The following is a 69,864-nucleotide window of genomic DNA, read 5'->3' on the forward strand; positions in this document are numbered from 1 at the left end:
TCAAAATTCCCGCTCTAATCATTGTGCGATGTCTTTCTCCTATTCTATTTTGTATCATGCAGGATGGAGATTCAAGCTTGCCGGAGGGAAGGATTTTATGACGTCGGCTTCATGGACCCGGATGTTATAAATGAGGCAACTGTAAGAGATAAACCAAATCGGACCTTGAAGAATATATACAATTTCTTGGACAAGCAACATTACAAGAAGTACATACTTCTGTCGTACAACTTCAAGTGAGCGTGTTTCCCGTATCTTTTATTTTTCGAACTAGCAATTAAAAATAAGACTAAATAGCTTTTCACTATGCATATATGTACAACTTCCATTGGATACTCCTTGTTATCGTGGTTGATCGAAGCATGGTCTATATCCTGGACTCTCTGAGGAGACCAAAAAAATCAATACACCGACCCATAGACATGCTTAACAGAGCATAAGCTCGCTTCCGTCAACATCACTAAGGTGAATTCAAGGAGCAACTTTATATCCACTCTGAATTTCTGGTATGTATTGAATTTTCACATCTCGTGTCACTTCCTTAAACACAACAAATATTTTATAAATTTTTTTGCCATATATATATATAGTGTTTGAGATAGAATCCGGGGAATAACTTATGCAGATACTACGTATGTGAGTTCATCCATGACTTTGTAGGTCCCAAGAGTATAACCGACCATGAATTCAGAGTACGTATACAAATTTCTTAACAATAAATTAGTTCTAATTGTACAGATCCATTGATCTAATATAATAACCTTTGCTAATGACATAGATTATGCACATGAAGGAAGAACTCCTCGAGACAAAAAAAAATCAGGGCAATTCAAGAACAACTCAATGGATTTCTTCTGGACGAGGTAGTAAATCCAGCGGGGGAGTTCCATAATGATGGATCAAATCTGCATCACCGTCAGAACTCGGGTTCAGAATAGTTGATCCAAAATGTTGAACTTGGAAAGTTGATGCAATGTAATATTATTCATATATGTGCATGCACAATATGTCTATGTATAATATTATCTCAAATGTAATATTATAGAATATAGATCAAATGCAACTTTATATATATTGTGTATTAGAACTAGTATACATAAAGGAAACAAATACGAAATGCTAATATAGAATAAAGAAACAGAAAAGAAAATGAGAAAAGAAACAGAAAAGAAAAAAGAATTTAGTACCGGTTGGGGAGATGTGGCAGCCAATTTAGTACCGGTTGATCTCCCCAACTTAGCAATATCGGTTGCACAACCAGTACTAAGGGGGATTTGGATCCGGTACTAAAGGCGCTTCCCTCAGCAGTATTGCATGGATGGTCTCCTTTAGTATCGCATGGCCGGTAGGATGGACCGGCATGGATGAGGTTCTGTGCAGCAGTGTCCTAATCCTGCATAGAGATGGATATGTTGCAAAGCTGTTAACAACCTAACCAACCAATTTGCATAGAGATCCTCTAATTTTTTTTCATCTACATCTACTTTTTGCAGCATTATGAAGTGCTTCCATATTTGAAAATATTTTACTCTCTCCATCTTGATTATATGGTCAACTTTAGACTTTTCAGACAGATTAAGGAGGGTGATTATATATGTTCTCTAGAGCAATGATAGGGTACTTATTGAGTCTTGTTCTCTTTAATCTAAGAAACTGACGAGAGGAAACAATTCTGTTTTCAGTCAACAACCTAGAAGCTAGAGCTGCCATCCATGTGTTCAGAGGTCCTGTACAGCATCCAAGAAACGGTTGTGGGATTCTGCTTCAGAGAAAGAGGTCGAGAGATATGCATGAGTTATCAGCTATATATGTATTGGCTCACATGCACACCAGACATTGAGAACATGGGTTTAGATTCTGCCTTGTTATGCTTATGCCTTCAGATCTAGATTATATTGCTGTAATCCATAAAGCGCAATAAGATATGTAATGATGTAGCCATTTATAGATTCAAGTCTGTCCAAGTCTGTAGAGGCAAGATGCCACTAGAAATATTGCACTCTTTTGTGGGATTTCTTTTAAATATCAGGATTGCGTTGTTATAGCACGAAGAGAGTAGTTACGGTAAGGGAGATGTGGCAACTAATTAACAAATTGACATTTCTGATCGTTTAACTCAAATCATGCAGCACGGATTGAAATGGAAAGATAAAATATCATTCTTGGCTGGTACCGAATCTAGAGGACGGAGATTACCTCCATTATTAGAAAAAGTAAGTACATGTTTGAAGAACAAAAGGATAATTCGACCGGCATTCAAAATATTTTTTACTAGGTGCAAACTATTGGGATTTGAAACTTGTGTGCCAAAATTAGATATTTAGTCTGTCCAGATCCTTCTCGATGAACATAACTGGGTAGAGTAATTGTGAACATTGCACTTGTGTGTCAAAAACAGTACATTTTCTCTCTCCAGATCCTTCTCCATGAACATAAGTGGTAATTCTGAACATCCTAATCATGATATCTAGTGGCAAAGAAATCAAAATGGATAGTGTGGCATACCAATCAGCCAAGCAAAGAATATTACTAATCAGCTCACTCATTCGAAATGCACCACTGTCACTGATTAACTTGGCAACCTAACTTGAACTAAGAACGACATTTTATCGAAGAAAAAAATCTACATAACCCCCTAATAGACTACTTCACCCTCCAACCTATGAAACCAGTAATTTAACCCCCTCACCTTTGACAAAGGCGGTTTTAGAATCCAAACGTGGCATTTGACTCAAGACTTCTCATAGCCTCCATGCATGGCTCAAATTCTGTCATTCATCATGACGTACATATGATTTCAGGAGAGAGCCCGGATGTAAGATACAGTTTGTTCTGATGTTCTCCGATGCCAAAGTGGCCCAAGCCTCCTGGCACCAATGTTATTCAATCAATCTCAACGATTTCAAGATTTGCACATGCAATGCAAACCTCTTTAAGGTCGTGTTCACTGTCGCATCAAGGGATGATGACCTATTCAGAGATACTTGAGGCGAGCAGTGGCCTGGGGGTTGCAGGAGGGGCCGCAGTTTGCTTTGCATTCCTCATCCGCTCTGTAATACTTGTCGGTCATCACGCAGTAGTAACAGGTGCTAGGCGGCATACAGAGATGTGGCCGCACAACGCAAAATATCAGCTTCAACTTGCTCCCATCTAAAGAGGGTAATTTGGCCACAGTAGCATTAGAACTTGCGTTGGCGAGACTATCTGAGTAGCTCCTCGCACCTCCGGCCTTCAGTTGCTGATGAGGACGGCCTGTAAAATTGTAATCGAATCACATTCATCAGGGAGATAATATATGTACATGTGTGACACAAATTTTAATGGCGAGCTAGTTCGGTAAGAGAAGGGGGTTGAGTATACTCACATTGTGCTGGCCATGCAAAGAGCGCAGGGAACAAGATGGTCATCACCAGAGCGTCACCGCCTCTACCCCTCATACTCCTACAAGATCTTGATTTAGCAGCCAGGAGAACAATAATAGTATCACACGAGATGGGTGAGAGGAGGTTTTGTTGAGAGAGAGAAACAAAACCAAGAGTGTAATGCAAGCAGGAAATGCGAGCCGAATGAGGCCACCTCTCGTGCGTCAGAAGGCAGTGGCGACCATGCATGGTTCCTTCAACCTTCATGGATATTGTTCATATTGATCCCGTGGTGGTGCTGAAGAACAAGGAAGAGGAAAGCGAAGTAGAAAAAAAAAGGGATCAGCAAGGATCGGGCATTCCGTTTTGAGAGGAGAGGACAAGATGGAGGTGTATGGTTTGGCTGGCGTCGATGGAGCAATGGAGGTGGAGCTTTGCGTTAATGCCACTATGGTGACTGTTCACATCTGTGATGGTGGAAACTGATGGAGGAGCAAGTGGGCGACCAGTTTTGATGGTTGGTGGGCGCCAGTGGAGTTATATTGTGCACTGATGCGAGCTCTCAAGGGCCGGCCATGGCGTGCGGCAGAGGAACGGCACGCGTGGAAGACAAGTGGTGCGGCACGGAGATGAAAAGGTACGTGCACATGTTATTGGGCTGATTGGAAATGGGCTTTGCTCGGCCTTGAATGCAACCCACGACAATGGTTCAGGAATTGATTTAGAATTTTTAAAAAACTGGATTTAGACCCGATGAAAACCTAATCGTATTTTAAAAACAGTTTTAATTCATTTAAAATAGATGATATGCAGCTATGAATGCCACATCTAACATGAACTTGATTTAAATTTTAAAAAATGTTTTTCTTAAATTTAGTATTGTCTATTCAGGATTCAAAATAAAAGTTTTATGATATGACAATTCTAGAACTGAAAAATTTTGCGATTGAAAATCCAACTTGAACCGTTGTTCTGCTAACGTGGATGTTGCTGTACTCAACAGCAGGAAGATATAGTGATGTCATGCTTTGTTGACAGATTGACTATTGAGTAACATATTGTGATCTTAGTGGGAAAGAAATCGTATACAAAACGAATGGCGCATCAATAGGCCAATCAAACAACACTATCCAGCTCAATCGTTTCGCAATGCTCCCCTGATTAACTTAGGTAACCTAACTTGAACCACCCACAACAACATTATATCAAAGACGCTTTTAGAATATTTTGCATTTGACTCGACCTTTTCGAGTAGCTTCCACGGCTAGAATTCCTAGAGCCATTTCATTCGTGAAAGATTTAAGGGAATTACGGTGCAAAATACAATTTGTTCTCCTTTATGGTCAGTCAACTACAATTTGCTCTCCTTTATGGTCAGTCAACTACAACTTGTTCTCCTTTATGGTCTATAATTTGTTCTCCTTGATGAACAGTCAACTTCTACAGAAAACATGATAGGATGTCACAACCTCTCATCGGTCACGCCAAGCTGTATGCGAGTCAAAAAAACTATATGCGAGCCAAAAAAAAAAAGCTGCAAAATTCCTCCAAGAATTGGTCGGCTTTGGACCCAGATACCAAGTTTCAACATGCTTTATCAGCCAGGAGAAGAATATCAAATTAAATATCAATAAATACAATATACGAGCTTAATTCTCTGCACAAATATGGCTGCTCCCCGTCATACAGAAGTAGCTACAAATCAATACTTACAAGACCCATTTGTGCAACCCAAGATTTTGTCATAGGAAGAAGAAATCAAAGGAAAAATAGAAACAACAAACCATGCACGGGAGGCTTCTTTCCTCTTCGATCTCCACTTCTCGCCGCCACCATTGTTGGCCCCCTTATATCTCCTCTATCTTCAGACACTTTATGTTTAAATTAGCTTAGGTCTCACGTTGCTATGAGATTATAACAAAGCATCACGTATGCCTTGTGTGCTTTGCTTCCAATAGAGGATGCTGATAGCCACAATGATTTTTACCATTTTTTCCTGCCAAAATCACCATTTGGAACATCACACAGTTCACAATGAAGATGGAATCACAGTTTCTTGGGCCTTGGTTCCCTTCGGCCTCCACATGGTCCGGGCTTTCACCATGGTCGGACCTGATTCAAGGCTCAGCAGATGCTCACAGTGCAAGGTTGTTTCTCCAGACTCGCTGTTGCAATCAGTGTGCACGGTAGTGTGTGACTGCAGCACACTATCCCGGCCACACTCCCTTTTGTAATCCAGCACAATGCTCGCCAGTTCATGGTTCTCAAGAATGGAGATCGGTGCACTCTGATAAAGGTGAATGTAAGGTTAACTGGTGTATGTGAAAACATTTGTGTGCTAGGGACTTGTATACTAAACTGTCTTCTATTTTTGGTTTCTTTACAATCCTATCAGTTCCATATCAACTTTATTTTCCCCCTTAATACATACAAGAAGGCTGCGAACTAAGCAGGAAGGAAATCCGAATGATAAGTGTCATAAAAATTTGTGCCCACCAATAAGTGCATGAGACCAGCCAAGAATATATAGCATATCACCAATCAAGCAAATAAGAATTATCTCTACTCATATTTTTTATAGTTTAGATACACTGACTTGTACACAGGCTGCTCTTGCAAGTAAGCAACACAGGTCAGGGACATTGTTAGGTACCTAGGTGACCAACCAAATATAGTTAAATGTTTCAGGAGAAGCATTCGGTGTCCAACTTGTGCATTCCTTGTCATAAATAAGTTAACCAAAATAATATATCACCTAAATAATATATTGTGAGAGATTGGATTGTTCGATGAATAGTCAAGTGGACACCTAATCATATCCAGTCTGAGGCCCCTCAAGCACCTAACATTCCAATGTTCATTAACTTCTGCAAACAGCTGGCTACTGAAGTTCTGGCAACAGAACATACAGGATTGGGCATAAGTAAATGATTTGTTTGCCACACGATTGCCAAATGCCCCAAAACAAAACGCCAGGAAACACATCAGGCGACCTCAATGCAATGTTCAGAGGTACAGAAGATAAATTGAAAGATTATTCTTGTTAAGGATCCTCAAGTACGAAACAAAATAGTTCAAATACAGAACAAGTACTAAAATAATGTGCTAGGGTATCTATTCAAGTCTCTAAACAAGAAATATCAACAAGTTGAGTAAGGGCGTATCATCGGAAATAAAATTACCTCAAGAATCCATGCAATGTATTTAACATTATTGACATGCTGATTTATATCAAGATCAGCCCACCGAGGCTGCATTAAACAGAAGCAAAATATATAAAACAGCAAACGAAAAAACAAATGTTATGAATAGACTTGCAATCTAAATATTAATTCAATTAACTTACAGTCAGGCCTGTACGGACATATTTGGCTGCAGTAGCGCTTTTATCCTCTGGCAGTTTTGGAAGTTTGCGGTTGTCTTCATCGGCAATAGCGGATCGCTCAAAAAAGTAGGGTTCTATTTCAGTCCGCACTTCATCTGGAATTCTTGCAAGCTTCCTAGTGAGCTTGTTCATCATAACCCATTTACTGCAGATACAGACATAAGAACAAGTTGCAACAGAATGTCAGTCTGATGCAAGTTGCACAATAATTTTGAGCAGAAAAATTTGTTAGTGCAGCAATTGTAGGCCAATTGTAACATGTCGATTGGGTGACATAAACTGGTAATGTAGTTTTGTGATTAATGGTATAAATATATCAGAGTGGCTGAGATTTGAACCTTGTTGCCTTCAGTATCGTGTTGCCTGTTATAGAATCACGTATATGCCAATCCCGACGCATTCCATTTTTACCATTAGCACTAACCCATGTATCTACTTCAACAGTATCACCCCTGCAGCAGAATAGACGAGCAAACTCAGAACACGTATCAGTAGAATCCAGATGGAAGGGGCCGCCTTAAGCTCACAAAACACAAACTTATAATATCTTTTAGGAAACATGAGAAAATATATTAAGAGGTTCAATGAGGGTATCCGTATCAATTATTAAAGTCTGCAAACTGCCTGAAGTGACATATAACCACGCTCCTCCAAAAAGTTATTGTCAAACAGCACAAAAGACCAGGGACCTTTCCTTTCACATTTATTGTCAAACAACTTGAAAACTCCATTCAACTGATTACTCAATACCCAGCACCAAGGAAACAAGCTGTAATCAAAATCATTCTGTGCCCCCACACTGTTGGCATGTCTCGAGAGTAGCCACATGATGTCAAAAGCTAGGGGGTACATCTTAATTCAAGCTCAAATGACAATTAGAAAACTGAAATAACAACATGCAATTCTACGAATCATACCAGCATGGATAACGCTCAACAATGGCCTGCATTTGGCTAACCACCCAGAACAAGTTTCGTTTACTCATCTCTGGTGTGGAGCCGAATCCATCACCTAGCAGCCCAGCAGTCTTCACATGATTAAGTGCAGTTTCCTGCATCAAATCCAGACTGTTTCATTGCCCGATACTAATTCACAACAATCACGCCTGAAAAGTAACAAATTCTCACCTGCAAATGGTTCATCAGCGTCTCTATAGATGCCGTCCTATCCGCCCCAATCTCATAGGACCTAATGGAGAAGTTCTGCCTGAACATGAGCCCATCATGTATGATCCGGCCAAAGCCAAACGTATCAATGAGCATGTCAGGTCGCTTGGGCTTCCAGTCAAGCAGCGTCCACTGCTTCTCGGCAGCCAAGAAGATGGTCGTGATGGCCGCAAGGAGCATGCTCCAGTCCGGGAGCTGGTTGTAGAATGTCCTCGGCACAGAGGAGGGCACGGTCTCGTGCTCCCCATCCGCCACTGCAGACTTGCCCCCGCCGTTCACCTTGGGGACGGCTGCATGTGTGCGCGTCTTGCCTGCCCTCACGGCATTCGACGAGGATCCCGGCTTCGCGGCGACTCCGCGGACGTCCAGGCTCTCCGGGCGCTCCCCGAGGCCGTTCTTGGGCGCGGCCGGCGCCGGTGCCGGCGACCCCGGGAAGAAGGCTGAGGCCGCGATGGAGGCGGCCATGGGGAGGTATGGACTAGAAACTTCCCCTCCAAATCAAATCGAATGGTGCCTGCCTGAATACGGGATCCCAACCTGAATCAGCACGAGAACAGCGTTAGCATCAACAACCACCAGGAAATCAAACGAAAGAAATAAAAACAACTCCTTTACCCAATTTAAGCAACCAAAACAAAGAAAGATTTGCTGCACAGTACAGGCGCATCACGGGAACAACAACAAATGCCCGGAGCTTGCGAGGAAGAAACTCGGGAGCAAAACGACGGTCAAACCAACCCGCCCAAATACGGCAAACGGGAGACGGAAGAAACAGGAAAAAAACTCACCAGGACTACAAGGACGAGATAGATAGAGAGCAAGGCCAAGAAAAGAAGCGGCAGGAGCCCAAATCTCGCGGCGAAAACGAGGAGAAAACAGGGCGCGAGGTCTCCTGAACTCGAGATCCAACAAGCGCAAGGATCCTGAATTCCCGCGATTCCCCCCAACTGTCACGCACGCCCCGCACGCCTAGCCCGCCGAACAGCGAAGCGCCCAGAAATAGCTGTAGCTTATCCGGCGGAATCGCCACATGCGCCCGCGCCCCGGCAATCCGACCAGGAATCGACTCACCCACCACAACAAACAACAGGCACGGAATGCGGACGAGGGGTGGCGGCGCTAGGCAACGAACCTTCCGCAGTCGTCGTCGGTGGCGGCGGCGAGGGGAAAGAAAGGGGAGAGGGCTCGGCTGACTCCGCTCGCTTCGGTGCGCCTCACCACGCGGCCATTGGCGCCGGTACGGGCGAGGGATTGAGAGGCTTCTGGCGGATGCGATGGTGTGCTTTGGCGGCTTCGGTGGCGCGGGGGCGTGGTGGGGGCGGGGCCGGTCGACCTCCCTTTCTCCGCTGGCACCCCGGCGTTGGCCACCGCGACTTTTTAAAACCTGGGCGTCCGGCGAATGACGCTTCTGCCCCCTGCTCGCTGCCCGCTAGATGAGGAAGAAACGGACGGATCGGTTAGTGATTGGCACGGAACGGGAAACGTGGGCCATAGCGGCGCCAGGCCATGCTCCCACGGCCCATGCATGCGATGCTTCCTGTCGCTGAGCTGAGCAGATCTGCGCGAGAAAAAATAAATAATGTTGCAAGAAACATTATTTTATATTATGTTATTCTTAAAATATACTAGAAATGGACCCATCCGATAAAAGAAGCTCCAGCGGTTCACATGGGAGTGTGGTGCCTGGTGACCGGTAAGCTAATATGAACTCAGGGCATGCCTGGAGCATAGAAGACACTTTAAAAGGAAGGGAGATTAAACACATTTTTTTCTTTCGTCTTTTTCTCTACTATAGAAGAAGTACGGGCTTGTTTTCTCTTCTTTGTTGTAGAGCTCTGCATTTCAATCACTCAATTGTATCACTCGTCAGAATTGTATGATTACGAACGTGAATGCACTGTTTTCTTTGCATAGAAGCAAATCACGTCGTCAACCAATGCCCTCGTTCTGCCTTTGCCGTCGCACGTCAGCACGTGCCGGCGAGCCAGCCGTCCTTTGCACGTCCATGAAGCTTGGAGGAGGTGCCGGCCATGGAGGCCAAAAGCAGAGCAGGACTTCAAGCTGCACCAGTGGCTGTCTGTCCGGACTCCGGTGCCCTGTCGTATCAGTAAATGTAACCCTCATCCACGCAGAGAAGCTGACGGCGATCTAGATGAGGGAATTGAAGTGGTTCAGTTGCACATCTCTGTCCCGATTCAATCACTCATTCGTGTCTCCCGGCGGCGGCAGAGCTCTGAAGAACTTTCTTCTCCAACGTTTTACTGTAACCCTGTGAATGGTTTTCTTTACAAAAAGAAAAGAAGAGAAGTTTTCAGAATGTTTGGATAGGAATAGCTAGGGAGTAAAGATGGGGGTGGTGCGGGTCGAACCAGCGGTTCGTCGAACCGACCCGCATAAAAGATCCAACCGGGGTCCTCCTCCGACCCGCAAAAACGCTTAGGTTCCAAGGATCAGAAACTAGCGAACCAATGGGTTCGACCCACCCCTTCGACACGGCGGCGTTCCGGCGCAGTGAGGGCTGAGCAGATCGGGAAGGTCCGGCGGCGGCGGTTCCCTCCTCCCTTCCTCCAGCTCTCAGGATGCGGCGGTGAAGGCTCCTTTCCATCGTCTGCGAGATATCCTCGGCAAGCCTCTCTCCTCCGTGCTCCTTCCTGAATCGCGTGGTATGTTTCCCCTTTTCTGATGAACAAGTTCCTGTCTTCCTTACTACGGGTCTAAATCAAAGTTGCTTTCTCAATATGTGTATGCTTTGGTTTATCAAAAGACGACTAGTGCATCGCATACGCTTCCCTGATGAATCAAATGTGGGTGAAATCTTCAGTATCTTTGTTTGCTTGCCTGTAGCTACCTTTGTCCTCATAATGAGGGCCTGCTAAATTTAGTCTACGATTGCCAAGATGAGTGTTATTTATCTAACTAAACAGATCGAATTTTGAAATGTCTGCAGTACAGCTGAGTCATCAGTTTTGTTTGAAATATATTTGGGTGGTAATCCAATCATATATTGGAGTGCAGCCAAGCAGCGCTAGAATGCAGAAGAGAACTTCTATTTGGGTGGTCATCCAATCATATATTTGGAATAGCAGACCAGAGGCTGGGGGGAAGGAAAAGTGCATTTCCGATCCATCTTGTTGAAGGTGCAGATCCCAAATTTGTATGATTAGCACTAGCAAAACATTTTCAGATTCGATTTTAATATTTAAACTAGAAACTGTTGCTTTGGTAGGCATATCTCAATTTCGCATGCTAGGCTAAAGGTCAGTTGTCCATTGAGGGTTAAGAATTGGTACACATACACCTCTTTCTTTTTTGCAGAGATAAAGAGCTCATGATATATCATGCGTAAAGGTTTATCAGTTAGCCGCACATCTTTCCAAAAGGAAGTGCATTTTTCATTTTTTTTTTACAGCCATGCTCCTTCCTTTCAGATAGATCAGTAAGTCCGCCCATACAGGGGAGTCACTTAGTTTATATCTCACATTACAAACCAAATTCTGAAAAAAGGCTATATTTTTTAATTGTGCACTCTTATATTAATTATTTGTTCTAGATTGTTTCGGTTTGAAGTTCTGAAGTTATAGTTTCACAGTATTATTGATTATAATCCACTTCCTTATGTACTAAACCTCCAGTATTAGTTATTTTTTACTCGCTTATGGATTTTCGAGTTCACATTTCTGTTAATTTTCGATTATGACAGCACTTTACTAACTACACTGCCAGTATTTCTGCTTTGTTGATGGTGCTTGACTTTACATTTCTGTAGCTAGGTCACACTCCTGTTTTATTTTGTGACTAATCATCATACACCAATTAGTTGTTGATCAGTTTGCTTGTTGCAGTGCAGTGCTTTGCACACAACCTCTCCATGTTGGATTATCAAAGCACACTACTTTTGTTTGTACAACTGCAAGTGCCATGGCTGCAGGAACATTGAAGGCTGCAGAGTCTGTGGAGGAGCACTTACGAGCTGGTCCTATTCATTACTTATCATAGATGTATTTTGCTTCTTAGGATAATCATTATATTAGTTCGATCCTGTGAAAATACAACAGGCGCAGGCTGCAAACAGCCTGAGCAGCGCTGCGGCCCTCTGCCGCATGCAGGCTGCTGCATCAAATGGTTCGACCCACACTAACCATTGGTGCACCGACGGGTAGCTTAGGAACAAATTGGGTAGACCGGTGCTCCGTTACTAGTTGAATGGGTCGGTGGGTCGGTTGCGGTTCGCTCCATGGAGCAACCACGCCCATCTTTACTAGGGAGTTTCTGCGGCTGTGACCTGCTAATCAAGTAGGTCTCCAAGCGTGCGCAGAAGTTTCCAGTTGGGAAGATTACAGCTAGTGCAGAAATGCATTCCAGATTTTCTTCGGGTCGCTTAAACTCGCAGCCTCTGGTCAAAAGGTTTGAAGGTACTGATGGCCGGCCATGGCGTTGTCCTATGAATATGAATATCAGTAACCCAGGCATCTAAAAGCGGTTGGATAGAAAAAGGTAGTAATAATCAGTGAGACAGTTACGCAGGCCTCTTTAAGGCCCCGTTTGGATACCCTACTAAAGTTTAGCACCTATCACATTGGATGGTTAGATGTAATTAGAGTATTAAATATAGGTTAATTACAAAACTAATTGCACAGATGGAGTCTAATTCAAGCCTAATTAGTTCATGATTTGACAATGTGGTGCTTATTAAACATTTACTAATGATGGATTAATTAGACTTAATAGATTCGTGTTGTGAATTAGCACAGAGCTTCTGCAATTAGTTCTATAATTAGCTCATGTTTAGTCCTCCTAATTAAGCATCCGAACATCCGATGTGACACTACTAAAATTCAGCACCTAGTATCAAACACCAGTAGGCTTCGCAGCTAGCACTGACAGGTCAGTATTCCAACTTGTGCGACAGCAACAGTCTCCTACTACTCCACAACCTGACAATGCGATCGACGGAAGACGCCGCTACGTCGGCTTCAGGAGAGGGTGCAATTAGTTGCCGGCCCGGCAGTCTCTCTGACCTTTGTGTGGATTGTGGCTGCGAAAGTTCCCAGCAGGTTTGGCTGGCCGCACTGCGCAGAGGTTATTATCAAATTCCGCATCAGTTCTGAAACAACCAGTCTCAAGCGCGCAGTGCAGAACAGAAGAGATGTGGCAGCGTGAGAGAAGCCAAGGCCAAGTCAGGCCCCTTTGGCACAGCTCATTCCAAAATGGCTTCACCGGTGAAGCCAAAACCGGTGAAGCCAAAAAAATTAACTTCACCTGGCTTCTAGTTCATTTTAGTCCCGACTTACAAAATGACTTCACGCTACAGTGTCTCGATTTGCGTGAAATAGATGAAGCTAAAGTCGAAATAAGCCGTGCTAAAGAGGACCTCAGTACTGGCAACCAGCCGATCACCGCCCCAACCTCCATCCAATTCAGGGGCGCGCGCAGAGCATCGCATCGCGCATCACGCAACAGTCTTGTGCCAACGACCGGGCACTGTGCAGCACGCGGCACGGCCACTTAGTTGGAGCCTTGGACGCTTGGCCGATCCGCTTCCGCGATCGGGCGGCCGTCGTCGACGAGCGCGCAGTTACGCTGAAAAGCACGGGTACCGGCGCGGCGTTCAGGGCCGCCCAATTATTAAGCGGCGCGGGGTCAGCAGCCCAACCCCTTGCTAACTCCTGCCGGCTCTCGCAGACCTCTCGCACATCACGATCCTGTTCCGGGTGGATGATACGTCGGCCCCCTCGACGAGGGTCCGCGCGCGGCCGGCCCTTCCCCGAGAACCTGACGACGAACCATCGTTTTCCGGCCGCGTCGTCGCGTCCCTGCCGACCGGACATCCATGCAGTGCGGTAGGACCGTAGGAGCGGGAAATGGATGCTCGTTTTCCTGTATGTTTTGGCAGCCCATGGATAGATCATCAGCGTCAGAGTGCCGCGCCGTACGGGGAGGAGGAGGCTGTCTTGCTAGTCTGTGCGTGGGCTGGTGACGGGAACACGGAGCCCGGTGCGTGAAGAGATCGGAGCGGGTAGCGTGCTCGCTGAGCGGCGATGACGACGGCTCTCCGATCGGCCGGCGATCGGGTTGGTGCCATCTCCTTCTCCTCGCCCGCGGCGGTTTAAGACGCGGAACCCCGGTGCGCGCGTCGTTGTCGCGGAAACAGAGGCGCGCACTGCTTGCCCGCTCGCTCCTCGTCTCCCGCCGACGTGGATGCGTGGACGCAAGCAGCAGCCGGAGCCGGAGCCTGGGGGAGACGTGACGTGTGGCGCCAGGCCATGCATGGGAAGCTGCGAGATGGATCGGGCGCGTCGTGTTCGGGCGGGCGATCGCGGTGCACGTTTGCCGTATTTGTGCGCGAGTGGTTGCGAGCTGCAGCTAGCTGAGCTGATGTGATCCGATATGATCCAGTGGACAGTGGCAGGGACGAGAGCGAGGGGACGAGGCGAATGATTCGAGGCTTCGAGCGTCCATTCGGGAGCGCGCCGCGCGTGTGTGATCGCGATAGCCGGGGGATCGGATGCACCGCCAGTTGGTGTGCTATCTGAAAGCAACAAAAGAAGAGTACATTTCTATTGTTTTTCTGGTTCCAGCAGAAGAAGAAGAAATCAGCACTGGTTAACCTCTGCTGTGTGCTAGCTGTCTCCAGCCTGAAGGGTTAATAACGTGAAGCTGCATCTGCACTGCTGCAGAGATCGAAGGTAGTACTGCAGCTGCAGAGAATACTCCCGCGAGGCAGATTTCAATGCTTGTGCGCATGTGCGAGAAATGGTCAAAATCTTTACCAAAAAACTTCGGCAACATGGTTTGTGTTTGTACACTCTTAAGACCTGTTTGGTTACCGTTGCTTATTTTTAGCACATGTCATATCGAATGTTTAGATACTAATTAGGAGTATTAAATATAAGACTATTTACAAAATCCATTACACATATGGAGGCTAAATGGCGAGACGAATTTATTAAGCTTAATTAGTTCATGATTTGACAATGTGCTGCTACAGTAAACATTTGCTAGTGATGGATTAATTAGGTTTAATAGATTTGTCTCGCCATTTGACCTCCATTGTGCAATTAGTTTTATAATTAATTCATATTTAGTCTCCTAATTAGCCTCGGAATATTCGATGTGACACAGATTAAACTTTAGCTCGAGGAACCGAGCGTCCGCTTGCATGCACGCGGCAAGCTGCGGCATTAACTGCCACAGCTTCCTGATCTAATCCGCCCATTTGGCCAACACCAGCTGAAAGCACTGTGGGCGCTGGGTCGAGTGGACCGGCACACAGTAGCAGCAGAGAAAAATGGGCGGCCAGGCTCGCGACCTCCTCTCCGTTGCAGATCACACGCGTGCGGCGGCGTGCACGGCATGCGTGGCTGCACTCGCGCCACTACAGCGATTGGCCATGCCCAGATCAGGCCAATACACAGGAAGGAGAGGAATCTGATCTGGCCACGTGACACATTGAGCACATGTTTTTATTTTCCTTCCAGAATCCAGGTGACACGCGCCTTATTGCATTGCCCATCCTCCCCGCGACGATCCGTACGCTATAAAAGCCGATCGACTGGTCAGCGGGCGCAGGCATTTCTTCGTCGACGTCAGCCAGTCTCCCAAGTCGCCGCTGCCCGTGTAGATCGCAGCTCTCACGAAACTTCTAGGCCTTCACTTTACCGTGATGGCCAATATGCGCCGAGGCAGACGGGTATCAGCCAACCAACCCCACCTAATCGAACCCCCCGAGACTATAGTTGTCCACTCGGGCTGCCCGATCTGATCTGGCGCGGGTGTTATTTTTCATGCCGGGCCTAGCCCGTCACGACGGCCACGTTGTGCCGTGCCGTGCGGCACGGTCCGCATCGGCGGCCCAAGCACGAGCCCGCAAGGCCTTTTTCGTGCTGGGCCGGCCTGTAAAGCACGGCCAACTTCAGGCCACCGTGAGGCACGGCGGGTGCGTCACTGCAAGCTGCAGTTGAGCTGCCGTCTCCTCTTGCGCGCCGTCGCCGCCCCTTCCCGCAGCAGCCCCCTCGCCGTCGCCGCCGCCGCTCCCCGGAGCCGGCCACCCGCGCTGCCTCCGCGGCTGCTCTCCACTCTGCCGCCGCTGCTCCCCGCGGCCAACCCCACGCCGTCATGGAGGAGAAGGGCATGGCGACAAGCGGTGGGGGTAGGGGGGTGACGAGGCTAGGGAGGCGGCCGGCGGAGGCCGGAGAGGAAGGGGAGCGGACGGGGTGTTTGAGCGGAAGGGGAGGATGGCAGGGAGCGGACCGTGGGTGAGATGGTGTATTGGTGTGGATAAGGTTGAGTAGTTAATGGGTCATTTCGGACCAGCACCCTACAATCGTACCGGACCGGGCCGCCCGTCGTGCCGGGGTGGCATCCCACGCCCGGCACGAGCCACCAGGCTAGGCCAGCATGGGCCCAAAGAAGTTGTCTTGGCCTCCTCATCCTGCCCGTCTGCCAGGTGGGCGTTGGGGCGTGGCTGCTGGTTGACCGCCGGCCCGTCAAATCCGTGCCGTGCCAGCGAGGCCCCGCGCGCGGCAGTGCTATGTGGCGGCGGGCGGCGCGCGTCTGCCTTCCGACGGTATGCAAAAGTTGGGGCTTTTGGTTCACACTTCACTACTACTGCCAAGTCCTGGGGGCTGGGAGGGAGATGGTTTTGTGGTTCGTGGATTCGAGCAAAATCAATTCAGCGAGTTGTTCTAGAACGTGGACTCGGTAAAATGTTGTTTCGCTAGCATAGGCCATAGAAAGAGAGTTACACTACTTTTTTAAAATATAAATTATATACATGGTTATATCACTTTAGTCCAACAAGTAGCAAAACGTGTAAATAGGTACACAAAATGTGTGCATATACACGGTCACATGTACACTTCGTAGATGTATTTTGCCACCGTGGCACACTTCGTAGATGTATTTTGCCACTGTGGCATGTGACGTCGACGGCTTATGCACGTAATTCTTTTATCTATGATCTTCCTTCTCATCAAGTTTTAATTATGTGCACAACCTATTATTTCATTGATATATGTGAAAAGATTAAAGAAACTTTGAGAGACCAAGTGTACGTTTTTTCTAATAAGTCACGTGTTAATCCAACTTTGATATAGTAAATTATGGGTGCATACGAAGCCTCATGTAATTTTTATAATTCCTCTCACTTTGAATGATTAACTATATATTGCAACAAGATCAAAGCTAGTATAGTATATTAATAGTACTTACTATTTTTTTATCTTTTTCTAATGCTGATGGTATTGTCTTTTAATCATCAAAGTTAAAAAAAGAACTGCGTGCAAAGTTTTTTCTAATCTTTTCGCTTCCTATATAAGAGCTGACGAAGTATATATTAGACATGGAGTAATCTTGTCATCAAATTTTGATTAAAAACCCGTACACTTGGTCACCTATCATCAAAGCTATTCAATCTTCTTATTTATCATTGAAATAAGAGTTGCACACATGGTTAGGACTTAGATGCAAAATGGGACAAAGATAGGAGTCATATGCATAAAACTATCGTGCCATGTTGGCAAAATACATTTACGCGGTGTCCATATTACCGTATATGCATAAAATTGACAACTTTGTGTAACTATTCGCATGTTTTGCTTTTTATTGGACCATCCAGTGTTGTATGGAACTGGTTGTATGGTGGTTATGAAAAGAGAGTCACACTACTACTCTATCATAACAAGAAGCAAAAGCAATACGAGGGATATGATTTGGATAACGGGGAATTGTTAGTCCCGTTTAGATACATGCAGCTATTTCATTAGCTAGCTAGTTGGAATTAGTTAAGTTGAACCAGTCAATTGAATCTTTTAGCGTGTCGAAGAAGCAAAGAGCTTTCCTTCGCTGGTTCTTTTCAGCTGGTTGCTGTCGAAGCACAAATTCTCGATAGGATTTTTTTTTATTTGGGTTACCTAGTTGGACCTTTTCTTTTGGGTGTCTCAATAGGATTTTGTGGAGATGACGGCCCTTCAAGAAGAAAGAAGAGAGCTGCCTATTTCCTCCGGTCCAAGAAGAGCGCATCGAGCTGGACCGGCCTTCTTCTTGGATCGAAAATTCCAGGCCCCACGCAAACTCGTTTTTTTTATAAAAAGAAACCACGCAAACCAGCCCAATAGATAGATACTACTAGTCTCGGACTCGAAACCATGGGCGGCCCATAGCACTTGTAGCCCATCTAGGCCCAACCGCACTCCTCACTCGGCACTCACTTGGCCTCGGCAGTCACGCACTCTTCTCACGCGTTCGGCGTCGCGGTCGCCGCCGTTTCCTCCTCCCTTCTCTTCCGCGCCCGATAGAAGCGGGGAAGGAGCTTCTCGAAACCCCTACTCCCCAAACCCTACCTCCCCGTCCGCCGCCGTCGTCCTGCACCGGGCGCACCCGCCACCGTCGCAGCGCCCCCCGCCCTTCGCCACTCCGTGATCGCCTCGAGGTAAGCCCCGCGTCCCCCGCCCCCGCCGCCGCCGGAACCCGCATTTCCCTCTGGTTGCGCCCCCATCTTCTACGCAGTAAATTGTTTCGTGGGAAATGCTGATAAAAACCCTGGCTAACAAAACAATCTCTTGCCGTAAAATATACAGTACGGGGAAGGCGTTGCTGCGGCGCGATGGAGCTCTCGAAGCAGGCGCGGGCGCAGCCGGCGGCGGCGGCGGCGCCGGGCAGCGGGGCGGCGTGGCGATCGTTTCCCTCAGCGGCCCCCCATTCCCCGCAGCCCGCGAGCCACGGCATGATTGGGCCTGGCTACTGGGGGCCGAAGGCGCCAACCAGCTCGTACCTGATCGTGCCCATGGGTGGGCAGCCAGCGCAGGTTGGTGCGTCCAGTCCCAACGCGCCGAACCTTCCTGGGGCGAGGCCCGTGACTGTGAGTAGGGTGTCCTTGAGGCCGCCGCAGCAGGTGCTGAGTGTCTACCCTGCTTCGCCCGGAATTCTTCCACCACAGCCATCACCATCTGCTGTGGGAAAGAAGACGGCTTTATCGCCGAAGGTTCAGATGCCGAAGCCTGTGCCATCGCAGGTATCTGCCAGTAGCAAGCGTTCTGTGCAGAAGGAACCTATACTGATGGCATATCCAGAGTTGTCTGAGACCGTGAGATCAAAGTTCAGGGAGACTCTAGCTGCTGCCTTGTGCGTGGATTCTGATCAGCAGAGTCTGCAGCAATCTGCTTCAAATATTTCGCCTATTGGATCTTCTGGTGAGCACAAACATGAAGAGGATGGTACATTGCAAAGACCAAATACATGCATATCCCACGGTGAAAGTAAAGCTCATTTGGAAAATGATGGATTGGGTGAGAGCACTGTTGTTTCAGATGTTTTGCAAGGCCATGGGCCCTTCTCTGCTGCTGGCATTGTTGTTGGAGCTTCTGAATCCTTTTCGCAGCTTAATTCAAAGAGAGCCACAACTTCTGATAGTGATGCTGGAGTGACTGTATCTCTCAATGAGCCTGAGTTTAAAAGAACAAAGACTTCAGATGGGGCAACAGGGGAAGAGAAGGATATAATTCAAAAGGGGCAATCTTTAGCACTTGGAATCGAAGAGGAGCTGTTCAAACTGTTTGGGGGAGTCAATAAGAAATATAAAGAGAAAGGTAGATCGCTCTTGTTTAATTTGAAAGATAAAAGTAATCCTGTGCTGAGGGAATGGGTCTTATCCGGAGAGATCACACCCAAATATCTATGTTCAATGACTACAGATGAACTCACTTCGAAGGAGCTTTCAGCTTGGCGGCTGGCTAAAGCTGAAGAGCTTGCAAAGATGGTTGTTCTTCCTAATAGAGAAGTGAATGTTAGACGATTGATCAGGAAAACACATAAAGGTGAATTTCATGTTGAAGTGGAAGAGACTGATAGCATTTCAGTTGGGGTTGAGCTCGGGAGTGATGTGCTTTCTCATGTCCCATCAAAATCTAATGAAGGTCAAATCAAATCTGACGATAGTGTAAGTGTACACAGGGGAGACAGTGAATCAGACAACGCTGTGCAAGATGGATTCTCTGGGATTGGCAACAGTAATCTCTTGAGTAATTTAGAGTGTCTAGCAAATGGGAAGACTGATGTCATTCAGGAAAGAGTGGTGCATGATTTGAAGTATACAGAAAATCTTCCAGAAATTATGTCGTGGGGCGAGTTCGTGGATGCCCCTGATTCTGATATACCTTTGGAATGCAACTCCACTGAGACTGCACAAGATGATCCTAGTTTTACTGACAAAGCTTACCTTATGTTAAAGCCAGAGAAAAGTCTTATAGGGGAGGATAATGCTGATCCATCAGTGCTTGAATTCACATGTGACGCACCATCACAAGAAGATAATTGTCAGGCCACTATAAAGTCAACCGAAAATGGATCAATTCATGACTTGAGTCCAGCTAAACAACCTAATGTCTGTTTGTTAATCAAATCTTCCCCTGAAAAGATGGATGCTGAAAAACTAGATACTGGTAGTGCCTCAATTCCTGGATCTACTGTGCAGTTAAACGCAATTTCTGATGCCGCATTGACAAATGACAGTTTATGGGAGGGAACAATTCAGTTAACTTTATCTTCACTTATAAAAGTTGCTGCTATCTTCAAAAGGTTTGTTTCACCTACGTCACTTCTAGACTCTACTTAATGCATGCGATTAACTATTAAAAGCGGTATCTTTGATAACTTTCATAGTTTTATTCAAACAAAAGAACTAGTGTGTATGTGGTGTTAACCTCAACCTGGTTATATCCAGGCTCGTTGTATTGTTCTCTTCTATCTTAATGAAATGACACGCAGCTCTCCTGCGTTCTAGAAAACAAAAGAACATTAGGATTTATACACAGGTACTCGCCCCTTTTTATATATAAACCTGTATGCTGTATTCCATTTTAAAGAAATGCTTGTTGTAAGTCCTAACACACATCTTAGCATTCTGTTATCGTATCCTAACTCCTATTAATATTTCTATTTTCCAGTGGTGAAAAGCCATCAACAAATGGGTGGCGCCACTTTGTTGAGATCAAGGGAAGAGTGAGGCTTCCTGATTTTCAAGACTTTCTTGAACAGCTGCCTAAATCCAGGAGCCGTACTATAACGGTAATTTGTTTCTGTACGTAGTTTCATACTCCCTCCGTTTTTATTTGTAAGGCGGACACGCATATCAAGATTCAAACTTTACATTCTTTGATCAATAACTTAGCCACCATTTTTTTATTTTTGTAATATAAATTTGAAATGGTTAGATTTGTAATCAAATGTACTCTCCAATGAACATAAGTTTATAACCATAAACAATATAATATAAGATAAATGAATGGTCAAAGTGTAATTTGGGAGACTGTGTCAAGTCATATTACGCCTTATAAAGATAAAACGGAGGGAGTATATGTCAAATGGATTTTAAAAGTGTTTATCGATTGGCCCACATCCTTGTTGATTTTGAAATATATTCTTTCTTGTAGTGGTTGCATTGAAGTGTTGTTCTGACACCTCTAATGAATGATTGTAAGATGCCATTGAATGCATGCATATTCATCTGCCTGTCAATTAGTGGTTAGGCTCAAGTGTATTTTTATTAAAACAAGTGAGTCCGTTCTCAGCCTGTGAATCTATAAACTAGATTATTGGATATTACCATACTTTATCCATGTGAAATTGACATGTATTGCATGTGGGAATACCTTTTCTTTGAGTCTTCACACTGAGTACATGTCAATGCAGGTGTTGTTTTCTAGCTGTCCTGTATTTGTTACATTATTTTGCCTTTTCCTTTCCTAGAACGTGCTTAACATGTCTTCCATTAAGATGGAAATAGTTTACTCAACCTTACAACACACAGCAATTACTGGCCAGAACAGTGCATATATAAGCTATAAAAAAAAGGGCATTTGTGTTCTTGCCCATACTTTGAAGTGTAATTGTGATTTTACCCTTTACTATTCGCAAGTCAATGCGATTTTACCCCTAATCAACGGTCAAAACAGCGGTAAATACACAAAGACCAAGGGCAAAATTGCATTGACTTGTGAATAGTTAAGGGCAAAATCACAAAGTTAAAAAAATGAGGGTAAAACACAATTGCACTTCAAACCAGGGGCAAGAACACTAAAAAACCAACAGTAAACTGTAACCAAAAGCCGTAACAACTAAACAATAAACTGGATCATCTACTACTACATTCTGCAATTAGAATAAGCATTGTTTTGTGTTGCAGATATAATTTACTAGCCAATTACTAATTCAGGATCATCTTCTTCTACTAGTGGACTCTATGTTTAATTGGTAATTATGGTTGTAAATTGTAATCAATTCCCAAAATTTGAATCTAGAAAGAAAGAACCACCAAACAACCATGCTCCAATTGCACAGATAAATGTGCACTTTCAAATTTGCTTGTTGGACTCAGGAGCAACAAAAGAAAATCATAGGAAGACCAAAGCTTCAACAGGCATGCTTCCAAAAAAGAGTAAATATATGTCTGCTAGACCTGGTTGGCCTTAGTTAGAGTTAGTTTAATACAGATTATAGTAACATTTGGTAAATATAGTGTCGTGATAGTTTAATACCGATTGTAGTAACATTTAGTAACTTTAATGTCGTGAGAGTATTAAGCTGTGGCCCTGGCATTTCTCAAACTACAATTCTTTTTTTTTTGTAAAACTGATTCTTTTGAAAATGAAGCTGAGAATAAAGGTTATTAGATACTGAACTTGCAGTGTATACTTTTATGATTTTTTTGCCCTTAAATTTGCTAATGCAAAGCTAATTTTAAAATTAATATATGAAATAGAAAAGGAAAGGGAAAGCACTGGTAAGAAAATGAACTTTAGTCTCAGTGTTGAACTGTCATGGTACTATGTGATATTACGTGTTGCATCTGTATTGACTTGAATTTGATTCTTTTTTTTTGTTCGTACATGGGGATTTTTCACATTTACTGTTAACAAAATATCAGAATTTTCTAGTGAGACTTGAACCTCCTACCTTTTACACTTCAATGTTGATTTGTGTAATTATTTTTCATGTTTAATGGCAGCGACTACAATTTAAATCTTTCAGCTACATCTTGAATAAAATTCTGGAGGTTATGTTTCACTTGCTGCTTATATAAATAGATATGCTAATGTGGTGACCAAAATTGTCTTGTAGCCTTTCCGTTAGTCTAGCTCCTCAGAATATGTTCTTTCCTTTTACTGTAACTTGTTTCTGCAGGTAACTGAGTTGCGTTGGAAGGAGGTTTGTCTTGAGAGTGGCAGGAAGCAATTCTTGCAGGTCCCGCTCCCCAATTATTATCATCTGTTACCACTTTATACGGGTTTAGTTTAACACTATTACAGAACTCCTGAATTGCTAAGAATATCTTCTCCTGCAGACAATCAACTCATATATTGCAGATGAGAGAGTAGGACTAGTAAAGCTCGCTGAAGGGGCGGAGCTCTACCTCTGCCCTTCTCAAGGGAAGGCAGCTCAGATACTCACTGAATACCTGCCAAAGGAGCACTCGGGCATTCAAACCATGACCGGAGTATCTGTTATTGGTGTCTTTGTGTGGCATAGGCCCCGCATTCCTACTGAAACACCCACAAGGTGTGACGGTTCCAGGAGGCAGCCTATGTCAATCTCAAGGAAGCAGCAGGCTGTGCTTCCAAGTTCAGTGCCGATGCCTTCCCAGCTTACCAGACCTCCTGCCTCTCATTTTGGCTACTCCAACGAGCACCCTTGCCTTGAGGATGATGCAACTGGGAACGTTCCTCTGGGCTTTGGCTACGGTGTCATCGAGGATGAAAATGACCTTCCTGAATATGATTTTGCTAGCGTCTTAGACGGATCCCCCAATGTTGCAACACCACATCGCTACCGGAGGCAGCAGCACGGGCACCCTTTTCCTCCCCCGGCGGACCTGGTCAGGCGACTAGTTCGCAAGTATGGCAGCATGTATGCTTCAGCGCAGCCCTGGGAAAGTTATGGCGACTTACCAGAGTGGCATCCAAGCCAAAATGGTCACTGGTACAACGCAATGCAGCAGCGGCAGCATGTAATGGTATCTCCGCAGCTGTCAAGCCCCGTACCCCATGTTTACGATGTGCATGAGCACCACGCCATGGCCATGCATCAGCCCAGGGATCACCAGCACATGTTCCACCCCGCTGAAGCTCAATCTTGGCGGCCTGGCTGGCAGTGGCAGGACCCTGATCTCCATGAACAACATGCCATGGCCATGCAGCAGCCCTGGAATCACCAGCACATGTTCCACCCTGCTGAAGCTCAATCTCGACGGCCTGGCTGGCAGTGGCAGGACCCTGAGCAGGAGACCTGGTTTGGTGGGGAGCCGACTTGGCTGGGAGGAGCGAGGGAGCCATGGCATGGACGCTGGAGTCCATACTAGCAGGTAGCCGAGCGTCTCTGGTCCGATCTTGCACCGAAGTCTGAATGGAAGGATGTCTGTATGGGTCATGTTACTAGTATGTAGTATATGCCAGAAGTAGGCTATCAGCTGTGCCTGTTACTTACAGTCTTAGTTTATGCTTGGGCTTAGGATTGCTGGACGCAAATGGTGCTGTAACTAACTTTTTCAGCGGCAAGGATGTCGACGCAGGATCCAGTGTCCTGTGATCTGACGTGACTTGAAACGAAGCCGGCTTCCGTACCGTTCGAACTTCGCGCGCTGAAACGGCTGTAAGTTTGCGTGTCTGGAAATGATGTTTTATGTCTGGTCTCAATGGCGGAAGAAAACTGCCCTGGCTACTGCTCCGGTTCAGTCATTTTGAGCAGCTGATTTTGGTTTTCAAAATAGATGTGTCTGGTTACTGAGATCGGTTATTTGAGAGCCGAGATGCATCAACAGCAAACTACTAGTCGAGCGTTGAGCCGTTGACGCTCCCCAGAACCTCCTCCAGCAGACCAGGACTCCAGGTCGTCCGTCGTTCCAGCGCCACTTCGGCACTTCCAGATCGAGATCGACCCCCCGGGAACCCGACGGTGACACGCCGCGGCTCGTCAAGCTCCGAGCCGCCCGCGTGTCCCCCTCGTCGATGCCAATCCGACCTGACGGCGCAGGCAGCAGCGGTCGGGCACCACCGCACCGCACCCGCGTAGAAATGACACAGGAGGCGATAGCGCACGCGTCCCCACGGGCCACGGCATCGGCAAGGTGGCTATGCTTGCCATCCTGCGCTATCGCCGAGCGATTGATTGCACGCGAGGACCGGCCGGGAGCACTGACTGAATCGAGCCACGAACGAGACTGTTCTGCAACATGTCTGAGGTTTCTTCTGTCGGGATGGATCTTTCGGCAGCTTATACAGCGAGCGCACGCACTGATGACGACTGGTCGGATGCGGGGGGATGCCAAAGTGAAGCAAGCAACGATCCGGCACCACATCAACCTTTTGCCCTTTTTCCTTCCTTCGCGAGCCCCGTGTGACTCGTAACCTTTGCGAGCACGCTTTCTAGGCCAACGACTCACACCTCACTGACCTAAGGAGGCAGGAGCTCAACGAACCGGGATCGCGACGCCTAGACAGGAACGTCGCAACGTATCCCTGCTGCTACTAGATGAAAGCAGTGACAAATGGCCGATGCGTGTCACTTGGGACACTTTCTGGTACAGGTACAGTACCGTTTGTTCTTTGCTTAACCGAGAGGGGACAGCGGACAGTGGCTCCCCACCAACTCGTTGCTCATTTGTGTACTCCACGATCACAATTCCCAAGCAAAGAATAATAATGAGGTCAGTGAGGTAGAAGAAAGAATAAACAACGCTTCGCATTACAGGCACGCATGTATCCTCTCCATTGGTTGGTGATGCTCGATCGTATTCTTCTTCTTCTTCTTCTTCTTCTTCTTCTTCTATTTCTTCTTCTTCTTCTTCTATTTTTTGTATATATAATAATGAGTTCCCACTCAACTACCCAATCATAGGATACAGCAACGAACGAACGAATTAAATTAAATTTACGCAGCTGGACTGGATTAACAGGTCGTCGGGGAATGAACGAATCATCATCCATCCATCATCAGTCGAGGCGCATCATGCCCTTGTGGAAGTCGTCGACGCCGTCGGCGGCGACGCACTGCGTGATGAGGCGCGCCCCCGGCTTGTGCGCCGACGGCCGGACCAGGATGCACGTCGCGATGTAGTCGAGATTGGTGAGCGGGACCACGTGCACGGGGCACCCCCACCCGTAGTCCACCTCCTCGAACCCCAGCCGCGACCAGTCCGACACCAGCAGCGTCCGGTAGTCCGACGTGATCCGGTACGGGTCCCCTCCGCCGCCCCCGCCCATCCACCGCGCGAACTCCGACGGCAGCCGCTTCTTGCCCTCGCGGATCAGCCGCACCACGTCGTACACCGACGCGTCCGCCACGGCCTCCGCCGCCGCCGACACGCGCATGATGTAGTAGCAGTTGCCGTAGAACCCGTCTGGGAGCGGCCTCCCGCGCATCGCCGCCACCGCGGGACGCGCGTTCATGGCGAAGCAGACGTGCACGGGGGAGCCCGGCGCGAACCCGGCGGCGCGGGTGCGGGACTGCCACGCCTTGGCGATGAGCACCTCGAAGGCGCTGCACCGGTGGCCCGTCTGCTCCAGGAACCGGGCCTTGAAATGCTCGATGTACTCCGTTGAGATGTCCATGGCGAGGTACTGGAGCCGGAGCTCCGTCGGGACCGGGAGCGGGCCCACCGCCGCGCCGGGGCCGGGGCTCGGGATCGCCTCGCGGCCCCAGGAGGGGGACACCAGCGGCGCCGCGTGCCCGCGCGCGATGTCGCCCACGGCCGTCATGAACTGCGCCGCGCCGGGGCCGTCGGCGACGGCGTGGCTGAACCGGAACCCCACCACGAAGCCGCCGCATGCGAACCGCGTCACCTGCATTATATTGCGGGTTTGGAGGAATCGAATCAGACGCCATTGCCGAGCCGTTGACCTCAATCGATTTTGCCAGAAGAAAGATTCAATCTTTGATTGTTCTTCACCTGGACGAGGAGGATGAGCGAGTCCTCGGGGAGGGGGTCGGAGGCCGGGTAGGTGGGGTGGGGGAGGAGCTCGTCCTTGGGCACCATGAGCGGGTACTCGAGGTAGTCCACGTCCTCGAGGGTGCAGCTCGCCGTGGCCTCGACGAACCAGACGCCCTCGCCCGTGCAGTCGACCACCAGGTCCCCGTCGTCCGAGACCGCGAGCCGGCCGGCGATGGGGTAGTAGCTCACGAGCGCGGCGGCCAGCGCGCGCTCGATGGCCCTGGCGGGCGCCTCGGCGTCGGCGCCGGCGCGGCCCTTGAAGACGTGGAGGGACTCGATGAGCGCGCGCTGCGTCGGGTAGCGGTCGAGCCAGGAGAGCGGGAGCTCGCCGCGGGGCGTGGGCGCCGACGGGGCCACCACCCGCTGCACCACGCGCGTCACCGTGGCCGCCGCCGCGGTCCGCATGGTGGCTGCGCGCGGCCGGCGGGGGATCTGGGTGGTGGACCGGTGGTGGTGGGGTGCGCGCACTGGCTGGCGGTGGCTCACCTGGGAAGCAAGGTACGACCGGTCTCGGGTTTTATAAAATCATGCGGCTTCTGGTAAAACCGTGGTGTGGCCGCTAAGACTAGTTTTTTGTGCGTCGGCCATGAGTGGATTTTTCTTTTTTTGAAAAGGATTGCCCACCGCACGATGCGAAGGGTGGAGCAACTGGATTCAGCCATCGAGGAGCCATCACGAGCCACTTCCATAGTGAAACATGCTTACACATGTCGTGCAACGCTAGTTAAAGTTGGTGGGCTTTTCTAAGTTCTAGGTTGTGACAGCAGAGAGCATTGAAATAAAAAGTATGTGTAATGTTCTTATCTTTTCCCGGATGAATGCTATCAGTTGGATTGCAATTGAACAGTTCTTCCCAACTTTTTCTTCCTCCTAGCAATTTTCTTCCTCACAACAGTATTCTAAGGGTCGTTTGGATACCCCGTGTTAAAGTTTTAACACTCTCAAATGGAGTGCTAAAGTTTAACACATTGGAGTGTTTGGATGGTATGTTAAACTTTAACACCTTTGGTGAGAAATGACTGCATTGCCCCCTCATTTATAGCCAGCGGAGAGAGAGGGAGGAGAGAGAAGGGGCAATGGTGGGAAAAAGTGGAGAGGGGGACCACTTTTAACAAGTTTAACAACTTTTAACACCCCTTGAGGTGTTCATGAAATTTAGGTATTAAACTTTAACACATCCTTTTTAACACATGTGTTTGGGAGGCAATGTGATAAAAAAGTGTTAAAAGTGGGGTATTAAACTTTAACACCCCCTATCCAAATAGGGTCTAATATGCACGATTTTTTTTCCTTCCCTTCACATCACACGCTCCCATGCTCGTCTGCTTCCTGCATCTCAGGTGTCTTATTTGCTGCCGTAGTACTACCCCTACAGCCCTACTCGATCTATTTGGTGTTTGGGAGATAGGGGCTAAACTTTAGCCCTGTCACATCGGATGTTCGGATGCTAATTAGAACGACTATATATATGAGCTAATTACAAAACTAATAGCAGAACTCCTAGGCTAAATCGCGAGACGAATCTATTAAGCCTGATTAATCCATCATTAGCGAATGGTTACTATAGCACCACATTGTCAAATCGTAGACTAATTAGGCTTAATAGATTCGTCTCGCGATTTAACCTAAGAGTTGTGCAATTAATTTTGTAATTAATCAATGTTTAATACTTCTAATTAATATCAAACAGGACTAAATTTTAGCCCCTGTGTGCCAAACACCCCCTAACACCACCCATCACTCCGGCCCATCAGCGGTTCTTTGCATTATTGATCGATGGCGCCCACGCCATCTTACCGCCTCGCTTGCCGTCTGGCTTCTATCTAAATCCAAGTATCCAACGACCTTGTGAAACCTTTATGCCCCTAAACCCCGTCTTGTCAGTTTGCCAATTAAAAATGTACTACCTCCGCCTATGAATATATAAGATTTAGGATAAACTATCTAGTTCAAACGTATATTTGAGAATGGAGGGAGTAGTAGCTAATTTTGTCATCCAAAGCTACAGAAGCCTGGTAAGTATACATTACTATTTTAAATGCAAAATCATACACTAAAATTTAACTTTGAAGTATGAAATTGTCCGTATTTCATTACCCAGCCATAAAAATAAGCAAACCATTCACTTCAAAATAAATAACTAAAATCAGCAATTAAATTCATAGTATATAGCAACAAAGTTATGACTCTGAATATGCAATTTTGGGCTGCATCGATGTTTTCTTTTTAGTAAATGGACTTATCTGTTGACATATTACCAGCAATATAATCTCTCACATTTCTGTACACTGGACTGAAAGTTCAGATTTACCCTTCCCTGGTAGGAAAAGTAGGACCAATTGTATCTGATTTTCTTTAATGTTTTATCTATTTACTTAGAAACATGTCACTTTTTACTGTCGGAATATTTTGTTCTTAGACCGGAACATTGCAAATATGACATGTTTTCGCCAGAACATTTTATGTCTCTATCTAGGACATTTTATTTCACTGCTAGATCATTTTTCCTCAAAAGACCAAAACGTTGCAAATCTTTTTTTCAAAAAAAATAAAAATCTGCGATCGGCTAGTAGTGTTTGCCTCCTTACTGGTACGGTTGCTTAGAACTGGTCCAGTTCAAGCATTTTTTCTGCTCCCATACGCGCCAAGCGCGTGCATTGATCTTTTCGTACGTTTGAACCGGTAAAACCGTGTGCGACACCCCTGTTAGGTGATTTGTCTACGCCGCGGGCACGTACGTAGCGTGTGTCAATGCCCGTGCGTGTGTGTTCTGGAAGCAAAGCTGGCGTCGGCTGACCTGCTGCAGCTGGCTAGCTCATCGCGGCAAATAACAATTTCTCCCGGCGAAGTAGTGGACGGCATCACATCGAAGGTGACGTAATACGCTCCGGACCAGAGCTCGATGCACAGGCCTGGAAAAGTGGAAATCCTTGTGCCTTTTGGTTCCCATTTTCTGATGTCTTCTCGGCTAAGCGGGTGTTTGATAAAATTTAATCCGCATCGGATATTCGGATACTAGTTAGGATGATTAAACATGAGCTAATTACAAAACTAATTGCAGAAACTTATAGGCTAAATTGCGAGACGAATCTATTAAGCCTAATTTATCCATCATTAGCGAATGTTTACTGTAGCACCATATTGTCAAATCATGAACTAATTAGGTTTAATGGATTCGTCTCGCGATTTAGCTTAGGGATTGTGAAATTGATTTTGTAATTAGCCTATGTTTAATACTCCTCATTAGTGTCCAAACATTTGATGTGACAGGAACTAAAGTTTAGCTCGAGGATCTAAACATCCCCTCGATGACATTTCGTTTCCGTTTCCTGTTTCCTTCTCGTGAACTGATCAAAGGCAGCCATGGCGTCATGGTTTAGTTGGAGGAAAGCGGCCGGTCACCGCACCTCACCTTCCTCTAAAGCTTCGCCATGGAAACTGGAGAGACACTTTACCTTCAAAAAAAGAAACTGGAGAGACACTGACGTGGGCACGGGATTTTTCAACAAAGATCGCGCAGGCCAGTAAGGTACGTACACAACTCTATTCAGCAGGTTGCACGAGCAGGTGTGATAAGTAGGGCCATGAACTCGAGCAGTTTTCCGTCGTTGTTTGTTTACAACTAGCTATTATCCCTGTTGTTCTCTCTTGGCTGAGAGATCCTGGAATCGATCGTTATCCTGAGTCCTAGCTCGTAGCCGGCACGCTAGCTGACCGGCGATCGGAGGCGTCTGTCTGGATAGTGGGGCAGCACAACGCTGGACCTTGCCTCGTCGGCGGTCGGCCTGCAATCCGACTCGCAGCCTCGTCACCGCTCGTGGATCACGAGTGATTTGTTTGCGCACGAAATTGCATTGATTTCTGAATTCGTTAGTTGTGCGTATTATCCATAAGGTTTCGAGTTAAGTCCTGACGGTCGACACCGTTGTTAACTGGCTTTGTCGGTGATAACTGGGCAACCTATCCTAATCTTGCAAAATTCTAAGCTCCGCATTGCTTTGGTCTTTTGCAGTTAATCGTTTTTTTTTCCAATATAAATCAGCTGGGAAATCACTGGCCACTCCAGCCGGCTGAACCTATGTAAACTAGCCGGAAAATGGTTTGATAGAGCCCAGCTTCTATTTGTTTGTGGGATAGAGCCCGAACTGAATTCGTGTCGTGTGATTTAATTGGATCAGGCTGGGCCACTGGATGGACACCAGGACCGATTGTAAACTGGACCAGGCCAAGGTTGGCTACAGATCAGGCCCGGAAAGAACCCACGCAGTCGGAATTCCTGCAAATGTCTCCCGATCGGTAACGTAAGAACCTCTCTCCGTTTGAATCTTTGAGTTTGTTGTGTGCGGTACGTGGGCAATGGCTTTTAATGATTCGTTAAAATGTACGAACTCCAGGACTACAAATGTTGATTTCTTAAAAAGAAAAAATATATCTATATTGAATCTTATTTTATTTCATTTATTCTAAACAATACGGTGGTTGAAATGAATTTAAAAGGAAACTAAGTTTGAGAGAGATGCATTTTAAGTTTGAAATTCAGACCAGTAAACCATTCATCGATTCTCTCTAATCAAGTGGTAGCACGTATGTATATGGTTGCAAACTGAGCTATGCTCATCGGATTATTGTGGTGAAACCTACTCAAATAGTTTCGAGTCCTCAACTTGACGTGCATGCTCGCAATTTGCTGAATTTATTTCAGGATTTAAATGATACTATTCTTTCAGCGATAAGCGACGTACCCGTTGATAGTGAGCTGCTTATGGTAACTTCGTCAATTTCGAATTATATCAGCTTAGTTTCTTGAAATTACTCAGAAGTGTATGTTTGTGTGCTGTGTGCATGTATTTATAGGAATGAATGTGCATGCGTGTATACGAGCATTCCACATCTTCAAAAAAATATAGTTATTTTTGATTTTCTAACCTTATCTTAGCCATTCCTCTCTTCTAGCACAAAGTGAGCGCACCATCAGCCGACGAGACCCTTGATTTTTATTTGTGAGCACTGGTCCTATTTGAAACAGCTTAAATCAAGCTTACAATCAAAATAAGCTGAAACTAGAAGCCCAAACAGTATACTTTTTTGCAGCTTTTTTGATCGCGCTTCTTTCCGCTACCTCCATTTGTACTAAAACGCAGAAGCTAGTTCAGACTTGCTTCTTAAGTAAGCGCTATTTTAATATTTATACAGCTTATCTGAGAAGCGCTTCTCCCGGCCACGGTTTCAAACAGGACCAGAGTGGCATGGACCGGTTGCATAATTGCATTTTCAAAATTTTTTATTTTAGTATTTTGTAAAAATATATATCCTAAAAAAATTGCAAATCTATAACTATATAGTCGTTTGAAACAGCGGAAGGTGCACTGTAGCAACTTACCGCCATGGTTAGTATACTTTCAAAAAATTATAACTAATTCATATGAACTCGGATGAGATAAACTTTATATGAAAATTGTAGATCTCGACGAGATTTGTAGTTCAAACTTTTTTCATTTAGTGTCATCTTGGTGCTTAAATAATCGACACAAGTTTCAGATCTAAAATTCAAATTTTAGATCTGAAACTGGGCAGCACACGTTCAAAAAATCATAACTAATTCATATAAACTCGGATAGAGATAAGTTTTATATAAAAATTGTAGCTTTCGATGAGTACAACTTTGTAGTTCAAACTGTTTTCATTTGGTGCCGTCTTTGTGCTCAAATAATCGATACAAATTTCAGATCTAAAATTAAATTTTAGATATGAAACTTGTGTCAATTATTTGAGTACTACCAAATGAAAAAGTTTGAACTACAAAGTTGTAGATCTCGTGAGATCTACAATTTTCATATAAAGTTTATCTTCGTCTGAGTTCATATGAATTAGTTATAATTTTTTGAAAGTGTATTGCCGAGGAGGGAACCTACCGCCGGTTCAACTGGCGGTAGATTGCTACAGTGCATATAGGTATAGATTTGCAATTTTTTTGTTAGGACATATATTTTTGCAAATACTAAAATATAAAATAAAAAAATAAAAAAATTCTGCATTTTCAGCGGTTTCGTAACATCTCAATCAGCTGGGCCGAGTTGAGAAACAAGGCCCGATTGTTAATTGGACCAGTCCGCAAGGGCTCTGCCACAAATCAGCAGAGGGGCTGTGACAATCCGCCGCAGCCTGCAGCACGGCCCAGTCATCGCTGGACTCCAAGGCCCAATTCGTATGTCTTGGCTGAGCCCAATTCAATATCACAGTCGTACATCTATGGAGGAGCAGTGGAGCACAACAGGTGCATCTATCGTCACCGGCTCAATACAAGCAAAGCGAACCAAAAGCCAATGGATCCTCAGTTCTCAGTTGCACACTAGCTCTGGCAGTGGTTACAGTGCGTGATTTTCGGATCGCTGTTTCTCCATTGCCACTGTTGCATCTGCACGATCACTTTCTTTGGTTAAGAGGGTTCCATCGTCTGCACGATTATTACTTTACCGTGCAACTGGAAATTAACGCCGCTTGTGGTGAGTGAAAGACTGCAAGTTCAACTACATGTCCAATAGTTTCTATGGGATCAAGTCTTACTAGTGCAAGCAAGCTCTTGACGTATTTATGTAGCTTCTGCTTGGCCACAACCTAGATTCTGAGAGAGGCTAGCGTCAATACTCAATACTACTAGCTAGCTTCTGCACTTCATTTTCAGATAAATTTTAGCTCAGCTTGTGCTTCCGCATGAACTGCTGCTACTGGAAACCGGAATCCTGTTTCCAGTTGTGTGCTGCAGAATCCTGTCGTCCGATAGGGGTTAAGCTCTTTTATTTGACAAATTCTCTACAAGAAAGTATAGACGCACATTTGGTTCAAAAACATCATCCGAGCTTCTTAATTCGTACACACGAACTCCGCCGTTGACAACATATATGCGCATATCTTCCCAGTTCCCACCACTTCAACCACACTGCTCGACTGCCACACAAAAGCTAGCACATTTTGATAAAAAAAAGCTTTATTAATTTTGAGATCATTGTCCTAAATGATACAAAGTTATTGAAACACTCCTGGTCACTATATAATCCGAAGGCTAGACTGCTATCTATGTGTCGGAAAAACAATCCTTATCACCCGTGCCAACTATCGAGATGCTGCTGCAATCAAATCTTGTGAAGTTAAGCTTAACCAGATAACCTACAAAGAGAAAATTGATGTTTCTTTTCAAGACAAAATCTTTCCTACGTAGCCACAACGAGTAGCAAATAGCTGCCGGCTCTAGCAACGTCAACGGTTCACAAGGGCGAGCACGAAGATAGTAAGATCATGCCCCCCAAACGTTCCTGAGCTGCTGTTGGTCCTGGCCGTGTCCGGCGTCGTCCCGATCCTGGAACAGGACGCACCACCTCCACCGCTCTATCTAAGCCGGCAAACACCACAGCATGTCACATTCCTTGCCATCCTTGGAGTTTTTCTCGACGTGCTAGATTGCGCGTTGAACCGATGAGTTTTTCTCCTACGATTGTATTCTGTATATCCCATCAGCCGTATCTTCCCATCTTGCACCGTTTCCTCTCGTGTCTGAATCTTGTACATCATGCTGGTCGTTGTATGTTACTCGCTTCCTATCAGAATATGTCACGAACTTATCTTCAACCAAGAGGGTCTATCCATCAGCTACCTACCAGCAGGTTTCGGCATTCTCCCAACTCCCAACGCTTCACCTCCGCCGCCTTGCGTAAGCTCCACCAAAACGACGGCTAGACGCTTGCTGGTGGGGGTTATGTCCGGCCTCCGGCGGCTGTATAGTAACTGACATGCATGATTTCAATAATATGCCTCATCAATACTAACGAGGACATGACATACTTAGACACAACCATCAGCTTATAAGATGAGCTCGTTCCTATGTATTATTTAGTTATTTTGAGAATACATTACCACCTAAAGATATTGTTATAATTAGGAATTAGGAAGAGGATCATAAAGTAACAGAGGTATGGAGGTGGAGAGGACCAGCAAAAGTCGTCCAAGTCAAGTTGGAGGCTCAATACATATTAAGTTCGAGTCCACCTCCACCTCAGAATTCAGGAGCAGCTCGTGCTAAATTCGTCGTCCAAATCTCAAATGGACTCCGTTTTCGATGTTTTACATATGCATGGAAAGCACAAAATACACACTTTCCAATGTCACTGGTTTCATGTCCAAATTTCTTTTGAGTCAATGGGAATCATCAAAATAAGTGGACATATAGAATCTTCCTGGGAACCGAGTCACATTTTATTGAGCCTCGGGCCGTGTAATTTTGCTTGGAACCTAGGCCATTTTGTTGTGTGCTCCCACCAGGAGGAGAACGTGCCCTAGGTCATCCCTATCTTGGCCACCACCTCTTGACTATATAAACTGAATAGCCACCGCCCTACACGCTCGAGTTTTGTTTAGATTAATCTTTTTTAAACAGTTTCATTGTTTATCAATTTGTGAGACCTCAACTTGTGCGCTTCATATTATTAGTAATATTAATATTGCATCTACCTTGTTCTTGCTTGTGTTCTTCAATTCGCAAGCAGGGATTAGCCTTTGTGGCGAGGTCAATCGGGCTGCACACGGTTGATAACGAGAGGAGAAGTGGTGCTGCGATTGCGGGGTTCGGATCTTGCTAATCGGAAGTCGGATCGTGAGTGTTGTTTCTCCATCAAATCGAGATTTATCCTCACCTGATGAATGATTGGGCACCCTAATTCCCATCAAATACTGCAACTAATAAGTACTCTCTCCGTTCCTAAATATTTGCCACCACTTATTTCGTTATCACCACATTTAACCATTCATCTTATTCAAAGATTTTATCTAAATATAGAAAAATATAAGTCATACATAATGTATATATCTTCTTAATGATAAAATAAACAAGAAAAACAAAGAAAATGATGCACGTAGTTTTTTTAATAAGATAGTGCTTAAAAGTCAAGTGAGTAGCACATTACTTTGCCAATGAACTACACTTTGCGCAACTAATTACTAGAGAAAGCGAGTGGATGACGATATAGTATATTTTCATATTTCTAGATCTGGTCGTAAACCATGTTACTTGCTTTATCTTATGAAGTTAGGAGAATCTTTTTTGTCCTAAACCCTGTATTCTATATAATCCGCCCTTGAGTTTCAGTACAAACAAACAACATATTAAAGCGTGTGCATGAATGATGGTCTAGGAATCGGTTTCAGAGTGGCGCCGGGTGATCGCTGCAGTAGATGCTTGGACGGTGCAGAGCTAGCACTTGACAGTAATCAGATCGATAAAACTGCCGTCGGGTGACAAGTCCCCTATCGAAGCGGCAGGACGGGCACCGTACACCAAAGACTGACCAACAAAAACCATGCCGTTTCCTTCGAAGGGAAAGGAGGTCCATCCATGTCGTTGAGGCTAGCTAATAATTAACTCGGGGTATCGTGACCGTATGTCTATATACATAGCTAGTCCTGCTCGATCGAGTCATACTCCTACTATCATCATTACCTAACCAACCAACAGCCCCGGCTTTGTTCAATTATTCGCAAGGTTTTCGCAGCAAGATGAACGTCAGGAGGTGCCCGATAACTCATATTGTCATATTGCATGGTTGAAGTAGTTTGGTACATCACCTTTTGTATCCGATTGAAAAGGCAATAACCATCCACCTCTTTCTTCGTTGCAAATAGCTCACTTTAACTTTGTATAAGTCAAACTACACTAACTTCGATCAAGTTTAAAAGATACATTAACATCTATACTTAGTAAATAGATGCACTATAAAAATATATTTCATATGGATTTAATGAACTGATTGGATGCCATCAATTTTGGTGTTTTTTCTTATAAATAAACTTGATCAAACTTAATGGGGCTTAGTATAAAGATAGAGTTAAACTATAACTTTTTTTTTGCAAAATATAGTATAAATGCAGACGCTCACTTATACACATGCACACTCACATATGAGCACTTTCGAGAGATCGAGCCGGTTCATCTCAAGATTCATAAGTCACTATTGGTGTCTCGTTGTCGATTGGCACGCAACGTCTACTGAAAAAATAACGTCGATTAAATCTTGGAATAAATCTATGAAAATACGAGCATCCCTGTCGAGTCGAGTACTCAAACCCGGTGGACAGGTTCACCATAAGAAACCTTATTAGCTAAACTAAGCAGATTATATTAGTATCTTTGAGTAATAACAAAGAGTGAAATAAATAGAGACGACGACGCCTTTCTTGTTACCAAACCAAATTATTCTTTCTTCACTTCTCAACGCTCACCAATTGATTGAAACCCTTCCGGATTCCACATACGAGAGTCCAAATACCCGGGCACACTAAGGTTCTATTTGTTTCCGCTTCTCAGCCATGCTTGGATTATAATCTAAGTGAATATTTTTTCTCGCTTCTTATAGTTCAAATCTTTTGAAGTGACTTACCACATCAGCGAGAATAAGCGAAAATAAACAAGGCGTTTGGTGGAACCCTAAAAACCTAACCCCGGTCCCCTGCAGCCATGCATCATAATATACCATGCTCCATCAACACTCAACAGCTACCTGATCGTCCGGCCCGGCCGGCCTCTCTTTCGCGTCCACGTGTGGTGACACGGCATGATGCCCGAGCGATCGGTGGCCACGGCACCAGCGACTACGTCAGGCTGGCCGATTCATCCACATCGCCCAACAGAACCTGATTTCCCAGTCGATCAGTCCACATCGATCCCATCGCATCATCATTTGCGATCGGCGGTAGTTCCGGAAGCACGGCGGCCTGCCGGTGCGCCACTGACTTCGCTTGCTGCGGCGCAACAACCATTGTATTCCTCGTTTCTTCCGCTGTCGGGCTCATATGCAAGCTCACTCCAAACAATTGTTTTTTTTCTTTTCTGCTTTCATTCTGAAAGGGCACGGTGTTCCCTCACGGGAGCCGTAGTGTCCTGTGAACAGGTTGCAATTAAGCCGAGCACTGTGCTGATTCGCTCGCTGCATCAAAAGGGGCCGTCGCTTCATGTGAGTGATCACTGTAGAGCTAAGTCAGCTGAAACTTTAAGTAGGAATTGCTTGTGCAACGGCCGTTCTTGTGGAATAATGTAGGGTGAAAGATTATTGCGATGTGAACGTTCACCAACTTGTTGGGAGATTAATCAACTGCACCCTGTGATGTCAAACGACGGACAAAATAACAATGTCCCAAAAGGCTATGCCTACTTCACTCCAGCATCCGAATAATTGTCCAAAAGGATCAATTCTTGGTCGTCCTCTCCATCTGAACAAGAGGGCCCTTAGGTTTATTACTTATTTGTTGAAGATATGAAATAGAACCAGGCTCCATATTTTTAATATCGGAGGTTGAATTGATGGTTAAGTGGAGACATAGGCCAAAAATGTTTTTGCAAAACGAAATTTCCACAGAAGAGAAGCAAATGAAACTCTTTCATAAAGAAAAATTCTTGTATGTAGAATCGAGATAGATAACTCAAAGAATCCAAACTCTTAGTTAATTATTGATATTTGCAATAATTTGAAAATGCTGGAAAAGGAGTGTTTTGGAAGAACTTTTTCTAAAAATATTGTATCTCACTAAAGAAGAATGTTTTGAGTAAATTGTTTTTTCATTTTAGAATAAGAGATGAAAGTAAAGTTCTTTTAAAATCTTACATATAACTTGAGAATAGGCAATGTAATCCTAAAATGCGATTCGTCAAGTCATGAGGCAGCGCTGAAGAGTGATTCTCATGATTTCGTGACAATTGGCGTGTCGATCCAAGAGAATAGTGATGTAGCTATGCGTCTTGCATAATGAAATAAGAATTTCATTAAAAAACACAATTGGCTTGACAATCTTTACATTTATGTCGATTTTTGTGGTAAAAATCAATACCCTTGTATTCAGATTTAAAGTACTTTCATGTTACTGCAATTTCTTGCCGCATGCAACGTAGTATGTGAACCAATGTCCAAAAAGAATTTTTTGGAAACTATGCCAAAACAAACGACACTTTTGTTTGAAATGAAGTGATTCAGAGGGTTGGGTAGGGTATTAGTTCCAATATATAAATGTTAGCACGCATGATTCAAGTTTCAAACAACACAATTATTAATTTTCAACTTGAAAACTCTAAACTTCCATCTCAAAACATCAAGAAAACTTCTAGGAATGTGAACACTCAACCTAATATCAAGTTTAAAATGCTTACATTTTGAAACATAGTATTACGAACGGAACTGTACCGTACCTTGCAAAATTCCTATAATCCCAAACTTTGTAACCAAGTAATTTCTAGATCCCTCTGCAGCTAGCTTGAGCACACAAAAATCGAACGCACTTTTAGTCAGCAGCAAGGTACAAATCGATGACCTAACCAGAAACAAAGGTACTCCTACAAAAGGGAAAGTACTTTTGTGTTGATGTGGACAGGCTAACCAACCGGATCCGCAGTTCCGTACCGTTACCGTCCTTGAGCAGGTAGTGGCTTTAGTGTCAACTGCTCGGCTTGCCATCTTCATTGCCTTCCATGACCTCGATATGATCTGAATGGCCTCTTGCTTGTTTTCTTCACAAGTCGCTGTGAGGTTGTTAGGGCATGCCGCATGCATATGCCCGATAGCTCATTGGGTTACCATGTCAACGACAGAGTACATGGTGGTTGTTTGCCCTAGTTTTCTGTACCATGTTCATTTGCTGCGCGTCAAACGAATTTATATTTTATAGTACTAGTCGTAATCTGAGCATCGTAGCCGAACAGGAAGCGCAGCTGGTGACATAAACAGACAAGGGTTTTGTACAGAACAGTTAGGTCGTTTGTTGTACCATGTGGGAGTTAGAGAATAGAGAACATTAGTGTATGGGCACTATGTTATATATATGCATGGTTCCTGCTAGTCTCTGCACATTGAATGGTACAAATGCTACAGGTGAAAATTCAACAGCGCAAACAATGGCACTATTCATACAAGATCAACCTATACAAGGATCGAAGTAGTTGGAATTGGAACGGAAATGCCCTATAGGTGAAGACTCTATTGCTGCCTAATTAAGGGTACCCCCAACGGGTTAGTAGGTGCTCTTCACGTCACCCTTGTGGGGGGGGGGGTTCGTTGATAGATGTGAGGAGAGCTGCTAGCACGCGGTTCCACGTGAGCAAGCCCCACCCACGCGGTTTCGAGACGGGGAGGTGATAGATGGCAGGGCGGAGTGTGGGCTGCCACCACGGGTGATATGGGTGGGACAGAGCATGGCCGTCCAATTTATTGTCTGTGAAATTAACAATGTTATGCAAAAACAGGTTGGTGCTCATATGTGTAAGGTAGTGGTTGGTTAGAAAACATCCGTGCTAATGTGAATGATTGGAATGAAACAACTGGAACTTATATACACCAGTTTGCACCTCTTTGTTTTTAGAGGAGTATTAGTAAAAAAAAGGTTTTATGGCCTTCCTCATGGAATATATTTGGAAGGATTAGGACACCCACCCAAAATGTTGAAATATTTCTAAACTGTCAATTGTCAGTCATTCGTCATTGATCTTGATTTATGAACTAGCTAGCATGCATATGCAACCCAGTAATGTGAAACAACCAGCAACTTCAACCGAATGACAAACCATCATTTCACCTCAATTTTAGGTCGGATTTGGTCCACTTGCCAACTACTATCTCCATTATAAATATAAGTTCATCTAAGTTGTCCTTTTTACTTTAGAGTCATATAGATTGAAACACATCATTGACATTAGATTGATAGTGAAAAATACTTCTGTTATGGATATATCCTTAAAAGTAGCTCTTCTATTTAAGATTATATGTTTTTATATATTTCTAGTAAGAGTGTTATGTTGAAGACGGTGTGTTGATGACATAATATGCTTATACTTCATATCACAGTAAATAAGTGGTAAGAATATGCGAACCCATGCCATATAGAAAGATTTTAAGGGTTTACCAATTTAAACTGGCAAAATACAAAAACCACGCTTTTGAGGGCACTAGGGTTTGCCACGTGGCTGGTGGTGGATCTGAAAATGAAAGAGCAACTCACGTTTTTTTATGGAATGCCAGTATGTGTTATATTAGAGAAATAGGGGACAACCAACCTAACCCAAAATATGGTTGTAAATTTTATCACTATCTAAATTATCATTAATTAAAGCACCAGTAGTACCGTCCAATAGAAAAGTGATACTTGCATTATCTTACCCATACAAGTTATCTCGACCCTTGTGCAATGCAAATAAAGACACTAATTCAAACATAAACATAAAAGATGTGAATGTTATGTATATATAGCAAACAACATAAAATTTTCAATCTATGGAGGGCCATGTGAAACGTTTTTTAAACACTCCATATGTAAATACCATGTACACTCACCTCTATCAACTTCTTCAATAGATCGGACCAATATATCTCATGCGAGTACCCATGCTAAGTCAGATGTTTGCCTAAGTGGACCGATCATCTTCTCATAAAGAATTCAACCAATAGATCTACCTCAATTGATTCGGTCAAGAGGGACAACTTTGAAACCAACTTAGACTCTTGTATTTAGGTACGGTAGCATCCTTTTCTTGAGGGCTAGTACGGTGGCGTCGTGATGTTAGCTACAGTAGTCTGCAATACATTTTAGTAAGGATTTGTTCCATGAGCATCGACTACTCCTTGAATACATTGACTTGGCATGAGTAATTGACTTGCCATAGCACGGGTGTCATCCATTGTACACACGGGTGTCATCCATTGTACACAAATTTACTACATTATCACCCACGAGACCAGTTACATTTCTGATTTGTTCGTCACCTGCACTTCCTGTGTTCCTGTGTTCTGCAAAGAAATTGAGGTGCAGCAATTAAATTACAGGGTTTTGCAAGGATCGGATAGAATCCAACAAGGGTGCCGGATTTCACTGTAACCTGTGAGAACCGTTGTTCAAAATTTCGACCGAAATTTTGTGAATTTCATGAAATTTCGGTCTTTTCAGTGATGACTGAAATTATTGTTTGTCCAAAATTTTACTCTTTTCATCAAAAGAATAAGGTTTTAAATCTCTTGCTATAGCTTCCACTATAGCCTGTTATGCTTATTTGAGATAGGATACCGCTATTTGTTCTCATGTACAATTTAGTCGTTATAACCCACTATAGCCTCATTTAGCTACGCTATTAGCTGTTTTAGAGTCTCGCCGCTACCTCGCTCTTAGGCCGTTATTTAAAACACTGAGATACACTTTTAGTCCATTTTTGAGCTAAAATTCGTGAAATTTGGTGTTTTCTATGGGGGCAGCAAAAATTCTAAGTTCGAAATCCCAATCCCTGGTAAGAACTCGTCGCGAGAAGAATCTAGCCATTCTTCTTTTGCTCAGTACTAGTAATATTCACACACACTACATACGGAGGTGCTCGAAGTTTGACGCAAAACAAATAAATAGATGATTCCTTCTTGATGTGGATAGTTATTGATCTGATTGCTGAGATGTGGCGATCTGAATAGTTGATCGAGAGATTGCATCAAGTTCTGGAAACCTGAGAGGAAACTGCACCTGTAAAATTTTGTCCTGAGCAACAGAGCGAGATAGCTAGGCAGATAGCGTGATAAGCTGTTGAAAAGTACTACATAGCTTCTTGAAATGCTGAAAAGAAAATACCTTCTCTTTTGCTTGTAGTGTTTCTATCGTGAAAATCAGATGGAATCTGCAGTAACCTTCTACCAGTCAGTTTGTTAAGTCGAATTAACTGGTGGAATTTCGATGGAACGACGAGGAGAAACAGGTAAAACAGTGACAGGTGAAGCTAAAGAATGATATGGCCTGTTCACCGTAGTGCAGTAAAGCAAAAGTCTGGCTTTCTAATTTCCAACCACAATATATCTCTGCATTTACATCGATCCATAGATTATCGTGCTTCTTGACATATTGCCATGCTTGCATATATACGACACCAGCATATGGGTCCATACTTCTATTTTTTTATATAAAATAAAACATGTTCCATCTATAGCTACCTTGTATGAGAACAGTGTTCCATTATGAAATAATGTTACATCAGTCGGTGAATTCATTTGTAGATTAGTGCCACTTTCACTGCATCTTTACAGGAGACGCGGGTTTTACTCTACAGGAGATGCGGGTTAAGAGTAAAAGGAGATGTGGTTTTTTCATGTCTCTAAATTTTCATCTCTGATGACATGCCATCAGAGACGTGGAAAACCTGCGTCTCCGAAGTCCTTCAACCAGCGTCTCCTGTGAGTAACCAAGGAGACGCGAGTTCCTAACCAGCGTCTCCTATGTCGTTAACATAGGAGACACGTGTTGTTAATGCACGTCTCCTTTGGTAGTAGTATAGGAGACGCGTGTTGTTAACTAGCGTCTCTGAAATCCTTTAACCAGCATCTCCTTTGGTAAAGAACACGCGTCTCCTTTGAAAGTGATGTAGGACCTATGGTACTCTTAGAGGAGACACGTGTTTACATCACACGTATCTCCAATTACAATGTTATGGGTTTCAAATACAGGTTCCATCCAGCACATCAACAGAAGGTAACATTCATAGTATCATAGGCAGAACAGATTCATCAACATACTCATCACAGTAACAGATTCATAGTCATTACAACTTAACAAGTTTCATAGGTAACAACTTAACACATGTCCACAGATCACAGAAACATGTTCACAGACCTAAGCAATTAAATGTCAATCCCTAGGTTGCTGCAGTGAAATTCTCCTTTCGCCGAGATCACCTAGTTGATGATGAATGAGGCAATATTTTCATGAAGGCTAGCCAACACATCGTTGTCGAGGGGGGTTGTCATCACCTCAAAATCCTGATGGGAAAACATAACAAAGTCATCACATGTGTGAAAATATAACACATGCATGTTTCTAGCTTACACCTAGAAAAATGCTACAAATTTGTATGCATTCTGGATGGCATCCTAGGCCTCACATGTGTGCAGCAGGTCCATTCCATTGCAAACCATGGATCACACATTTGCACTCAACAGTCAACTTTTCTAACCCAGGCCAGTGTAATAACTACAGTAAATAGTCCATGGATGGCCAGTGTACGTGTTCAATTGTGAAATCATGGTAGTCCGTGAATGTGAAAGTGCCACCTTTTTTTTTAGAAAAAAAGAAGTTACAAAACAGACCGAATCGTCAGCTTCGTAAATCTAATCCAGTTGGTGCGATCGTGGCGTACGGAAGGATGAAACAGTGACACAACAAGAAAACTAAAGGAAGCTGTTGACCTATGCACCATGGCACAGCTAGAGAGGCAAAAATCTGCAGTTCTAAGCACAATCTTCCCTACCTTTTCTTCAGTTATTTGTGTGGTGAAATGAAAAAGAAAGTGTAGCTAAGTTGGCACACAACCACCGCTAGCTGCTGATTCCGATATATATAAACAACGCTCTAGCTGCTCACAGTGTTTCAACTTCGCCCGTACTTTGCTAGGGACTTCACTTTTTTTCTTTTTCTGCACGATGGTCACGTATGGCTTTTTTGAAGTGTATAGGATAATGCCACTTGAAAGCATGCAAGGCAAATAACCCGTGTAAGGTCTCGTGCTCAATTTTGAAATCAAGTTAGGTGGCAAATTGTTTAAGCCAAAAGGGTATTCGAAATTGTTGAGTTGATGCATCCAGAGTCACCAAAAAAGTTCAAGATGGAGTCAAATGTAACAACCAATATACCCAAAAGCTAACTATTAACATTAATTAAGGAAAGCATGTATAACATGCTTCAATGGTGGATGTAATGATCCAGGAAAGCCAGGAAAAACAGAAACCAGGCTTAATGTTCTCCCGCTAGTTTTGAGACTATTTTTTTTCCAAGTTGGTTTGTTTTTTCTCCTCCTTTTTTTTTCTCTCAGTCTCGGCTAGCTGTGCCCGGCATCAGTTGTATTGTGCGTTATTGCACGAAGTCGTTTTAGTTCCTCTCTTTTTATTTTGTTTCTTTTCGCTTTTAGTAATAAAAATACGGCACCAAATATATATGACTTAAAAGATGATGGTTAGTGGATCTAGTTAGAAAGCATCTCCCAAGGGTGTACGAAGCTCGGTTACCCTCTCCCAAGGGTGTCGCTCTCAGCTTCTGGAGAGCGTGGCTCTCAGCTCTTTTTCTCATAAATATTTTCCAATAACTAGTTAATATGGATATCTTAATATCACTTTCACTATTATTGGGAGAGTTACTTTTGCAATCTCTCAATAATCTCATCACAATCCAACTACCGTATTGGGAGAGTCACAACTCCTCCTTTATTTAGAGAGAGTTGGAGTGAATTATTGGGTTGTCCCAATAATTATTAGAAAAAGAGAAAGGTAAAGGGAGACTGTTGGAGTACTATTTTCTTATCAACTCTCCTAATACGGTAGTTGGATTGGGGGAAGGGAGACTGTTGGAGATGCTCTAACCGGATGTAAATAAAGATAGAAACCCACTTTGATATCGTGCTTAGAGATGCACTAACTAGCCCACCAAAGTTTTAATATGACGGGAGCATCACTTGTAGGCTTCATTTGGCCTACTCGTGAATTCAAAGTGAAACCTAGCATAGTTCTCCTTTGCTGTAATTTGAAAAATCAACCACGTTTATTACTCTCCTGCTATGCTACAAGGGCAGCCACACTGTGATAAAAAGGTAGCATTAAGCATTCAATGCGGCTATAGTCATTGACTTTTATCATTGTAGGAACACACCACAAGTACCATCCGGTCAAAATGAACCTAGGTGTAACAACAAGACAATAGAATACAATACTTTTGCCGATTCACGTGGAAGGTGATTTCTTTTTCTTACTCCAGCCGGACCCACCTTTTTTCCTTGGGAGCCTTAACCATTGTAGCCACCTACAGTAGGTCCCACCCTTATTGCCATACCACACATTCACATTGCCCTTCCCCTAATGGGATCTATGCATCGATGCCTGACTAAATTCCGTTCGGTGCAATTGTGGTGGCAGGACGACGCTACACGACGAGTGAGATTAATGGAGGCCGTGAACTGTGTACTACACATTGCAGTGCAGCTAAAACCTCCTTGAGTGGTAGGCGCAACATCTCCTTGCCTTTTTAATTAGTCAACAAATGATCTGAAGCACAAAAAGTGTTAGCAGTAAGTTGGCGCCCAACTACCGCTGGGCTCCTATAAAAGCCCCGCGCCGTTTCGCTATGCAACCCCATAACTCACCGAGCCATCTCCCTCTCCATTTCTGATTTCTCCCGCGCCCTACACGAACGCGCCAAGGGGCAAAGGGCCGAGGCCAACCCTGCGACTCAGCCGAGAGCTAGCTAGCTAGCCTAGCAGAGAAAACCAGAGAGCCGCCATGGGCATGTTCACGGTGACCAAGCTGTCCGAGGGCCCCGTGCGGCCGTCCGCCGCCACGCCGTCGGAGACGCTGCCCATGGCCTGGGTCGACCGGTACCCGACGCACCGCGGCCTCGTCGAGTCCGCGCACATCTACCGCAACGTCGCGGACACGCTGCTGCCGGCGCCGGCGCCGGCGGCGGTGGGAGAGGCTGATCGTGACGCCGTGGCCGACGCCGCCCTGCTGCAGGCGGCGACCAACAACAACAGGACGAATAAGAAGTCCCCGGCGGCGGTGGTGCGCGGCGCGCTGGCGGACGCGCTGGTGCACTACTACCCGTTCGCGGGGCGGATCGTGGAGGACGTCCCGGGGCGCCCCGCCGTGCTGTGCTCCGGCGAGGGCGTCTACTTCGTGGAGGCCGCCGCCAACTGCGCCCTCGCCGACGTCAACTTCCTGGAGCGCCCGCTTCTGCTCGCCAAGGACCAGCTCGTGCCGTGCCCCACGCCGGAGCTCTGGCCCGTCGAGCCGCACAACACCCTCGCCATGATACAGGTGCGGTTGGATCTACTTGCTTGTCCGTTTTGCACCGCACGTACAAGTTTTCCTTCTTCAAGTGATCGATTTGGCACCCCGACCAAACATAATTGGCATAGATCGGGGTCTTTATTTGTTTGTTATCTTTTCCACGACCATATTTTAGGCATGTGCGTATTAGCATAGCTTTGAACAGAGCTAAACCTGTCTGTGTTCGTTAGAAGTCAACGGTTGGATTCACTGGTGCAAGTGAAATACTTCTCTCTTTTTTCAATCTCCATCAATCTGAACTCTGAATTGCTAGTACTATTAGAATATTATTGGTAACTACTTATACTACCTAGATTGGTGATGGTCATATACATATACAACGTGAATGAAATTTTTATGTCGTGATCTACCTTCAATCAGGTCACGACCTTCACCTGCGGTGGCTTCGTGGTCGGCCTGCGCACCAACCACGCGGTGGCGGACGGCACGGGCGCGGCGCAGTTCCTGAACGCTGTCGGCGACCTCGCCCGCGGGCTGCCGGAGCCCCGCGTGAAGCCCGTCTGGGCCCGGGACCGCTTCCCCGACCCGGACATCAAGCCCGGCCCGCTCCCGGAGCTGCCGGTGCTGGCCCTCGAATACATCGCCTTCGACTTCCCCGCCGCCTACATCGGAAAGCTCAAGTCGCAGTACGCGGCGTCCACGGGCGGCAAGATCTGCTCGGCCTTCGACATCGTCATCGCCAAGCTCTGGCAGTGCCGGACGCGGGCCATCGACGCCGGCGCCGACGTCAGGCTCTGCTTCTTCGCCAGCGTCCGCCACGTGCTGAAGCTGGAGCCGGGCTACTACGGCAACGCCATCTTCCCCGTGAAGGTGTCGGCGCCGGCGGAGAAGGTGGCGGGATCGTCGGTGATCGAGCTCGTCGGCATGGTGCGGGACGCGAAGCGGCGGATGGCCGAGGAGTGCCTGAGCTGGGCGGAGGACCGCACCGGAGGGCGCGACCCGTTCCAGATGACCTTCAACTACGAGTCCGTGTACGTGTCGGACTGGAGCAAGCTCGGGTTCAACGACGTGGACTACGGGTACGGCGCGCCCATGTCCGCCGGCCCGCTGGTGAACTGCGACCTCATCGCGTCGGTCATCGTCATGAGGGCGCCCGCGCCGCTCGCCGGAACGCGGCTGCTGGCCAGCTGCGTCACCAAGGAGCACGCTGACGACTTCGCCCGCAGGATGCGGGAGGATCTCGTCTGACGTGGTGCATGCGTACGTGAGGAACTAGGCCGCCGTATAACTACGTCTGATCTATGAGAGCTACGTTGGGAGAGCTATATGAAATGGTATTGTATTCCTGTCTAGAAGATTACTACGTACATGGCACTTGATGTACAAAGTGCAGTGTGTGCAGACAAAATTTCATGGAGTTGTTGAGCGGTGACTGACGAGGAAGCGTCACTCACTAGTGTCCACGTCGAGAGAAACACACTCCATATCTAAGTGGATGTGAAGTCTAACAATATCCATATACCACATCACACAATTCAGTTTGGGCGTGTACTCATATGTAACCCATATGCGTGATAAAGTATTATCAAGATGAATGCTAAACATGTTTGATATCTATGTTTCGAATGACCAAAATTGTGGCTGCAATCAAATGATCAGTTTCTCACCACGGTGATACTCAGGTCCTATCGAGAATAAAGAAAAAGTACTTATGTATCGATCCAATAGGGTTGAGTGTGTGCGCGTACATATAAATGTATGTATGTGTCGTGTGTTTGATTTTTAAAAAATAAGTTCAATTTGTAGGTTTCATATGATTGTGCATTACTCTTTCTATAAAATAATTTTTTTATGAATTATATATATTGATCGTTCGATTTTTACTATATAAGCGTAATAAATTAAACAAGAAACGATGTGCAACTTATGTGATGCCCACAAACCAATCATATTATAAAAGATATGTAGAAGAAATAATATATATGTTGTGCTTTGATGAAGAGATGAGAAGGAAACAAATATGTACTACAAGATAAATGCATGATTAAGAATATCATGTGGAAATTCTATTCTTTTAGTTGGTTAGCATGTAGTTTGAGTGAGTCAGATCTAGAAGTCCAACCTGACTTGTTGAGTTAAATCCTATTTGGACATGTGGGTCGGCTTAGACGATGCTCACTTTGTAATCACAGTTGTTTCATCATTGGTATTATCTCCTATCGAGCATCGCCTCTAGAACTTTATATAGCAATATCATCTGCTACTTCGTATTGAAAATTATATCTATGCTTTTTAGGTATTATGATTGAGTTTGTGATCAGACATATGTTTTTGAGGTGTGACTTGTATTCTTGTGGAATTCCCCTCTTCTGATCGTTTGGAGATTAAAGGGAATATACATTTTTTTCTACTAATTCTAAATTGTGAATATGTAAAAGAATGGACAAACTCTTTGAGCATTCCTTGTCACATCATTCTTCCTCATGTCCTTGGAACCCTAGCGCTACCGTCACTAATCGCTCCCATGTGCTCCTTCATAAAAACACTATTCCATCACCGATGTTGTACTACGATATCGTTCGAGTTCGGTTTTTCGGGTTCGGGATTGTTATGGGGGTGAATGGATGGCTGAATCCGGTCTGATCAGCTGACGGGATGCAACTTCGTCTTGATGATTGCCTAGACAAGCTGCTGGACCTGGCTTTGGAGATGCAAAAGCGCCACTGGAGCCAGGCTCGCTGGATACGAAAAATTTCAACGCTTCTGCAGAGGTTGGCTGGCGGGGTGCAAGCGGTGCATGCGCGCAGACTAAAATCTGCTGGACGCGTGCTTCATCTGGACAACCAGTCAAGTGTGCCGCGTGGCCATTCTGCATACCTCCAGGCAACCAATCAGAAGGTACTTGCATGGCCTTAGCCTGACCCAAGGGAACTTGTCTCATTGGTGTGAGCCAGGCTACACTATTGCAAGAAACCAATAGACCCTATATGTTCACCCTCTAGTGGCTTTAGAAGGAAGGTTATATCAGTGGAAGTTAGTGGTGTGTGGAGAACTCCACAAATAAGTGTACACAATAATACTCATGTTTTGTTCCTAAATATTTGCCATTCTATTATATGATTTTTCCAAGCAAGTGAAGAATCTGTTGAACTAGAAAACAACGAACGAACTTTAAGGGCATGTTGTCTATGCATCATAAAGTACAAGCTTCTTATGCTTTGCAAGTCGTGCGAATTTAGGGGCTTCATGATTCCACTCTCCACATGGGTCAGGGTATATCTCAGTAAACGTCGTGCCACCTCCAGACTTCAGTGATGAGAAAATTACTTGGTCAGTTGGCTCATAGATATCTGATAAATAGTAATTAATCATGATGTAGTTCTTCTATTCAAAACATAAAAATAACTAGTGTTTTCATATGATCATATTTAAAATAGACGTTATCATTTTTATGTATCAATGTTAATGCCTTTTGTATATAACATCTTTTATCTAGAGACATCTTTAAAAGCACCGAGCTTTGTATGATGTTTATATTACCTTGCAGGAATACTGTATATTTCATTTCAATAACATTCTAGAAGTTTTCTTTAATTTGTGAGTTAAAAAAATGTTTTACAGGTGACAATGGATATGCTATGTTAAGGTAATACTTTTAAAGAAATAATATATCATAATCATTTTCTATCATATGTGAGGAGCATTAAGATAAGAAGAAGTGTATATGATTGCCTTAAGTTGAAAAATATGATTGCCTTCCTGCTAGTTGTGAAAGTAGATTTCTTGATAAAGGTTGAATTTTAATTTGTCGGTATATATAATTTGTTCTTTTATATTGATGATTAAGCCGTCAAGTGTCAAGGCTAAAATGTTTGACTTGAGATAGACTTATATTTTGTGATATATAGGAGGTCCTAGTATTGTATTTACACCGACAGGTTGACCCAGTATCTAGTGCGCAAAGTAAGGTCGTGTTTCTTTCTTTTGACCAGCGAAGTGTGATCGTGTTTCATCTCTCCTTGATCTACACGAGCAGTTTTTGTTTACTCCGAGACATGGGCCGACAGGAATCGATAGATGTGGATAGGTGCTTAGGTAGCAGTAGCAGTGGAGAGTCAACTGATTAATAAGCACGTGGTCCATGTTGTTGCTCGAGGTATTTTATTTCCTGTTGGCTGTTGCGCATAAAAACGCTGGTGAAAAATTAGGTTTTAGTCCCGGTTGGAGGGACACATAGGTCTCAAAAATCTAACTGGGACTAATCATTCGGGACTAAAAGTTCCATCTTTAGTTCCGGGTATTTCACCGAGACTAAAAAGTTCCAAAAAAATAAAAAAAAAAGTGGGCCGCGCGACCCTAGCTGCTCGTGCCCCCACCGCTGCGCTCCTACCACAGGTCGTGCGCCGTTCCATGGCCTTGGCCACGGCTGCCAGTGCCCCGCCACCCCTAGCAGGCCGACCGCGGGAGGCGGTCCTGGCCGCCACGTGCCCCACCCTCGCCCCGCCGCTCGGGCGGTTGCCCACGCCAGCCTGCTCGCACTGGCCCGTGCTGGCCGCCTGCCCGCCCCGGCTCCCCCGCCCGCGCCGGAGCTGCCCGCCTGGAAGAAAGGGAGAGGACGACGAGGAAGAAGAGCGCTGCCTGCGTGCACGAGATAAGAAAGGGAGAGGAGGAGAAGATAAGGTGGAGAGAGGGGGGAGCCGCGTGGAAAGGGGGTCTTTTAGTCTCGATTGGAGGCACCGGCTGAGATTAAACGTCCCACCAGATTCCCTCCATTACAACCGGGACTAAAGGGGGTCTTTAGTCCTGGTTGATATTACTAACTGGGATTAAAGGGCCCGTCGGAGGTGGCCCTCGATGGTGGGAATTTGACCCGGGACTAAATGCCCTTTAGTCCTGGATAAAAACAACCCGAATTAAAAATGTTGAGTGGAAGGTCTCTTCTCTACTGAATGAAAGCGTAAGAGGTTTGGTTGCTAAAGGACTCGGCAGTAGTTTAGATTGCACGAGATGGTCTTTTTGTCTTGGCTCTGGAACTAATATTAATCTACGGTTTTGCATAGTGCTTGACGTCTTGGAAAGACACATCTTGGTTTGGTCTACGTCCTTCTCATGAAGTCAGCAGGTAGAAACGAGAACAAGTAAAATTTGGTGGATACCCAAAAAAAAAAGGTCGTTGGAGTCGACTTGCTGGCCGATATGGCCATGCTTGCGTCGTCATCGATATAGAGTATTTGCAACGCGTAAAGCTGCCGTCAGCGAGTGCTCCTTCAACGTGATCCGCAACTAAGCTGCGAGGCTGCGATCGAAGAGGTAGGATGAGTGGCGCGTGACACTGGAAGCCTAAACGATCCCGATTTCGTCGCTCGTTCTCCTCTTCTCGATGAATTTTTCACATGGTGTGAGTAACGCTAATGCGCTTTGCCGGCCGGCCGTTTTCCTCGGACGTGCTCTTCCGGTCTTCCTACAAGATGCATGATGCGTTCTGTTTTTTCAGCTTCCTCTGTTCACTATGAATCCATGCAAGAATATGAGTCGATTCTTTCTCACTACCTCCAGATTATTCAACCGGCTTATTAACCACCAAACAGTGTTTTTCTCTCACAACAAATCAGTCATTTCAGCTTTTCAGCCGGCTTATAAGCTGAAGCGAACAGACCCGATGAATCAATTCATCTCCTCCACATCAAACCATGATTAGCTTTTGGAGGGACCGCAGAAGATGTCCTTAAGACTTGGTGATGCACAGTCCATGTGACCATGTCACCCATGTATATAGCACAATAAAACCTGGCGTGGTGATGTTAAACATCAGCGCGATCAAGGTTGGCGTGGACCCAGCCACCCAGAGCTGTTCAATTTTAAAAATCGTTTTAAAAATCAAAATATCTTTAAAACAAATACGCGGCTGGTGCGGGGCACGGGCCTGAAGCTGCAGCGGTGCATCTTGCTGTATGGGTGGGCGGTGGGCTGTGATGGTCCGGCCTGTGAACCTTGTGTAAAGAAGGCCCACTCTCTGCTGCGTTGGTGTTTTGTTTGTATGGGAGCTAGTGTGATGGTGGATATGGTCTAGCAAAGAACAGAGAGCAACAAATGGGCCAATGAATGTTGGTTGGATCTCTGATGCGGGCTGCTTTAACTGGGTCGTCGATTTTGGCACCCGTCATCGTTCGTTCGTTCGTTCGGTCGCGTTTTGGTGCTCGCAGGGTCGCACACCTGCGCGTGGCACCCACTCGTCATTTTCCTTTTTTTTGAAAGGGGCATCGAACGCCAAAAGAATTCCCCGCCTGAATACATTGCATTGGAGCCGCAATAAAAATCACCGCTCGAAAGGTTACAACTCAGCACAGAGCACGGCCACTTGTCAGTGCCGGTGTTCTTGAGCCATAGCCTGAAATTTCGCAATTCTCAGGCATCTCATATGTAGGAGCTTCGGAGGAATAAACATGGCATCTCTGATCTCCGTGCACTACTCCTACATTCCGCCTTCCGGGCAATACACGCAGTAACCGATCGAGTTTACCACGATCATCTTTGCGTCGGGCCGGCGTAAGTATTCTCAGCCGAATAATACCAAATGATAGCAACTTCCTTGATGGCATTGCCCTGGCGGCCGGCAAGAATCCCTCTCACTCATCAATAAGACAATACTCCGATCCATCCCCGGGATCCAGACTAGACGCATCTTTAAATCCCCATTGACCGATGGAGACGACTCGAAGTGCGGACACCATCAAACCGATCCGCGCCAGCACCACCTTATCCGACGAGCAACGCCAGCCCAATCCATTCCGGCGGCGGAGAAGGACCCAAAAGCGACGTCAACCACTCAACCCTATCGAACCCCCAACAAACCTGAAAGTTCAAGTTCAAAGCCGACTCACTCGATAACTCACTCTACTCATCAATTAGCGGCTCTTGCAAATCAATGATGCATTCATGCCCACACGGTGAGAGAGAAGCCAAGAGGCCGCCCGCTGCCGTCCATACGTGATACGTGCATAGGAGCCGCGCGCTCCAGGAAAATATCGTCGAAACCGCGGCATGGCACACGAGTAAGTGCGGGTGCCCGTCGGTGGCGCCGTGACCGCATGGGCAGGCCGTGCCGCCGGGGACGTCTGCCTCGCGCCCGTTCGTTCTCCGCCGCTCGACGTGCGGCAACCGGTTGCTTTCCGGGCTCAAAACCTCCTCCCCGCCGACACGCCGGTTCTGCTCCGACTCCCAGCGCGCGGGCGTCGTCGTCTGCTCGCGGCGCTCGGTTTCCCTTGCCACTTCCGGCGCTCGGGTTTCTGCCGTGAATCCGCGATGGGACTGTCTGCAATGAACACGCGAGGGAGGGAGACACTTTGGTGCCTGAATCTGACTGAGTCTCCATTAGTCCACTTGGCTCCTGTTTAGCGTTGGCGACCGACGCTGACGCCGGACCGTGCGAGCGTCACAAACTCCGGATCAGCGGCAGTAAGTGGTAACCGATCGTCGATCGAGCTGGTTCAGACTATTCCTTCTTCGTGCAAAGGCACTGATTCTGAACGAGCTAGAGGCCAGAGTTGCAGAGCGGAGATGCAGCTCTGGTTTCTCCCTGAAACGGTGCTGCCGAACTTCTCTCGGAACGTGCGTGACGTCAGTGGAAGATATGGACGCTGGGAAACGACGATGTAAATGCAGCGAGACGACGACATGGCTCGGGATAGAGACGACGGACTTCATTGTCACGTAATCTCCACGGTTGCAGAAGATTCCAAACGGACAGGTCCCCAAAACAGAGACTTTCTTGTCCGGCTAACAGTTCCAATTCCAACGAAAGGTTCTAGAACTTCAGAACACTAGCTAGAACTTGACTGAACTGAACATGCTGCGAAGAGACTTCGACGGAACAAATTTTGATGAAACAAAATATTCCGAACCTGCCATCCTTCGCTCTTTTTCAAACGTTTGGATAGCATGAGGTAAACTTTAACCCCATCACATCGGATGTTGATACTAATTAAGAGTATAAATATAAGCTAATTACAAAACTAATTGCACAAATGGAGGCTAATTCACGATACGAATCTATTAAGCCTAATTAAGTTCATGATTTGACAATGTGGTGCTACCGTAACCATTTGCTAATGATGGATTAATTAGGCTTAATAGATTCATCTTGCGAATTAGCCTAGAACTTATGCAATTAGTTTTATAATTAACTCATGTTTAGTACTTCTAATTAGCATCCGAACATTCATCCGAACATTCGATAGGATAAGAGTTAAACTTAAGCCCGAGGATCCACCCTTAAACTTTCTTCCCTTCCTCTGCTTTGCTTGACGTAGTCTAATGCTATATACAACCGTGAGACGTATAGTTGCAGAGGCGCGTAGCTAGCTATGTACATGCGTATAGGCAGATTTGTTCTGCATTCTTCTATGTACACTTGATCAGATTTGAAGGGAGCAGGCGGCCTGCACGTGGCCGGAGAATTCGGGCGGCGCCGGCGCGCGCGCCCAGGACGCGCCCTTCCCGGCCTCCTCGCGGAGCACGTACACGGTCTGGTCCCCGCCGTGGCATCCGGCGCCGATCACCACGACGCGCCCGTCGGGGATGGCGGAGACGGTCGCCGCGGTGAGCGCGTCCTCCGGCACCTGCGCCACCGGGAGCCACGACGCGGCAAGGCCATCGCGCGCCACGAGGTGGCCGTCGCGGAGCATGTACATCCGCTCCGACGCCCCCGGCGCCGCGCAGCAGGTCCTCGGGCACGCGCCGTCCTCGATCAGGCCGTCCTGGACGGGCGCCCAGGCCGACGTCGCCGGGTCGAAGGCCTCCGCGGAGCCGACGAAGCGGCCCTGCGCCTGCGTCGGGTACCCGCCGACGACGAGGAACCTGCCGGCGACGCAGAGGCCGCGCGGCTCGTCGCGCTCCGCCGCCATGTCCGGGAGCCACGCCCACGCGTCGGCGTCCGGGTCGTACGCCAGCGCGGACCGCAGCGCGTTCTTCTCCTCGTCGTGGCCGCCGGCCACGTACACGGCGCCGCCGACGGCCGCGCAGGCGAAGAAGGACCGCCGCGGCCCGGGCATGGGCGCGCCGCGCCGCCACGCACCGGTGAGGAAGTCGTACACGAACACCGCGTCCATCGGCGCCCATGTCTCCGGGTCCCAGCCGCCGACGACCACCAGCCGCTTCCTCCCCTGCCCGCCGTCCAAGGCGGCCACCTGGCAGAACAGGGGCAGGCTCTCCGTCGGCCCGGGCAGCGCCGGCAGCGGCGCCCACCGCCCCTCCACCGGGTCCAGCAGCACCATCCGGTACGAGTTCGCGGGCCCCCCCGAGGCCGCGGTCGACGAGTGCTTGTGCGCCGCCGGAGCCGCGTCGTCGGCCGGCGCCGCTGGCTGCGCCTGGGCAAGCGCGAGCACCGGCCGCGCCAGCCCCTCCGCCCGGCGCAGGCGGTGGTAGTCCGGCGACTCCACCTCCGACTTCCACTGGCGCGAGATGCGGCGGACCACCGGCAGCTGGTCGAAGCCCACCCGGACGAGGCACTCCCTCGCCACCTCCTCCGGCAACCCGGGGATCAGCTCGCCCATTGCAGATAATGCCTTGATCAGCTGCGTCTGGCCGTAAGCGATGTTCCGATCGATGGATCGAAGCTGGATTCGTGCAAGAAACGAGAGGCTGTTCTCTGAGCTCTGTGCGTGTTTGATGGTTTTTTGTGTGAGGCGAGTAGCGGGAGCAGATTGGGGTATTTATATGGAGATGGAGGCTGGGGCAGACAGAGCAATAGCAAGCGCGCGATATTTTGAGGACTGTGTGGGTCCAGTTGCTTCCAGAGCTTTTTTGTTCAATGATTTACGTGTGGGGATGGCTTCTCCTGGATTTTAATCCGTTTGTGATAAACCACATGTCACTTCGTTTGTCAGGATGCGTTGTCGATAGGCACAAATGGCATGTCGATAGGCTTCGCTAGAGGTAAGCGTGCCACGTCAGCGATGAGAACTGAGGATCGCAGGCTTCGCCTTCCGACGACATTCAGTAAACAGTTAACGAAATGAGAAGCAAAATTGGGACTGAACAAGGAACTGCTGTAAAGTACAGTACACTCAGCTAGTTGACCACTGGATCGGAAGAAGAGGCGCGGCGAAAGGCCAGGGACCACGGGCGCAGCGGGAGACCGACACGGAAGACCTCTCCGCGGGCGCGCCGTGGCGCCGGGAACCCAATGCGGAGGCCCCGCGTGGCCCGTCGAGACCACAGATCAGCGCTCCCGGTCCCGTACTCCCATCCCTTGTCCTCATCCGAGCGGGTGGATTCCGCGTCCGAATCAGCAGCGGCTCACGCTGCGACGCTCCCCGCGCGCCGCCATCCCTGAATCCCTGCCTGCAGCTGATATCACGGGGACCCCGGACCCGGATGCCCGGATCTTCTAGCGGTTTCGCAAGGACCGGGCCGTTGCCTCCGGGATTCAAGATGAGACCAATTTGGAGGTCGAAGCTCCCGAAAGCAGAGTTGTTTGTGTACCAGCGCTGTAGCAGCCACATGCCTCGTGCACGTGTGACTGTGCGAGGCTCCGCTCGACGCCAAGGGATTGAACTCACAGGACAGATGTCGCGGTTCGATTGGAACCTGGCGTTACGCAACATCGGCCCTCGCCACATGTCCGGCGATGCACGGTTTTCGAGTGATACCGTTATTCTGCCACTCGGGGGCATCATGAGTTCACGACTCATTGAGAGCTCCCGCAAAGCACACGCGTCGCAGCCTGCGTAGTTCTCGGATCGGCCGGCCGGCCGTCACGCCCGCCATTTCCCCACGAATCTTCTGAACGGCGCGCCGCACGTCAGAGGCCATGTGCTCCCTGCCGGCACCAGCCTGATCCTAGAGTGTGTTTGGTTCTGAGGTCAAATTGAGTCAGAACGGGTTCGATCCCCGTGTTTATTGAAAAAGTATATGGGTTGGATCGGACTCAGGAGGGAATATTCGAGTGTGTTTGGTTTGAGGGTTAGAGTGGGTTGGGTTGGGTCGAACCCAATTAGCACGGTGTTTCGGTTCAAAATATAGTGTGTTGTGTTCATCCCTGATAGAGAATATACCCTGCATGTGCGGGTTGGGATGGTCCGACTCAGTTGGCTCCCACGCATGCCGTCTCACTCCGTTGGTGGAGGAGAAGGGCGGCGCTACGGGGAGGCCGACGCACCGGAGGCCGATGCGGGGAAGGCCAGTGCCGGGGAAGGCCACGCGGCGGAGGCCGGTGCGGGGAAGGCCGACGCCAGGGAGGCCGACGGGCCGGAGGCTGGCGCAGGGGAGGTTGACGCCGGGGAAGAGGAAGGGCGGCCAGGTGAGCTCGAGCTCCACCCAGGAAAGCTTTGCCACCGGCCAGGTAAGCGTGGGCTCCGCCCAGGGGAGCTCCGCCGCCGGGACGGTAGGGGTGGCGGCGTGGAGATCCCGGCGGGGGCAGACGGCGCCGCTGGCGAGAAGCAGAGGTGGGGCTGGCGGGGGAGGATGAGGTAGGGCTCGAGGGAGCAGAGGCGGGGCTGTCGGGGGAGGATGAGGTTTGGCTTGAGGGAGGAGAGGCGGGGCTGACGGGGGAGGATGAGGATGAGGAAGAACGTAGAAGAAATAAATAATACAAGAGAATGACAAGTGGGTCCCACTATTGACACGCAGGCTCCACAATTTACTATAGCTAACGGTGTTAAGGTAGCATCCATCCCATTCCAATAACCTTTCCAACCAAATAAAAAATTGGGTTGGACCCATACTCATCAACCAAATATGAGATGGGTTGAACTCAATCCAAAAATAGGTTGGAGCCGACCCAACCCACTTCGTCCCAAAACCAAACAATGGGGGTCGAGTGCATCCGCCCAAAATGAGCGGACGCACTCAACCCAGATGGACGCCGTTCCTAGGCCGTTTCACGTGTGTGTGCAGACGAGTGAGAGAGGGTGGCGCAGAGGAGCGTGACGAGGAGGCTGGCGTAGAAGGGACGACTGACGTAGAGGGGCAGCAGCTGGCACAGAGGAGGAGACCACCGCGGGGGAGGGAGGGAGGAGCGGCGGCCGACGCGGGAAGAGGGAGGAGCGGCTCTTAGGGTGGGCGCACAGGACTGCCGGGGCGAGCTCGAGCTCTTATTGTGCCATGGATTGGAAAAACTTCGATTATGGCCATCCTTGACATCGATTCACGAAGATGGGTGCTCAAATGAGTTCGTCTTGAAGCAAGGAAGCTTTGACTCTGAGGGATTGAGTTAGGACTAACTACGGACAACAAATTTCTCCGACAAGGAAGTAATCGAAGTTTGACGAGCGAATTTTGATGCTAGCTGGAGTAAATCCAATATTCGGTGGAGGGGATTGAAGTAGCCAGGTGGAGGAAGACAACAACCGGCGCTACGAGCTCTCGTGGAGGCGGGCGACTGGATGCGCGACCCTTGGTTAGCAGTCGGTGCATCACTGGGGGTGGTGGGGCATAGGGCTGGAGAGCCAAGACTGAGGAAAGAGATAAGGCAAATGAAAAAAAGTAGACATGTGCATCCAAGGAGAATTGTCACTAACGCTGTGAAAACGATATCTATCTTATCTCTCACAATCTTTAAAAACAATAACCGGAATGGAGCCATCCCTCTCAACCCAACATGGGATGGGTTGAACCTAACATTTAAAAAAAAGTACGATGGAACAACCCAACACACCTGAAGCTAAGGGATCACCGTTTCGCTGCAGTCCGACCACTCTTAACTGACGTGATTCTCCGTTCCTCGACGCGTGACAATTGTAAGGTAACTTGTTAAGGAACCGGCCATGACAGAACAACGTGACTAGATGATGAAAAGTCAGAGCCATCTGCCACTGTACCACACCGACACCGCAACGTATCCGGCGACCACAGAAACCTGGCGAGATTAAGGGGGTGTTTGGATACTACGTGCTAAACTTTAGTAGTGTCACATCGGATGTTCGGATGCTAATTAGGAGGACTAAACATAAGCTAATTATAAAACTAATTGCAGAACCCCTGTGCTAATTCACGAGACGAATCTATTAAGCCTAATTAATCCATCATTAGTAAATAGTTACTGTAGCACCACATTATCAAATTATGGACTAATTAGGCTTAATAGATTTGTCTCGCGAATTAGACTTCATCTGTGCAATTAGTTTTATAATTAGCTTATATTTAATATTTCTAATTAGCATCAAATATTTGATGTGACACGTGCCAAATTTTAGCGGCGGGTATCCACCTAAAAACGAGCGGATAGGGACGAACGGGGAAAAAAAATAAGACCGCCTGGTCCGGTCCGCGGATGGGATAATACCGCAGCGATCATTGTGGTGTGTGGAGGGCAAGCAAGCGGTAACCCGCGATCCTATCATCTCGCGCCGCCGGCCCCGCCAGTCTCGCGTCGCCTCCCGTCCAAATCAGAAATCACTCCCCCGTTTCCCCTGATCACAGCAGCGGCGCAGGGCCGCGCGGAGACGGAAAATCTACGCCGTCGCTGTCGTGGGTGGCGCATTTGGCACTGGCGGGCGGGCTGCGGGCGGCCAAGCAAGTGGGCAGCCGCTCCGGGCTCCGGATGCGGCGGCAAGTTGATGGATCAGGCGGAAGTGGCCAGTGGATCGCAGGATCGGCCGTGCGGTGGCCGCGGGGACCGGGGCGACGGGATTCTGCCCCCGGCCTTGACGCGGATGCGATGATGGCTGCTTTCTAATTTATTGACGCTATATCCAGTGTGGATAAACTTGGAAGATTAGTTTTAGTGTAAGAAGCTCCAACTAGTCCTCTGTTCGCCCTACACTCACTATCCCTCGTTTTCCGAACGAAGAGTCTCTCATTTGTCCTACCCTGCTCCCCACATATAGGAAGTCTCATCCTCCTATCCCTCTTCTCGCATGCATCCTAAATTTTTAAAAAATTTAGAGAAAATTTCTTATTTCACAGAAGATGGCTCAATTCTTTTCTTAACTTTGAAAAAACTTTTTTTTCCTTATATGGCATTACTCCTAACTTCCGTCCGTCATTTAAGTCATGCAAGCTCCAAAAATCAGGAGAATTTTTCTACTGAATGACAAAATAAATATATCTTACATTAAGACACCCATTTATCTTTACGGTTTTAATATTAAAATTCATCAAATGCCCCTAGCCCCCTACCACTAGTCCATGACAACACATGTACTCTACACGTAATGTACTCCGGTCCTCAAGTCTCCAACGAAATAAACGCCGCATCTCACTTACAGCAAAAAAAGATCTGCTTATATCACCATTTGACGGCTAAGCAAACGTATACGAGTGCCAAAACGCGGGACACGGCCCGTTCATGGAAAACATCAACTCGCTCCATGTTTCGCATTCATCATCAAGCGAAACAGATAAAGCCAGCGGCCATCTGATTATCATATCCAAAGGATGGGCAGGGCATGTTGTCTTGCAAAACGGCAGCAACTAATTTAAGATCTGAAAGCGAAAGCCCGGCCGGCCCTGCGTCAGGAACACGGGACAGACGGCTATGCTTCGGTCAGCACCTGCCTGACTGCCTCGCATTGCTAGGCCTTCCAGAAGTGTTTCTGATGCCATATTGCCATATTCATATAATACCTGCGCACGTCAGTTGAGCGCCTGTTCTAGACATGCCTTTGGAATCTGCTGGCCAAACCAATGGTTTCTGTACCCCAGTTTGCCATATTACATGGATTTGTAGATAGCTGCCCAATGGGCAAGCTCTTCTAGAATTGCCAGGTCATCATCATTCTGGTACAATGGCTGGAATATCCATCGAAGTGGCAAACAGGGGGATTGGGGGAACATATTGGAACAGAAGGGTAAGCTACAGACCTGGATTCTCATGTACCATTTTGATGAAACGGTACCACTTCAATTATTTTCTGAAGAAACAGTATTTATGGGTTCAGTATAGGCAGGTATCTCTGTTTATAGTTTCTTATTGCACCATGAATAAGAGAACCGAAGTTCATGTAGCGATAGTCCTACATGCTGCCATGGAAAGTTTACACACTCAACTCAGCCTCAGCACCTAATGGCTCAAAAACTGATTCAACCTCACCCATGTTTACTTCTTCCAGAGTGGCTGGATTCCACTTAGGATTCTGCAAAGTAACAAGAAAATTCAGTGAGAAATTTAGATTCCTTTTCCATATCATCTTCTAGTTAATATTCCCCATCATGTTAGGTTTGCATAATATTCCCCAGCATGGGTATTCTATGAAATACCGCCTCGTATAGACGAATATATTATCACTATTGAAAAGGGCATAATATATTTAGCGTCTGCCATCTATTCTACTTGCCATTTTGAAATGAAGCTACCTCATGTTACAAAACAAACCAACATCAATCCAGCTAGCATTCAGTTTAACGTGATTATCCGTTTTGCCAGCAATCACACCAACCTTGCAAGTCATGAGTAAATAGAGGGACCTATTGCTTTAGTTCTCCTAATTAACAGCTAAAATGCCAAAATTCAAGCAAAGCTTGCTTAATAGTACAAACTGTTCCACAAAAAATTTATTGACTTTTATCTATGTGTTGAGGGAAGTCTTTCTACTTTCAAGATCAGCCCTGAGCCTTCATTTCTCAAAATACCGTGATTTACATGATCAACAATTGAAAAATTTTAGTGTGTCATCTACCTTAGTTTTAGACCAAGTCCGATAATGCAGACACCAACCCCACTGATACACTCGCACATTGACCATACCCTATCTTTATCGGGTACTCGTGTACAGCTATATATGCACGAGGCAATGCAATGAATTTGTGGGGCAGGTTATCTCTACTAGTTTCTATAGTTCAACTTAGTCCATGATGAGGATAACGACGCTACTAAGCTCAATGCCCAGTTTGAAAAGTCTAGCTTATAATGGGGATAAGTGAATATGCTGGCTTCTCAAAAACTGAAGCACCACCGATGCTTAGCTATGGTAATAGGGTTCATCTGGGAAGTTTAAGCTTATAACAAACTTCCACCCTAACCCACTAACAGCCCTCTAAAACAGAATCAACTTTAACGAACTTCCACCCTAACCCACTAACAGCCCTCTAAAACAGAATCATCTTCTCCTTCAAGGCAAGGGACCTTGATGGCTTACTGTCGACCCTGTTGCAATACAGTTATTGTATATGTAAATTTCTGGATTAGGTAGCATTTATGATGCCACCAGCTGTAGTGGACAGCAGTGTGTTCTAGCTGGTTGAACATTATCTAAGTTCAGTCCCTAGATCAGTAGATACGACTTATGAGGCCCACCAATGGAAGGCAGTGCTTAATTTGTGGACAATACGTGCCTAGTTTCCCAGCGGTCTGTAGTCAAAATATATCCTTCTGGACAAAACAATTTACGAAAAGCGAAGTCATATGGATAACTTGCCTGATCCTTGTCAACTAAAACAGCACGTACACCTTCAACAAAATCATTTCTAACCGATGACCTCAAGGCAATGCGGTATTCCAATTTCATAACACCAGCCAGCTGAAACATGTCAAACATCGGAAATATCAATGCGTAGATAAATAGTTCATGAACAAATGAAAACGTTCAGTCATACAGAATACTAGATTCATACCTTAGATAAATAGTGTTCACTGTTCCCGTACGCAGATGCAACTTGAGAGAAATGCCTCTGTGTTAAACAAAGGGAAAATGGAGCACCTTTCTTTATTCCTGCTAAAGCTTCATTGGCCCATTCTGCCACTGCAGCCACCAAAGGAACAAGTAGGCACATAAATACAGATATCCTTCTGTAGCCAGCATGGAATCAAATTCTTACATAGCACACATAAAAGCAGCTGGCATTTGTGTGCTAAATATTTACTGCCTTGGTGCACTAAAAGGGAATGCTTCATAAAAGGTTACCTGCAGCATCATCACTTTGACTACACTTCTTTAGCTCTTCCACAGATTCAGCAACTGACTTATCAGGACCAAAAGAAGAAATGATCTGTGGTAAAAGCTTTTCTAGTTGTGGCTCAGATTCTGGTTCTTTCTTGTATCCTGTCAGGATTGACTCAACGTCTCTATGCGGATCATTTGTACTACAAAAGAAGAACATTGGATATCAACATCAAAAGATAATGATGCACAAACAAGCACTTATTGCATCATGAGCTATAAGATACATGGACAAGGAAACGAAAAAAGGGCATGGTTTTGACATTATTTAGTACATTTTTACCAAGTAAAGTTAACGAACATACAAGTTAGCACTCAAGAGGGATTCCTTCAGTGAGCCCAAATTTCCAGAAGGTACATAGTGAGTACCAAGGCCTATGAACAGAGCATCAGCAGGTGATGATATTCTTTTCCCCGTAATTCCAAGGTAAGCTCCTGAAAGAAGCAAAAGTGATCTATGATGAGAAGGAAAATAGAAGTGTTCAGTACAGGGGCGGACACAGTAGAGGTACATGGGTGAACAGATGTACACCCAATAATTTGGACAGAACTCTTTCAGCTAGTATGTATATACATATATAGTTACGTAACTAACTGAGTCAGACTGTATTTGCAAGTATCTGGGACTCTGGAAGCCAGCCTGCTTGCTCAGCCTGCTGCCTCAACCGGCCCCAATCCCCCCTTCCGCCTTTCAACTAATCGGCATCAGTTCATGTGACCTCGACTCCAACGCCTGTTTCTTTCGTCTCTCAACTTTCTCATCCGCTTGCGCTGCCCGCCGGCACCTGACAGAGGAGCGCAAGAGCGGAGGAATCAAGGTTCGTGCTGGCTTGCCGGCTGCTGATCTGACAGAGGTCCTGTTGGCGCCGGCTGCAGCGCCATGCTTGCTGCAGCTGCACAGTCGGCCATGGAAGACGCAGAACAGGTCACGACAATGCCGAACGCAGGTTCTGCAGAAGCGCCGGGGGTATCGCTGCCACCCCGCGGGCACAAATGAGGAGGCAGAGATTACAGCAGGCATCGACACATCATCGAGGATGAGCAGGCCATGTTGATGCCGCACGTAGCAGCTACGGCCATAGTTTGTTCAGTGGCTGTGACCCTGCGGCACCAATGGTTCGTGCAAAATGCAAATTGGCTATTAACTAATTATGTCTAGTTAGTGTTCGTTGCAATTGATCCAATAGTTTGTGCGAAAAGAAAATTGCTTATTAATTTACTTGTTCTAGTTCATGTTGCAATTGATATTGTTTTGTAAAATATGACAAATTAATGGACTATTTTGTACTGTACTAGGCACCCTTTGTATGATTGTTCGGTTCGCTAACATCTATGTACACCCAATCTTAAATTCCTGCGTCCGCCACTGGTTCAGTATCAGATACAAACAGTGAAACAGGTGTACCCGTTTGGGAACAGCTGGCTTTTCCCATATTTTTTATAGTAGGGAAGGCCATAACAATGCCGTTACTCATATGATTGGTAGGACGATTAAACCGAAAAAACACTATAATTAACGGTTTTACATATTAGGATGACAAAGAATAGCCAAGTATTGTAAGCCAATTTTAGAGCAATAACAAAGACTGCTGAGAGCAAACAAGCCAAAGTGGTGAGAAGATAAGAACATATGCATGGAATGCATGTGTGTGCCGGACCCAGACTCGAACAAAATTTACATGGAATGCATAAGGAAGAAAGGGGGGATATTGAAGGCTAAATGTGTTTTGTGCTATCATATGGAGAAGAATACGCTGATGAGGAAATAAGTAGAGCAGTAGCCATTACTTTATGAATTGATGCAACAGGGAAAAATAAAGGAACATACCAACTGCGCCCGCTCCTGGGGCTTTTGCACCAATGTAAGCAAAGCCAACATCTGGGAACAGGCCAATACCATTTTCAGGCATGGCTAGGAGCGTCTTCTGTAATAATTATCACCAAGAAAGGAGTCATCAGAATTTACATACTGAAAATGAAATTCATTAGAACAAACAAATTCGAGTTATAAAAAATTGCCTCAGTAATAATGCGGTAGCGACCATGTCCTGATAGACCAATTCCAAATCCCATCGTCACTCCATCCATCAAGCATATATAAGGTTTTGCATACTCATGTATCTTGCAAATCAAAGAGTATTCTGCTGTGAAGACCTGAAAAGTGATCAGAGTACTACTTAGTGACTGTAAACTAATTTCAGCCATCAATGCCAGAGTTTAAGGTCTAGGTAGCTGTTGGAATTGAAATTTTGTTTCAAACTCTAATATTTTTTCTCCTAACTAATTCATCTTGATAGGAGCTTGAATTCACATGTTTGTATATGGCACAATTAATTGTTGAAATTCAATTATAGATTGAAACTCAGTTCAAAATTTGGACATCCACAAAACTGCAGGCATATCAATTTTTTTATTTTGTAAAAGTCAACTTCTCAGATAGAGAAAGGGCCTTATAAATTTTGAGATGGTAGCAAAAAGGGCCCAATCACCAATGCATTTTAAATTTAGCAAAGGCAAGCTGTGTCCGGGAAGGCATTATCATGTTACAGTTAGACCTCTAATATCTCTGGAATTGTGCACTCATTAGCAAGTCTCTTCACATCCCCACCTGCAGTTTACACTAAGAACTAGTCACTATGTGTGCAAGTAAGAGCAAAGCTACGATAAAAAACAGAAAACAGTGGGCATAAACTATTGAACTGAAAGAAGAGATAAATCAGCCATGGAAATAAAATAGACTAGAACTACGCAAGACAACAGTAAAGACCTTTTGCACAAGTGGTGTGCTTTTGTCCTTTTGTATTTCCGCGGCAACACCCTTAATATCCATCCCTGCATTGGCATGAATCATATTTGAAAACATCTCCAATGCTCCGGAAATGAAAAGGCAGATCACCGTGTTCAACATCCATTGCCTAACATACTCATAAAAATAAAAAGAAAATTAAAACTAATCACCAGCTGAGAAGGCACGGGGAGAGCTGCTTTCCACAAGAATACACTTGACGCTTGGATTTGTTTCCCATTCATCAAGAAGTGCCTTGTATCTAACATCCATTTCTGTAATCATGTGAGATACAAATGTGTTACTGGAGCCCAGAAGGCTAATAAACAAATGTTCTAAGAGAAGGATGTAAAATGACAAGAGAAGGATGTAAAATGACATCTACAGGAGTAACAGCCTAACAAGACACACCATCAGAATTTGTATTATCAACAAGTAATATGGTTGTAGCTTTGAGTGTAACTCTCAGCGGATGCTAAATCATCTGTTCAACCTATACCTTCATATCTACAAAGTATAACCCGTTAACCTGTCCAGAACAGGAATTCTAAATCAGAGCGGTTGCAGCCTCGAGACAATGTTTTGATGACCACAGAGTTTTCAGGTCCTATTTCATTGAATATCAAATAGCTGATTGTCCATTTTGTTAGCTTTGTACTCTAGAGCATGTCGCGAAAGGAGTTAATAACAGAGATTTTTCATGTCAGCATTCTGACCAGTCAAACCAACAATTTCAGTTCCGGATAGACAATTAGATGCCACTTCAATATACAAACATAAAACCATTTTTTTATGCATTATGTTTTTTTGGCGATTAAGCCTTATTAGAACTACATATAACTATATAGCACAATGCACCTTGAACACACATTTTAAGGCTGCTCAAAATGCAATAATTTTGCAGAACATAGCAAAACTCAACAGGCTTACTGTTCATGACAGCCTCAATTTTGATGTTGAATGTTTTTTTCTCAAACACGCAAGAGAGCTGCGTATCAATATATTAAGAAGAGAAATTTTGATGTTGAATGTCAATTTTCAAAATTTCAAGTTACTTTATTAGCACTAACGGTGATCACACAACCCCTTTCTTATCAGACCAAATTCTCTATAGCATAAACTTGAGAACACAACAGGATGACAAATTTGACAATGGAACCACCCCACCCTATAACTCTGTACCGTGGAGCATGTCCAGAAAGGAGTTAACCAAACAAAGATTTTTATGTCAGTATTATGATCAGTAGAACCAACACATTTTACGTTCCAGATAAACACTTAGATACCATTTCAGACTATCATAGTAATACAAGACATCACTTTGTATCTTATACATGTCAAGGGGGTTAATGCTTTAGTTGCACAAACTTGCTCACCAGGGTTAAGTTTACTTAATGAAACAAAGAAACCAAAAGAACATGGTGAACTAAGAAACTAGGGATGTTAGTTAAAAATTTAAAATCATGTTTTCTTCTATTTTTATATGAATAAGCAATCTGTTTTCTATGATTAAGAATATTACACCTATGTATAATTCAATAATTGTTTTTGAGCGGATATGTATAATTCAATAATTGCCTGGCACAAGCTGCACAATGCACCTTGAACACACAATTTATGGCTATTTGAGATACAAGTGTTTTGCAGAAGTTAACAAAATTCAACAATCAAAACAGGGAGAACTTGACAGTCTCAAGTTTGACATCAAGTATTAATTTTCAAAATTTTCAGATCAACATATGTTAGCATTACTGTGATCACACGATCCCTGTCTTACCAGACCATATTCTCCATGACATAAATACAACCAAACCAAGGAACACAACTGGATGAAAAATTTGACAAATGAGCCACGCGCCTAAAATTTCACTTAGTTCTCTACTATTTATAGAGAAAAAAAATAATAATAAACTGCTGTCTGGTCACTAACCATTAGTCCTTCGGGTGTACAAACTGAGGTAAAACCTCGTGCACTACACCAGCTCAATACGAGATTCAAACATTTATTCACCAACCGCACACCAAGGGTTCTCACCAACTGCTCCGCAACTCACCAAACTGGCATAGATGGCACAAAGCAGAACCCGCGAACCCAATTTGCCGAAATATCCGCCCAATCTAAACTAGCTATTCCCATTCCCGCACCCGATCAGATCAAAGGAGAGGGGGGGGGGGGGGGGGCGCAGAGCGATCCTCACCGAAGTTCATGGCGTTGAGGGCCTTGGGGCGGTCGAGCGTGATGACAGCGACGCCGTTCGGGAAGAGGCGGCCCTTCACAAACTCCTCCGCGGCGCTGGCGGCCATGGTGGCGAAGCGGCGGACGAGGCGGAGCGGGACGAGGGTGGGGCTCGGGGGTAGGGTTCTGGAGGCCGCGAGGGAGGTGGAGAGGAAGGATGTGGTGGAGATGGCCGCGGGCGGGTGGATGCGGGACAGGAGAGCTCGCATAGTGACGTGAGAGATGCACTGAATCACTGATGGGCGATAGCAACGCGAGGCTGGAACCTTTTGGGAATTGGTGAGCTGATTACTGTATTGTTTTGGCTCAGCAATGCTCCCGTGAAGATTTATGGATAAGCTTGTTCTCCGCTTTGTTAGGAATTTGGAACGGAAGAATTTAAACAACAAATTGCATGCACAGCTGTAAAGTGTTTTCCGCGGAGCAAATTTGTGCCCCTACTTTAAATGCTAACGGTGATTTTGTCCCCGTTTTTTCAAAATTGTGATTTTGCCCCTGATTTTTTGAAATGAAGATATAGTTTGCCCCTATTCTGTCAACAACAATTAACGGTGTGAAAACAACAATAAAAAGACAAATTTGCCCATATGGATTTCCCCCTAGTTTTCTGAGTGGAGTGTAATTCGGATGGTATTTGGGACAAATTTTGGACAGATTTAAATAATTTTATCAACAAACTTTGCATACATTTCAAAGTGAGCAATGTTTACATTTGAATTTTTTTTATTTTTTTATTTTATGAATTTGCAGAAATAAATAGGTGATCCAAAAATTTGCAGAAATAGGCCTCTGCTGCTGGATCAAACGACGATAAACGTCTATCGCCGTCTCAATCGGCGGTAAGAAAAGATACCGTCGGGTGAAACTGCGGTAGCTTCCCGTGTCCGCCACGTCAGCAGCCAAATCCGCTTACTGCCCTCTGATCCGGTGAGCGGCACACGGGTTGCAGCGGCGCGTGGGACGAGGCTGTTTCCACCATTCCATCCGGCGATATCCGGTTTTCCGCCGGATCAGGTGGCGGTAACGGGCCCCGCCGATTCAAACGGTAGGAACGGGATTGTTACCATCGCCTGATTCGGCGATAGCTATCCCGCCTCTTTAAAAGCCGCAGAGCGGCCGCCCCGGGTGCACGCACACCTATTTCTTGACGTCTAGAACTGAGAGAGGAGGGAGCCAAGGGAGCGATCGGGAGAGAAGAGGAAGGGAGGGAGCATCCAGGAGAGAAGAGGAAGAAAGGGAGGAAGGAGAAGCGAA

General features: G+C 45.9%; 6 protein-coding genes and 1 long non-coding RNA gene across 13 annotated transcripts; 3 read left to right on the plus strand and 4 right to left on the minus strand.

The window, feature by feature from the left end:
• Window positions 1-4,937: 4,937 nt before the first annotated feature.
• LOC117852738 (palmitoyl-acyl carrier protein thioesterase, chloroplastic) lies at window positions 4,938-9,266 on the minus strand. Of its 2 annotated transcripts, none has more exons than XM_034734964.2 (7): window positions 9,046-9,266; window positions 7,875-8,450; window positions 7,665-7,798; window positions 7,086-7,199; window positions 6,709-6,892; window positions 6,545-6,613; window positions 4,938-5,649 (listed from the first exon to the last, which is right to left on the minus strand). In XM_034734964.2, the coding sequence occupies exons 2-7, from the start codon at window positions 8,376-8,378 to the stop codon at window positions 5,392-5,394; spliced, it is 1,263 nt and encodes a 420-aa protein (XP_034590855.1). In that variant the 5' UTR covers window positions 8,379-8,450; window positions 9,046-9,266; the 3' UTR covers window positions 4,938-5,391. The 2 variants fall into 2 exon arrangements, with proteins under 2 accessions (XP_034590855.1, XP_072149372.1); XM_072293271.1 differs by lacking the exon at window positions 9,046-9,266 and adding an exon at window positions 8,702-8,941.
• An 851-nt stretch (window positions 9,267-10,117) lies between these two features.
• On the plus strand, window positions 10,118-12,342 carry LOC117851603 (uncharacterized). Of its 3 annotated transcripts, XR_011898072.1 has the most exons (3): window positions 10,213-10,576; window positions 10,929-11,050; window positions 11,756-12,342. It is a non-coding gene; the product is annotated as an uncharacterized lncRNA (long non-coding RNA). The 3 variants fall into 3 exon arrangements; XR_004639601.2 differs by having other exon boundaries at window positions 10,118-10,576; window positions 10,861-12,342; XR_004639600.2 differs by having other exon boundaries at window positions 10,118-10,576; window positions 10,929-12,342.
• A 5,570-nt stretch (window positions 12,343-17,912) lies between these two features.
• LOC117854217 (uncharacterized) lies at window positions 17,913-24,598 on the plus strand. The gene is made up of 4 exons (XM_072293272.1): window positions 17,913-20,486; window positions 20,855-20,975; window positions 23,091-23,150; window positions 23,251-24,598. The coding sequence occupies exons 1-4, from the start codon at window positions 18,517-18,519 to the stop codon at window positions 24,262-24,264; spliced, it is 3,165 nt and encodes a 1,054-aa protein (XP_072149373.1). The 5' UTR covers window positions 17,913-18,516; the 3' UTR covers window positions 24,265-24,598.
• Window positions 24,599-25,536: 938 nt separating this feature from the next.
• LOC117854218 (acyl transferase 7) lies at window positions 25,537-27,409 on the minus strand. The gene is made up of 2 exons (XM_034736518.2): window positions 26,851-27,409; window positions 25,537-26,743 (listed from the first exon to the last, which is right to left on the minus strand). Exons 1-2 carry the CDS (start codon window positions 27,295-27,297, stop codon window positions 25,895-25,897), a joined length of 1,296 nt encoding a protein of 431 aa, XP_034592409.1. The 5' UTR covers window positions 27,298-27,409; the 3' UTR covers window positions 25,537-25,894.
• Window positions 27,410-46,071: 18,662 nt separating this feature from the next.
• LOC117851985 (acyl transferase 10) lies at window positions 46,072-48,327 on the plus strand. Its single transcript, XM_034733907.2, has 2 exons — window positions 46,072-46,739; window positions 47,133-48,327. Exons 1-2 carry the CDS (start codon window positions 46,206-46,208, stop codon window positions 47,958-47,960), a joined length of 1,362 nt encoding a protein of 453 aa, XP_034589798.1. The 5' UTR covers window positions 46,072-46,205; the 3' UTR covers window positions 47,961-48,327.
• A 6,216-nt stretch (window positions 48,328-54,543) lies between these two features.
• Window positions 54,544-56,408, minus strand: LOC117851290 (F-box/kelch-repeat protein At1g80440). The gene has a single exon (XM_034733084.2). The coding sequence runs from the start codon at window positions 56,261-56,263 to the stop codon at window positions 55,127-55,129; it is 1,137 nt and encodes a 378-aa protein (XP_034588975.1). The 5' UTR covers window positions 56,264-56,408; the 3' UTR covers window positions 54,544-55,126.
• Window positions 56,409-61,519: 5,111 nt separating this feature from the next.
• LOC117852828 (3-hydroxyisobutyryl-CoA hydrolase-like protein 3, mitochondrial) lies at window positions 61,520-68,864 on the minus strand. Of its 4 annotated transcripts, XM_072293274.1 has the most exons (11): window positions 68,573-68,864; window positions 66,548-66,649; window positions 66,377-66,421; window positions 66,145-66,197; window positions 65,609-65,743; window positions 65,418-65,514; window positions 63,895-64,024; window positions 63,554-63,732; window positions 63,264-63,391; window positions 63,068-63,169; window positions 61,520-61,786 (listed from the first exon to the last, which is right to left on the minus strand). In XM_072293274.1, the coding sequence occupies exons 1-11, from the start codon at window positions 68,817-68,819 to the stop codon at window positions 61,688-61,690; spliced, it is 1,317 nt and encodes a 438-aa protein (XP_072149375.1). In that variant the 5' UTR covers window positions 68,820-68,864; the 3' UTR covers window positions 61,520-61,687. The 4 variants fall into 4 exon arrangements, with proteins under 4 accessions (XP_072149375.1, XP_034590999.1, XP_034590998.1 ...); XM_034735108.2 differs by lacking the exon at window positions 66,377-66,421 and having other exon boundaries at window positions 68,573-68,863; XM_034735107.2 differs by lacking the exon at window positions 66,145-66,197 and having other exon boundaries at window positions 66,357-66,421; window positions 68,573-68,860.
• Window positions 68,865-69,864: the final 1,000 nt, after the last annotated feature.

The sequence above is a fragment of the Setaria viridis genome, chromosome 4 (assembly GCF_005286985.2).
Source record: "Setaria viridis chromosome 4, Setaria_viridis_v4.0, whole genome shotgun sequence".
Taxonomy (NCBI): Eukaryota; Viridiplantae; Streptophyta; class Magnoliopsida; order Poales; family Poaceae; genus Setaria; species Setaria viridis.

Coding starts and splice junctions, on each gene's coding strand:
- LOC117852828 (XM_072293274.1), bottom strand. CDS start 68,819: ATGCGAGCTCTCCTGTCCCGCATCCACCCGCCCGCGGCCATCTCCACC. Junction 66,650..68,572: donor CCTCAACGCCATGAACTTCG/GTGAGGATCGCT, acceptor ACATGATTACAG/AAATGGATGTTAGATACAAG. Junction 63,733..63,894: donor TCCCTCTTGAGTGCTAACTT/GTATGTTCGTTA, acceptor CTTCTTTTGTAG/TACAAATGATCCGCATAGAG.
- LOC117852738 (XM_034734964.2), bottom strand. CDS start 8,378: ATGGCCGCCTCCATCGCGGCCTCAGCCTTCTTCCCGGGGTCGCCGGCA. Junction 6,893..7,085: donor ACGATACTGAAGGCAACAAG/GTTCAAATCTCA, acceptor CTGTATCTGCAG/TAAATGGGTTATGATGAACA. Junction 6,614..6,708: donor ATGTCCGTACAGGCCTGACT/GTAAGTTAATTG, acceptor TGTTTAATGCAG/CCTCGGTGGGCTGATCTTGA.
- LOC117851290 (XM_034733084.2), bottom strand. CDS start 56,263: ATGGGCGAGCTGATCCCCGGGTTGCCGGAGGAGGTGGCGAGGGAGTGC.
- LOC117851985 (XM_034733907.2), top strand. CDS start 46,206: ATGGGCATGTTCACGGTGACCAAGCTGTCCGAGGGCCCCGTGCGGCCG. Junction 46,740..47,132: donor ACACCCTCGCCATGATACAG/GTGCGGTTGGAT, acceptor ACCTTCAATCAG/GTCACGACCTTCACCTGCGG.
- LOC117854218 (XM_034736518.2), bottom strand. CDS start 27,297: ATGCGGACCGCGGCGGCGGCCACGGTGACGCGCGTGGTGCAGCGGGTG. Junction 26,744..26,850: donor CGCTCATCCTCCTCGTCCAG/GTGAAGAACAAT, acceptor AATATAATGCAG/GTGACGCGGTTCGCATGCGG.
- LOC117854217 (XM_072293272.1), top strand. CDS start 18,517: ATGGAGCTCTCGAAGCAGGCGCGGGCGCAGCCGGCGGCGGCGGCGGCG. Junction 20,976..23,090: donor CCAGGAGCCGTACTATAACG/GTAATTTGTTTC, acceptor TTGTTTCTGCAG/GTAACTGAGTTGCGTTGGAA. Junction 23,151..23,250: donor GCAGGAAGCAATTCTTGCAG/GTCCCGCTCCCC, acceptor CTTCTCCTGCAG/ACAATCAACTCATATATTGC.